This window comes from Ursus maritimus, unplaced genomic scaffold (assembly GCF_017311325.1).
Source record: "Ursus maritimus isolate PB19 unplaced genomic scaffold, ASM1731132v1 scaffold_22, whole genome shotgun sequence".
In the NCBI taxonomy this organism is placed as follows: domain Eukaryota; kingdom Metazoa; phylum Chordata; class Mammalia; order Carnivora; family Ursidae; genus Ursus; species Ursus maritimus.
In genome coordinates this window covers 29,444,847-29,516,548 of record NW_024424675.1, presented here as the reverse complement: position 1 = coordinate 29,516,548, position 71,702 = coordinate 29,444,847, and positions in this window count along the sequence as shown.

Genomic DNA, 71,702 nt, shown 5'->3' with positions numbered 1-71,702 from the left:
TGTTCTGCTTTGTCTTGGGAATGTCCCAACATGCCTGTGGGCCAGGGCTGGGTCCGGTGGTCCGAGCATGTCCCAATGGATCAGGCCTGGGTCAAGTGTTCCCAATGTGCCTAAGTGAGCCATGTTGAGTTAGGAGACCTGTGGTCACCCACAGTGTCATCTTAGGCGCATTTGTTGGTTCCAAACTGCCCTGTGCTGCATGATGGGCAGTTCGCATTCCTTAAATTATAACCAAACTGATGTGGGGGAGGAAGGGTCAGCCTGACTCAGACTCCTTGTAGCGAGAGAATTTACAACCTCATGTGCTCAAACAAACATGCCAGTGCTCTGGGCCGTCTACGGTCCCAAGCAACATTCTGGTGGTTCTGGGCCCCACGTTGCCAGGCACTGTTCTGTTGGTGGCCTTGGCTCTGGGCGCAGACCTGCAAGTCTGCTGCCTCCGTGGCCTGGGGCGAGTGTGTGAGATGGGGGAGGTGGGGGTCTGGCCTGGGGCTGAGCTCAGGACACGCCCTGCTCCTAAAGGCAGTGATTCTCTGGGTGGCAATATTCCAAAGGCCATTCCAAAGGTCGCAGGCTCTGGGGGGCTGCCCCTGGCCGCAGGGGTGCCATCCCCAGCCTGTTTTACACCTCTGGAGCCTGGAGCTGGTGATGGGGGCAGGGAGGGAGGGGGGCAGAGGAGGAGGGAGGGAAGAGTGCACGATCAGCAGCAGCTTTATGGATGGCTGTGTGAATGTGAGGTGAAAGAAACCTCCTTGCTGGTCCACAGCAGCCCCCTGCTCTGCCTGACTGGGAGCAGCCAAGATGGGCTCAACTAATTTATATTAATTCAAGACCATTAATGATGAGCTATTGTCTCTCTCTTCTTTCTCCTCTCCCTCTTCTAGTGGAACGACAATGCTCAGATTCAAGGGCCGAGTTTTGCTGGCCCCCACTTCCTTGTGTAGTAAGCTAAGGATCAGAGAACCATTCGGGCAGCTCCAGTGCCTGACTGCCACCTGGTCCCCCATCTTTACTCCAAGAAACCGGTCCTCAGGTTCTTTCCTTCTCTAAATTCAATCAACTATTCTAATGAAGAAAAGAGCCCCCAAACTGTCGTGAGAAGTCTGGTGCTGACATGGGGGAGGGGGGAGTGCAGGGCCTCTGAGGTACTCAGGTGCATTTGCAGCACCCACACAGTACAACCTCGCCTCTTCTCCCTGCTTGTGCCTAAAGTTGCCGGAGGGGCAAGAAGGCCTGTTGCTCTGTTCTGCAGACCCCCTGCCCACAGCTCGTATTCCTGACCTGAATGAAATTTCACAGCAGGCCTAGCAGGCGGAGACAGGGATGATGGAATGGTCCTCATTTTACAGAGGAAGGAAGTGAGGCCCACAGAGAAAGACCAAGCTGGGCGCAGGACCCAGGACTCCTGAATCCAGGCAGACTGACTCTTGAAGCCATAGTGGAAGATTTCTTGTAATTATCTCGACACAGTTGTTCAGTTTGCATGGGACCTGGGACAGTGCCGGGTCATAGAAATGCCTGGCCTCAAGGCCGGGTATGACAGGCACCTCATTTTTAGGGTGTCTCTGGAGCCTGTGGGTAGAGGTATAAACAGTCACTCAGATGCAGTCTTCAGAGAGCGAGTGGGTGCTGGGGTGAGCAGGGGCTCTCCGGAGCAGGCCAGTGGGCAGGGCCCAGCCAAGGCCTGGAGGAGGGCAGCAGGTGCAGATGAGTCAAGAGGCCTGACCAGCATAGCCCCTTTGGCAGTGCCCCCTTCCCTTTGCAGGTCTCAGTCTTCCCATCTGGACATTGGGAACTGTCTGGGGGACCTCTGTGAGCATCAGCCTGCAGACTCCTGAGGCCTTAAGGAAGGAAAGGAAGGTCCTTTGAACACTGTCTGTGGGATCCGGGTGGGGGGGCCCCGCCTCTGTCTGAGTCTCGGACGCCAGGCCCAGCTGGCTGAGACCGCCAAGGCAAGGCTAGGGTGGTTGTGGCCTCCCTTCAGCCTCCACCTCCCCCTTGCCTCCCCTGAACGGTGGCAGCTTAATTCCACTGCTTTTGCTTTCTTGCTCCTGGTCGAGGATGTTAAACTTGTGTGTGTGTGTGTGGGGGGGGGCTGAAACACTCACACACAAACCCACACAAATGATTTCTCCCAGCATTAACATATTTCCTTTTGAAACCCTGTGAAGCTTTTCTCCAAAGTAATGGATTTTTTTCCCCCCACCCCCTTGTCTGGGCCAAATGTATTCAAATCTGGTCAGAAGATTCCTATCAGCTCAGCAGGGCTTCCCTCCTGTTTACTGGCAAATCAGCATCCTTTTTATTCCCCCCTCAGATCTCTGAGCAAAAGGGAGGCTTTCTATGCGAAAGTTTTGCTGGGATGGACAGACAGACTCCGTGTTGCTGGGGCCTTTGATAGCCAAGAACACAAGATCTAACTTCAGGGAGCTCAGAAACTTCATCAGCCGAGAAGGGGGATCAGGAGAACAGGATCCTGCTGAAACGGCCCTTTGAAATCCCCCAAATGATGTTTGATGTGCCGGCGCCTTTCAGCTTAAGCCATACCTTTGGCATCAAAAGCACCTTTTGAAAAAAAAATTAGCTATTTTTTAAGGCACAGAAGGAGTAAATTTAATATTAAGTCCTAATGGCAGAAGTCTTTGAAAAGACATTTCTGGACTTGGGATCATTTAATACTCTCCCTGATCTAGCAGCACAAGCCTTTTTCCCTCCTTTCTTTTCTTTTTTTCCTCCTCTTTAATTCTTAATCCTCTTCTTTCCAAATCCTGGGCCTCTGTGATGGTAGGTCAGGGCCTGGCCTCCCCTAGGGGTGCAGTGACTTCAGGCAAATGGAGCAAGAGTTTCATTCCTTTGGCTACCCAGATCCCCCAGCTTTTAAAGGACTAGCCAACCCCTGAGATTTTCTGCAGGTTTTTAAAGGGATAGTTTAGGCCTGGAGAGGAGCTGATGAAAGGATTGTTCATGCTGGAAGCTGGAGCCACCTGGCTGCCCATGGTGAGAACGCCAACCTCCCAAGGTGGCCCGGGGTGGGAGATAGAGAACCAGCCCTCGATGGGTGCTGGCCCAAGCCCAGGGCCCAGGGGCTCCCCCAGCTCAGCCCAGCCCAGCTCCGCAGGAAGTGACTTGTCACACCCTGATTCTGGAGGGGAACCCCCCTGACCTTGGGGAGCATCTTTCCCTTCCTCTTCCCTGGACCAAGGCAGCCAGGACCAGGGACAGCTCTGGGTGTGTCCAGGTCTGGTTGCAGGGGACACTGTGCATTCTGGCGGCCCTCTCAAGAGTCGTAAGGGGGTCTTGTTAGACTAAAGCGAGCTTAACTTTTTGGGGATGGGACATCATGTCCTTCCACCCAGGGTCCAGGTGGAAGGGTAACGATGGAATCCTATGGATTGTGAGTAATGGAAAAGGAAAGTGTGGGGAAGGACTCCTAGGTTTCTTGTCTGGTGGCCAGAGTGGGAACACTGTTGATGGGAATAAGGAGGTTGGGGGATGTGTTCAGTGTGGGTAGAGGGCAGTTGCGGGGATTCCGGGAGAATGGGGCTGTGTGGTGAGACCACCCTGGCCACCATCGTATTTCACCTAAGTCATCTCAACTGTCCCATCCCCATCAACCCAACTTTCCTGGGTGCAGTTTTCCTCATAACCATCCCCTGCTTAAGACCTTCCATGGCTCCCCATTTCCCTTTGAAAAAAGGACAATGTCCTTGCCTGGCAAATGAGACCTTTGAAGATGTGGCTGAGCTGTTCCATTTTCCGACTCTGTTTCAGGCATGCTGAGCACCTCGCGTGTGCCCTTCCTTGTTGTCCTCCAAGTCTCCGCCTTTGTAGTCCCCTCAGCCTGGACTTCCTCTCCTCTCCTCCTCATCTGGCAAATACTTGCTCTCTGGTCAAGACCCAGCTCAAGGGTCACCACCTTGGTGAAGCCCCCTCTCATCCTTCAGGCACTGTTTCCAGCACCGGGTTCAGACAGCTCTAATAACATCAGCATCTTGCACTGTGGCTGTTTCACCTGTTTTTGCCCAATGCCTCTGAGTTCCTTCAAGGCAGAGACTGAGTCTTATGACTCTTTGCATCCTTATCACCTAGAGATCCAACCCAGCCTCCTTCCCCCGAGCACCAATAAATGCTATCATCTCCATTTTATGTATGAAGAAGCTGAAACTCAGAGACCTTAAGTAACTTGCTTAACATCACACAGCTAATAATTTGAATACCCCCAAGAAAAAGAGGAGATCTGTAGTAGAAAAGGGGTTTCTTGTAGCTCAAAGACCATTTGTGAAGGGAGAGCTTTTAGTGATGGTCAAGTGGAAGCTTCAAGCAAAGCCTTCTTCCTTTGGATATTTTCTCCACTAGGGCGAGCTGCCCCAGTGCCCTCAGTGGGGTCCTCTGGATCTGGGGCGTCGCAGGTCCCTGGCTGGTGGAGTTGGGCAAACTGAGACCGTGGAAGGGAGCAGCACTTATAGATAACAGAAATGGGGAAGTGCATTCAGCATTTTCTGGGTCTTGAAAAACACTGCCCATGACTAGTTCAGAGAAGGTGTGGCAGCTCCAGGCGGTGGCTCCCACTGATTCATGCCATCGCCCCCACCCCCGCCCCCCAAAGCATTAGCCCTTTATGACTTCATATTAATCTGTAGGCACTTATTGCTCTGCAAGGCTGTTTTGACAAAAGTTCATTATCAAGACTGCTAAATGCTTTTAAAGCATTGATTGGGCGAATTATTACATCACTGGGGTAGACACTATGTTTGAAGATGGATGGTGTTGCTCAGACCATCTGAAATTTTCCTTCTTTTAATTGGATCGATCCCCAGAATAAACGAAGTTTAATTGAATTTTGAGGAAAATTGAGCAGTTGTTTGTGAGTCTCTGTCGATAGGCATTATTTCAATTACATGGTGATAAGTGAGCGGGGGCGGGGACGGGTCTGAGCAGGACTGGATTAAAATTTCCCTGAAGTGAGTCCCACCTCTGGTCCCACTCATTCAGTAAATATTTACTGAACGTCCACTTTGTGTCCCAGCCCAGTGTCGGGCCAATTCCCTCCTGGTTGCTGAGCTCATTCAGCTCACATCATGTGTGGCCAGGGGCCTGGGCCCTGGAAGCCCCTGTTCCTGGATCCAAATTCTGACTCCACCACCAGCTAGTGATATAGCTCAGGGCGAGTTACACACATTTTCTGAGCCTCAGTTTTCCCGCCCGTAATATGGGAATATGATGGCTCCTATCTGTTGGGGTCGATATAAACATGGAATAAGATGATGCAGATGCTACCCCTCAGTTACATCTAGAAGGTTCTGCAAGTTTAGTTTCATATAGAAGGAAAGCCATCGGGAACAAACACAGATATCAGGAGATGAGAAAAACCTAACATCATTTATCACTGCATTAACAAAAAATTACTCTGGGGTTCTTTCTCTCCCTCTTTCTCTGTCTCCTTGTCTCTCTTTCTTTCTTGGGCATGCTCCCTCAGGCTTATTTCTTTTTCTCTTTCTCCACCTTTCCCTCAGTCCTTTTCTCCCCCACAATACTTATTTAATTGTGAATAGCACGGGATTCCATGAAGTGAACATCACCAGATGCTAAAAGTCCAGGCATCAGGAAAACTGTCTGCGAGAAGGCAGCATTTCTGAGACGTGGTGAGTGAGCCAGCTCTGTGCATGTCTGCTTATGGGTATGTACGTGGATGGGGAGTGAGAGGGTTCTAGACAGAGGTAACATCCTGTGCAAAGGCCCTGAGATTAAATGTAGGATGTATGAAAAGCTGCCAGCAGACCAGTGTGGCTCGAGCACAGCAAGGAAAGGAACGTCTAGGTTGGTGAAGAACAGACCACACCTGACAAAGTGAGGAGCCCGGGCTGAAACCCAGGTCTAGAGAGCTTTAAATCCATGCTCATGCTGTTGCTCCATGCCATTTGGTCAGTTCTCCTTCAGTCTTTTTTGAGGTCCCAGACAGATCAAAGCTAAGGGACTCTGTGCCTTCTGCCTCCCCAGTTCCACGTGACGGTAGTGGTGGCTTTGTTGAGATAAGCTGAGGGTTTTTAGATGCTTTAGAATGGAGCATTTCTAAGCCCTCAAACATTTGTCTCACAAACCCTGGACTCCTTCTCCATCTTAAACGAGATTTGGAATGGATCATTGAAGTCTAGGCCAGATGGGTCCAAAATGGGGGTGCTTTGTCCCCATGGGAATATTTGGTAATGTCTGGAGCTATTTTTTGATCATCGTAACTGGAGGGCATGCCCCTGGCATCTGGCGGGTAGAGGTCAAGGATGTTGCTAAACATTCTGCAGTGCCGAACTGTGCGTTATCCAACCCAAGGATTATCCTAGCTCCAAGAGTCAGTAGTGTGGAGGTGGAGAAACTCTACCTTGGGTAATGCGGGGCAGTGACACTGGCCCTTTTACCACTCACGGCTGGTGAGCAGGGAAGTCAGAGGCCTCTCTTCTGCCAGCACGGAAGATTTTGCTCAGCGACTGGCCTGGGCTCCCCCACACCCAGCTTGTCCTGTCCTTGGAGAGAATTTCCTTCAGAGATGGCCTCTGCATCCCCGCAGTCAGCTGCACTTTTTGACTTTAAACAACACCTCTGCTCTTGTTAGGAGCTTGAAGGTGCCATGTCTCTCGGTCTCCTTTGTGGGGGTGCAGGTTCTTCATGGCTGCGTCCCCCAGCCCCCATCCTCCCATCAGAGCTAAGTACTTGGATAACACACACTCTGTGTGATGTGGCACGATCTGGGTATTTCCCTCACTTGTCACTAATTGCAAACAATAAAATAAAACATCAGACTGCCACCAAGACTGCATTGCTGTTCAAATCAAGTCTGTTCAAGCACGTTTTTGAAACACACTCACTGGAGACAAATGTGTTCCCTGCATTTGAATTCAGATGATGAGAAATGGGTTCTTTATTTTCTAAAGTGCATCTTTCTCTTCACTGGTCACTGCAGACTTCTTGCAAGTGCCTTTGTGACCTCTGGAGTCTGCTTGAGGCTTGATTCCATTTCCCCTGGTCACCTTCCTGGGGATGGAGTCCAGAAGAGGGCAGATTGCATTAGGGGCTGCAGCCTCCCTGGCCAGAGGGTCGAGTGAAGGTGACACCGTGGGTGTGTCACTCCTGTGCTTCTAAGGTTCTCTGTTGACCACAGGATAAAGGCTGGGCTTCTCCTAATGGCACATGAGGTGTTTCTCCAAGTGGCTCCTGTCCATCCATTGAACTTTTTGGCTTCTTCTTTACCCCACCAGGACTTTCACATTTTCCTGAATACCTTTAATCTTTATAGATATTATTTCTCCTATCAGAAATGTCCTTGCAGTTCATGCCTGTAAGGTGATCATATCCTTCTGGATCCAACTCAAACATTACCTCCTCTGGGAAGCCTTCTTTCCTCTTCTGGGATACCCTGTTCTTTATATTCTCAAGGTACTGTCTTCACACCTCTATTGGCACATGCTTCCCAGGGTATACTGAATCATATTTACTCATGTAACCCAAATAAAACCAAGGCCCCACGTGGTTCAGTCTCAGCATGGAGTTCCATTCAAAGAGTCCATTCAAAGAGTTCCATAACAAAGGACTTTAAAGCCATTTAAGTGTTTTACTGGTATCTTTCAGAGTGTCAAAGAGAATCCAAATCATAAATCACAGCAGCACTTAAAATTCTCTTTCCTCATTCCTCTGGATTTCAGGGCTCCCTTCCTCCACAGGTGCCTTCATAATTAACTCCCAACTCAAATTCTGTCTAAGCCAAGGCACTCATGGCTCTTGATTTCCTGGTTACTCCTCTTTCTTTTTCAAGTCCTCCTTTTCTTTTTTAAAAAACATTAAAAAAAATTTATTAGAGAGAGAGAATGCACAAGCATGGGGGAGCAGGAGAGGGACAAGCCGACTTCCTGCTGAGCATGGACCCTCATGCAGAACTTGATCCCAGAACCCTGGCAGATGCTTAACTGAATGAGCCACCCAGGCACCCCAACTCCTCCTTTTCTACTAAGTGGTTTTACTTTACAGTTTTCCAAATAGAAGTAAAAAAAAAAATTCCCAAGGAAATGATTGGCAGACTCCGAATCCCCCCAAGAGAGCAGGAGAGAAGGAGGGTCAGAATGGCCAAAGATAGACCTCTCTTTAGCAGTCTGGGAGGTGGGGAGATTGCAGACGCTTATAGTTTAGTATGTCTTTTCACCCTGGTGCTTGTCTGTCTGTCTGTCCTGCTGGACTTCAAGGCTGGATCTGGCCCCCATTCATCTGGGTCTCGAGCCCCATGCAGAGAATTTTTCACCAAATATTCACTCAGCATTTGTCCCCAGCACACCTCTCACACATTGCATCAGAAGCATCAGATTGGGTAGATGGAAAAGGCTGCAGGCTTGGCCCAGACCCTTTGGCTCCCATATCGGGGAATGCGGGGCATGCCATGAGGTGACACATGTTCTAGTCCCCATCCACTGGGGCCTGCATCCTGATGGAATTTGCTTTCTTTTCTTCTTCCCATGGCTCACAGTTATTTGTTTTTGTTTTTCATCTGTGAATGGATAAATTATTTTTACATGTTCTCTGCATTTTGAAACAGATTTTTAATTATACATTTTCGACTGTTTTAATGCGAACATATGAGCAGCTACTGAAAGTGCAGATAAATGCACCATGTTTCCAATTGTTTGTCACAATATTTGCTTTTTGCCAAGACATTCTGGGGATGTGGTCTCCTACATCCACATCTTGTAGGCTGTTCTGGAATTTCTGCCAATGGCATGGCCAGTGTTGTGAAAGCCGAGAAAGAGAGGGTCTGCAGCTTGTCACAGTCTTGTTTGGGGGGGTGAATTCTGGAGTCTGCTACGATCTTCCTGGCCAGTCTGTGCATACAACAGGAATAGAGGTGGGATGGGGCTCAGGTAGGGGGCATCCAATAGGCCAGTGGAGGTGTCCAAGGGATAGGCAGAGGATTCATGCATTCACTCAATAGATGATTCTTGTGTTTCTGCTAGGTGCTGAGAAGCCGAGATCAGGCCTAGGATTTTATATAGTGACTATCTAAGCCTGGAAATGAGTACTGATGAGGAACTTTGGGACATGGCCGACCTGAGTCATCATGGGAGTCAGGTGGTGTGCAGAAAGTTTAGCGTGTACACAGAATGGAGGTCTGAGGCCTACACTTGTTCGTAGAATGAGGGGAGGTCCCTAGATCTTCTTCTCTATCCCAAGAAGGGAGAAATACTCTACTATACCTAGACAGAGTTTTAAGGTATGTAATGAATTACCTGGTGGTCTCACAAATATTTTCTCCTTTCGTCCCTCCCTCCTTCCCATGGCCATGGAAGGAGTATGCTTATCTGCTCTATTGAATTGGACTTCGCCATGTGCCTTGTTTCAGACTCAGGAGGGTGTGGGAACACACTTCTTTATTTCCTGACTTTGGGCTTGATTATATGGCTTGCTTTGGTCAATGGAATGTCAGCAGAAACCAATCTCTGGCCTAGAGCCTAGCCCAGCAATTGCAGCCTAGAGCAATCAGATCCCAGATGATCTGCAGACCCACAACTGAAAAGTAAGTGATTATTATTGTATATCCTGAGATTTTGAAGTTGCTTGTTACACAGCAGTAGCTGGCTGATTCAAGAATCTGGCAGACACACAAGGCTCCTTGAAAGCTATACCAAAAGGCCACACGACAGTTTTAAACCCAGGTCTCTTTGACAAATACTCAAATCTCTTATACCAGTGACCCAAGCTCAGAGATGGACAATCCTTAAGGAACTGTGCCCTCTTTCTCTGTATGATCATTATTATCTTCTGGACATCTTCATGTTTTTATTAAGCTTTACTTTCTATAGTTTGTAGTATGAAAGGAATAGGTGGGATTTTAAGTTTCTTTTTTTTTTTAATTAAAAAAAATTTTTAAAAAAGATTTTATTTATTTGACAGAGAGAGAGACAGCCAGCGAGAGAGGGAACACAAGTAAGGGGAGTGGCAGAGGAAGAAACAGGCTCCCAGTAGGGAGCCCGATGCAGGGCTCGATCCCAGGACCCTGGGATCACGCCCTGAGCCGAAGGCAGATGCTTAACGACTGAGCCACCCAGGCGCCCTGGATTTTAAGTTTCTAAGAGATCAAATCATGGTAGGAGATTGAGGATACTTCTAAAACTAGGCAGATCCCCTGACATGACCTCCTTGAAGGCAAGCTGAGCCCAGGGATGGGCTGGGGTGTCAGTTCTACCCAAGGTGACCTCAGCAGGCCCAGATATTTGTGGTTCAGGGTAGGGTCTCTACTCTTCCAGCCAGAATCAGTGCATTCAGGGTTAGGGCCCAAGCACAAAGTCTAGCCTCATATTTGGAGTCAGATAGGGGTCCAACATCCAAGCGATAGATTCACCCTTAAAGAGATCAAGGCCACACTTGATCATACCTCTTCTTATTTGGGTTACCTGTGGCCAGGTCTCTCTACCTTCCCAGGACCCACTATGGTGGGCATCTGTAGGCCTTCTTCTTCTTTTTTTTAATTTTTAAATATTTACTTATTTAAGAGTGAGAGAGCATGAGTGAAAGGGGCAGAGGGAGAGAGAGAATCTCAAGAATACTCCACTCTGAGTGTGGAGCCTGACGCGGGGCTCAATCTCATGACCCTGAGGTCATGACCTGAACCGAAACCAAGAGTTGGGACGCTTAACCCAGGTGCCCCCATCTGTAGGCCTTCTACCTTGACTGAACTCCTCTTAGATGCCTCAGAGGCCTGAGCATAAACCCAGAGGTATAAGCAGAGTCCCATAGCCTAGAAGAGTCCATGCTCTTATGGTCCCAGAGGACAAAATATGCTCAAATTTTTGAGATCAGATTCTTCTAGGAAGCCTTCCTTGACCTCCTTGGTGGGACACGTCTCTCCATTTTGTACTTCTCAGTACCTCTCAATCCCAGCACTTGTTTGGGAGATTAGTTAATATATAATATAATATAATATAATATAATATAATATAATATAATATAATATAAATGCAATTATAACATTATAATTTATAATCGAGTTTAATTATATGATCTAGTCCGTCTCCCTTGCCATATTATAAACTCCATGAGGGTAGGTGTTGGGTCTCTTTTTGCTAGGTTTATTATTCTCTGTACCTGACATGGTAGTTTGTATTATAAGTGATTAATAAATATTTGATGATTAGACCAAACTTTAGTTTGCACTGAGCACTGAGTTAAGCCCCTTTCAGGTATTTGCTTAATTAATATTCACAAGAGCCCCAGGGAGTAGATTCTATTATGCCTATTTCATAGGTGAAGAACTTGAGGTTGAGAGAAGTTCAGTGACTTACCCGAAGTCACACAGCGGGATGTGGTGAGGCCCAGCTGAGAACACTGGGGTACTCTGTATTAGTTTCGTACTACAGCTGTAACAAATTACTTCATGGCTTAAAATAGCACAGATTTATTATTTTACAGCTCTGAAGGTCAAAATCTGAAATGGGTCTTACTGAGCCAATATCAGATGTCAGCATAGTTGCTTCCTTTCGGAGGTGCTAGGGGAGAATCCATTTCCTGGCCTTTTCCAGCTTTTATTTTATTTATTTATTTTTTATTAAAGATTTTATTTATTCATGGGGGGAGGCATAGGGCGAGAGAAAAGCAGACTCCCCGCTGGGAAGGGAGCCCAACTTGGGGCTCCATCCCAGGACACTGGGATCACAACTCGAGCTGGAGGTAGGTGCTCAACCAGCTGAGCCACCCAGGAGCCTCGTATCCAACTTTTAGAGGCCACTTGTATTCCTGACTTGTGGCCCTTCCTCCATCTTCAAAGCCAGGGGTGTAACATATTCACATCTCTTTCTTTCTCTCTGACCCTCTTGCTTCCTTATTATAAGGACATTGTCATCACTTTGGGCCCACATGTAAAATCCAGGATAATCTCCCCATCTCAAGATCCTTAATTATATCTGCAAAGTCCTTCCTGTCATGTAAAGTTTTAGGGATTAGGATGTGGACATCTTTGGGGGCTCATCAGTCTGCTGACCACAGACTGCTGTGTGGCCTCCCTTTTGGAGTCTTTCAGGGCCTCAGACAAATCCCAAAGGCCATCCCTCTCTCTGTCTGGGTCCATAAGTAAGGCTTAAATCTCAGAACAGAAGTCCTCAAGCCTGCTGATAAGGTGGGCCAGAAGTCACAGGACAGCCCTTACCCCTTCCTAGGGAGCCCAGAGTCAGTGACAGGAACCAAACATCATGAGCCCATCCTGTGTCAGCCTGGTGCGGAGCCCCAGCCCCGGGGCCACAGGTTCCTCACTAGGCCCAGCTGATCTTCAAGGTAATGTCTGATATTTGCTGGCAGGCCCTGCCCGGCTATATGTCTTCCAGTGTAATTTGGGACGATTAAAATGAAGTGTTAGCAAGCACTGTGTTTCCCTGCGATGATGAGTCTCTAGCATGGTGTAGAGCTGAGCAGCTGGGTCCCTTGATTCATCAGAGGCGGCCGATGCCAGCCTCCAGCCTCACGGCCGATCTCCCACACGGAATGAATTAACATGGCAGATATAATTTCCCTGGGTCAACGTGCTTCACCCTGCAGATCTGTCTCTGTGCAAGCTCAGGGGACGGCTGACTGCAGCCACCTGCTCGCCTGGCCTTGGAGGCTTCGTCTGGGCCTGTCTGACCCCACCCCCAGCTTGTGCTTTTAGCTGAGAATCCCCTCTCCAGTCTAATCACCAGGGGGAGGGGAACACAATCAACTTGGGTGTAAAATTCTAAAATCCTTTGAAAAATGCAATTGGAACATAATCCTGCCTGTTAACATTTCCCAGTTAATTATCATCGGCTGTATTTTTGGCATCAGGGCTGAGCTGGTGGAGGGGGGCAGCGGCTGGGGGTGGTGTCTCCATCACAATACCAGTTTTAGGGCTCGTTTATCTTGTCTTTTAGACTAATTATCCCAAACTCACCACTAGGCTGTCACACTTACATGCTCCAATAAATGTAGTTTTAAATCAGCCGCTGACTTTGCGGCAGGGGTAGCGCGTCCCTGGCTCGTGTCTAACTAGGGCCATCCATCTGTAATCATGGCGCTGAGGGGAGGCGGCACCGCTCCGGCCTCCATGAATGATCATGCTTATTTATATGCAAATATGTTTGACAAATCAATAATGTATGATTTAGCTGTACTCTGGCTGGCAATCCCAGGTGGGGGGCCCCCCACTGAGGGTCTTTTTGGCCCCCACCCCATCCCACCAGGCCTTTGCTTGCAGCTGCCCTTTCCCATTGCTACCAACTTCTAAGGTCTCCCAGTTCAAGGTTTCTTTGTTCAGCTTAAGAAACTTGCCCTTGTGAGGGTCTTCGATGCTGTCTCAGGCTCTGCCTCAGTTAGGACTCTGCCCCTTCCTTAAACTCAGTGCATTGTTAATTCGTCAAGTATTTATTGAGCATCTCCTATTATACCTGTGTCTATGTCTACACCTAACTAGGTCTGTATCTCAAACAAACCCTTGTATAACACTTCTTTGTTCCAGTGCTGTTCTTGAGTGCTTTACATATGCTATCATTTAATCCTCCTAATGAGATAGGTACTATTATTGACCCCACTTTACAGAGGGAACAACTGTGATACTCTGTTGTCCAAGATTATACAGCTAGAGTACCTGTCCTGGAATTCAAACCCTGGCAGTCTGGTCCAGATGCCCCACTTCTATGTGCTGCGCTTTGCTCTTGTCAGGTGCTGTGTGAGTGCTGGGGCTGCAGGAGTATACAAGGCAGATAGTCCCTGACCTCATGGAGCTTTCATTCTGGTTGAAGGACTAAGCACAAGAACAAGATAAAAATACTACAAAACAACCATAAAGCCCATACAAGTATATGGTTAAGTAAAAATTCACAAGCTGTGATAATTGCTATGAAGGAAAATGACAGAATGAAGAAATAACGGAGTCAGGAAACTTATCTAGCTGAGCACAGAGCTGTTGGAGTGTGGTCAGCCCAAAGGAGGGTGTTAGTCTGGCTTTGCCCACTTCTGGGGACTTCTAATCTGGTGTGTGGGGGTGCTGGCAGCAAGACTCTCAGAAGCAGAATATTAGGTAGTGTTTAGAAGTTGGGGAGGATGGGGCGCCTCAGTTGGTTAAGCATCTGACTCTTGATCTCAGCTCAAGTCTTGATTCAGGGTCATGAGTTCAAGCTCCATGTTGGGCCCCACGCTGGGTGTGGAAACTCCTAAAAAAAAAAAAAAAAAAGTTGGGGAGGAGGTGGTAGGGAGAGGTGGAGGGTCTAGGTCCCAGAGAGAAGAACTTTGACACAGGTGAAGGCCTCCTTCACTCCACAAGAATTTACTGAGTGGATAATACGTGCCAGATGCCTCATCTCTATCAACATCCACAACAACTTTATGAAGCAGGTGCTACTATTATCCCCACTTTATAGATGAGAAGACTGAGGCCCACAGAGGGTAAGTGACTTGCCTAGGATCACAGAGCCAGCAAGTGAGTGTGGGGTGGTGGCATCTGATACAGAACCTCTGTCCAGTTTTTCAGTTCTAACTATATCTCTCACTTACTTCTAACCTTAAACTGGATCCTCAAGAATATGCTACAGTCACAGTTCTGTCTGCATCTCCCCAGAGCATCTTCTCAAACCAACCCAGACTCACCCACTGTTGCTTGGGTGCAGTGGACTTGGGGCCCACCATATCCACAGGGGAGTCTTGAACCCTCCAAAGTCTCCCCAGACCCCTCACAATGGAGCCAGCCATTCAGTGCTCTCTCTGAGCTCCAGCCAAACTGAACTTTGTGTTTTAGTTCCCTGGGTTCCCCACGCCCCTGGCTCAGGGCCGTTGTGTGTTGGGTGTTCCCTCTGCTGGACTCCTTTTTCCCCCCTTCCTCTTTGCCAGGTAACTTTGTCTTTTAGGTCTCTAACCACATGTAATTTCCTCTAGAAAGCCTTACTGGATTTCCTTATACCAGCTGCCTCTCTTTATGTGTCCACTTACTCCACGTGGTCACCATCCTCCAAGATGACCCCCAACGATCCCTGTCTCCTGGTTCCCATGCCTTTGTGTAGCGCCCTCCCACAATGCATCCGGTTTATCAGGGAGACCAATAGAATATGGTAGAATGACGGTTTGCAACTTCTGAGGGTGGGCCATAAAAGACATTGCCTTTCCAGCTTCCTCTCTTGGATCACTCACTCTGGAAAAAGCCAGCTTCCATGCTGGGAGGGTGCTCAAGCAGCCACCATGCTTGGAGGGCGCTCAAGCAGCTGCCATGTTGGGAGGGCACTCAAGTAGACTTATAGAGAGGTCAATATTGTGAGGAACTAAGGCCTCTTGCTAACAGCCAGCACCGTCCTTCCACACATGTGAGTGAGTTGCCTTGGAATCAGATCCTTTAGCCCTAATCAAATTTTCAAATGACCGCAGCCCTGGTCAACATCTTGACTGCAACCTGTTAAGAAATTCTGAGCCAAAAAGCTGCAGTTAAACCACTTGCAAATTCCTGACCTACAGAAAATATGATGGATAATAAATGCTTATTGTTTTAGGCCATTAAGTTTTGGAGGGAGTTTGTTAAGCAGTAATAGATAGCTAATACATCTGATCAATATAATTTCCCATTTCGTTTTCTGTCTTCTGCACTTGTCTGAGTTCCATGAGGACAGATACTATTTTTTTCACAGTTGTATCTGCAGCACTAGCAAGGAGCCTACCTGGTGGAGGACCACGTGGTAATCACTAAGTGAAGGATTGCTGGGGTGGGAGATCCCAGAGGCGGGTGCTGAGCCGGGCCCCCTGACTCATCTTCCAGCATATCCCCAGAAAGGGTGAGGGCCTCCCTGGAGGAACAGGCCATTTTCCACCCTCTGCTTACTTCCGCTTCATCCACGTGGCTTGAGAAGTCAGAGTGTGATGGCTTGAAAAAGTCGCTTTAGTATAGAAGTTTCCAGGAGCCACAAGGTAGAGGCAGGAAGCAGATATTTTGCTGACTTGAAAAAGCAGTGGCGGGCTGTGTCCAGATGATAGGGGGCTCATCAATTCCAGTTAGCGGCTCCCCTCCTGGCTTGGGAGATTGCTCTTGCCTCATCTCCCAGACTATTAATGCCAGCTCTCCCTAGCACACGCGGCCAGGCCTAGCTCTGGGCTGGGGACATTCGCTTCCTGCAGGGCTCACAGCCATGAAATATTCAGTGCCAGAGACTTCTCCTCTCATATTTCTTCATATTCAGAGTGGCCACTCAATTGATATGTAAATAAAGTGCACCAGCACTGAGCTTGTCCTGCACTGCATTATTTAAGCGGCAAAACAATGCATCATCCGTCATGGGGCCCATTGGCGGGACCCTGCTGGGCGCTGGGCAATAAAGCCCGCAAGAGCCTCATCAGAAGCAGCGGGTGGCCTAGTGGAAGTTCATTTATGCATGAAATATTCAGCCAGCAACAGTGCCAGCCTTAAACATCAGTAATTGGGGGGTTTCTATTGCTCCTAACTAGTGCCTCTAAATTATTGCAAAAGACTGGCCAATTTCCAAATTACATATATTTGTCATGCTCTTGTACCTTTCCCGAACTAGCTGAAATGGCCCCTGTGCTGTGGCTGCTTGCACACTCACCATGGTGAGCCATGCCCAGTAGAGCTGGGATTCTCCGCAGAGTAGAACGAGTAGAGGCTGCATCAGTGCAGCAAGCCCTGTGCTGCCTGCCAGCCTCTCTCCCCTGATTGTTGGCTGTGCACTTCACTCTGGGCCCCTTAGTGGGGCCTTCTTCATGCCTAGGCCGGGTGTCTGAGGCCCGTGGGGGCCAAATATCCCCCAGGGCTCTCCTGGGAGGGGCCGGGTTCAGTGTCTGCCCTTGTGGGGACTTGCCTAGCTCTGTGAGGTCAATCTGTCATTCAGCATTTATTGAGCACCTTCTCTGGCCCTGGACCTTTGTGAGATGTTGGGGATACAACTGTGAGCTAAAAGGTGGTTCCAGCTTTTAAGGAACTCACAAGTGTAGTAGCTCAAATTTCATTCAGATTACTAAGTAATCTTTGCATACTGTCTAGGTTGGCTTCCCCGGAGGTGGACCCTGACACTGGAATGTAAATGCAGATGGTTCATTTAGGAGGTGATCCCAGCGAACAGTGGTGGGAGCAGGAAGGGAACACAGGGAAGGAAAGGAAGGAAGTGCAGGAAGTGTTCGTGAGCTGGGCAGCTGGGGTTCAGTGTCACGGGGGCCTTTGAGAGATAACGAATGTGCTACCTGAGTTATTCTACCCAAGAGTTGAGGGAGCAGGGGTATTTATCTGAAAACTCCTGTCCCTTTGAGGGACATTTCAGAGAGGTGCCCCTGCCTGTGGCATGGGAGGGGTGCAAGCAGGTAAAGGCAGTTTGCCTGGCGTCCTCCCCAGTGTCACCACTGGGAACTGCCAGCATCTTACAACAATCTGGTAAGGGAGTGTCTCATTTCTCCCTCTGAATTCTGGCACAGCTCCTGTGTGTGCAGGGACTGAAGTGGGGGGGGGTAGTCCCCGGGGAGGGCCCAGCCCAACCTGCCCAGGGGGCTGCTGACCTTTTGGACAACATGGCTTTGCTTCTTAGTTGAATGGCTACCTGCATTGGCCAAAGGTAGGAGGAAGGAGGAAGGAAGGGGCACTAATTATCTCATGACCATTTCCAGATCATTTCTGATTATCTCAAGAATGCCTTTTCACTTGGCTGGTATCCCTCACCCTTCAGGTCTTAGTTAAGTGCCACCTCTTCAGAGAAGTCTTCCTTGACCGCCTATCCAAGTAGATTCCCGTCCTCGTGTTCTTTGACATAGTCTGCCATTATTTCATTCACAATCTATGAATTGTGATAGTTACTTATCTGCTGCTTGCTTGCTGCCACTGTCCTCCCACAAGGTGGTAAATTCTGGGAGGGAGTGACCACATTTTCTTAATTTACTCTTCTACTCCCAGTGACTCACCTGGCATTTGGCTCACAGAGGGTCCTCAGGAAATGATGTTGAGTGAGTGAATGAGTAGATGAAAGCTGGGATATGGATATCAGGGGCCTTCTTGTTACAGATGGGGAAAAGGAGGCCAAGAGAATCTGAAGAAATTGTCCAAGCAGTGGAGTCTGGGCTGGAACCAGGGCTTGATCCCCAGTGCCCTCCAGCAATAACTTCCTTTCCAGCCCTTTTACGTGCCAATTTTTAGCACTACATCTCCTCGAACCATACCTGGGGAATCTTGAGGCCAAATTCAGCCTTGAGATTCACATGAGAGAAGATTCCAAGAGCTGAGTTACTCACGCATGGTGCAGGTAGGAAAGAGCGGGATGAAATTTTGTCCTCCCAGTAGCCAAACCTGGCAAGCACAGGGTGAGACTGGCATGTTGTCAGCTCTGCTTTTTGGCTTTGCAGGGCCATGATGTTGGGTATCGATTCCCAAGGATCAGTTACCAAAGGAATTTAAGACCCTGAGGAGAAGAAAATACTCAAATATCCAAGAAACCCTTTAGGGCCAAGACCCTTTTCTGATAATCTCCTCGAAGACATTTCCCATTCCAGTAACAACCCTTTCTTTGTTACCCTTTGCAATGGACTGGGATTTTGTTTTTGTTGTTGTTGCGCTTTTGAAAAAATGAAGCAGACGAGTCTCCATGGTATTAGGTGATTTTTAAAAACTTTTTTTTTTTTTAAGATTTTATTTATTTATTTGACAGAGAGACAGCCAAAGAGAGAGGGAACACAAGCAGGGGGAGTGGGAGAGGAGGAAGCAGGCTCCCAGTGGAGCAGGGAGCCTGATGCAGGGCTCGATCCCAGGACTCTGGGATCACACCCTCAGTCGAAGGCAGATGCTTAATGACTGAGCCACTCAGGCGCCCCTAAAAACTTTTAAGATTTTGAAGTCATCTCAGATTTATAGGAAAATTACAAAAATAATTCAAATAATTGCTATATAACCTTTACCTAAATTCTCACAAACTTAACATTTCACCACATTTATTTTATCATTTTGTGTGTGTGTGTGCACGCATACATAGAACATTTTCTCCTGAACTGTTTGATAGTATTGATAGTAAGTTGTGGATATAATGTCCCTTTGCTTTTAACATATTGGTGTGCAGTTCCTAAAAACCAGGAAATTCTCATGCGACAATAATCACAGTAGAATTTTCAAAATCAGGAAATTAGCATTCATAGAGTACTATTATCTAACCAAAAACCTTCTCCAAATCTCACCAACTGTCCAGTTATGTGGATAAAGTACCCTTGAATGAGCAGTATGGGGCTAGGGTTGGGGTTAAGGAGATCTGGTTCCAATCCTGGCTCTTTCCCTTTTTAGTCTGGGGACCTTGGGTAAATAATATATTCCACCCAAGCTTTGGTTTCTTCCTCTGTAGAATGGTAATGATAATGGGACCTTCTTCATAAGATTATTTTAGAATTGAATGAGATATATATGGAAAGGACTTAGCCCTGCCCCTGGAAGCCAATACACATGCAATAAATTGTAGCTTTTGCAATTAATGGCATAGGAATGCCTTTTTTTTTTTTTAAAGTAATCTCCACACCCAATGTGGGGTTTGAACTCATGACGCTAAGATCAAGAGTTGCATATTCTGACGACTGAGCCAGCCAGGTGTCCCAGGAATGCCTTGTTACAGAGTGCCATGTATTGCGATGAGGACACTTAACACTGCTTCTGCCATCTCCAGGTTTGGTGTAGTGAATAAGGACCTGGCTCTACCTCTGGATCCACTCCAGACTTGTCTGCTCCCTCTGCCCAGGGACACATCCCTTTGTTCCTTGTCTCACTTTAGTTCTGTTTGCAGTGGGCGTTTCCCAGGCACACGTACAAAATTCTATTTTAAATCCTCACTGTGTCTCTCAGCTCCGTTGTTTCAGGCCTTCCTCCAAAACCTGGGAGAGTCTCCTCATTCCCTGCCCAGGTGCAGCACTGGGGGGCAGCCCGAAGTGCTAGGTGAATGCCCAACTTCCTGTTCTCTCGAGGGACAAGTCTGAGAGACATTCCAACAATTCCCCAGAGAGTCCCCAGTGGGAATGAGTTTCCTTTGCCCCCAGTGGTAACCCGCTCAGCCAAACCCACCGTATATCAGCTCTCCATCCTTCTGTGGCTTACTCTCCTCCTCCTTCATTTCAGGGGTTACCGCCTGTGCAAACTACCTGCACCTAAGTTATCTTAGATTCTCCTTGGGTGGGGGGATCTCAAACTAAGGCAATAGTCTATTGGTACTTTGAAAATGTCTGCTATGTCCCTTGTTTTTCAACCACTTCTAGGACCCAGCTTCCAGCCCCGGGCTTGTTGACTTTGCCCCTCAGATTCTCCTTCCTTCTGTTTTACCTCATCCTATGGATGCCTGGTGGTCAGAGAGGAGTGCCACACCCCAGGTGGGGCCAGACCTTTGGATCTCACTTCAGAATACCACTAGACTTCACCCCTCCCCTCTAACTTTGGCCACTGCCCTAGCTCAAGCCTCATCATCTCCCAAGAGGACTGTTGAAAGTGCCCCAACTCCCTCCTGTCTGGAACTTCTTCCCTTCAGTCTATTTTGTACAAGGCTTCTCGTCATGCAGTTCTGTTTTTATGTTTCTAACCTGCTCAAAGCACTTTTTGACCTATAGGATGAAACCTCATACTGCAGCTTGGCACACAAGGTTCTGGCCAACCTCTTCAGTCCTTCCCACTTCTTTGCCAGTTTTGTGTCTTCCCGGACTCCCAAGTTCCTGCAGTTCCCAAATACACCAGCCTGTCTTATGTTCTATGCCTCTCCATGGGCTGTTCTCTCTGCTAGGGAAGTATGTCTACCCCAGTGGGCCCAGAAAATTCTTGTTGATTGACCTTCACATTTCATCTCAAGCATCACTGCCTCTTAGAAGCTTGCTTGTTTCTAGCATAACATTTATTGCCCTGAACTCCCTAGACTGGAGTTCTTAAAGGGCAGGCCTGATCTTTTTCACACTGCATCCCTTCAAACCTAGTACAGTGCTTGGCTCGGATGAGCCCCTGGGAAGTGTTTATGGGATGAAATAAAATGACGGTCTTTTTGATCCAGCTCAAAGATCTGGACTCCTTTTATTCAAACCTATATGCCTGAGTTTCATGCTCATTGGTTTGCTAAGAGGTCTAGGGGCTTCAGGGACCCTGTAGGGAGAACAGGAAACTCAGTCACATTGGTCCGATTTGGACAGAACCATTAGTTGTAATTCTCCTCCTCCCATATTTCCCCAGTGTTCACATTTGCTCCCTTTCAACTGTCCTGGTCCCAGTCATGGATGTCTGCTTCTTCTTGATTCCTGAGCTTCCCAAACAAACTTCCCATTAGTGCTTGCCTGATGCAAATGTCGAATGGTCCTATGTGGATGCTATTAAAATAATGAATGCAGAAGGGGATAGATGAACAAGGCTGGGAATCGATCTTGGACCCCTGATGAGATCATTAAGAACTGGGGGGAAGGAATGGAAGCATCACTCTCACAGGTTGAGATTTTGCCAGTGCCTCTTCCCCCCTCCATCAACTCCTTTCCCCCTTTCCATCTCCCCTTTGATTTATGAGCTGGAAGCCTACCCCTCCCCCATCCATTACCCTCAATGCAGCACTAACTCACCATAGAAAATCTATTTGAGTCAAATGGACTTTTTATCTTTGCCTGGGAATTAATGCATTTTGTAAAAGATATTTTAATCATGCTTTCCTTATTGCAAGAATTTTTGCATAAAAATATCTGCCTCCAAGACTCAGGCAGGTGCCATGTAGAAGATGTATCTTGGCTCCTTGATAGGGAACACACAGCAAGGAGTCTAGACTGGTCGTGCCTGAGGACTAGACATTGTGGGGGGAAGAAGAAGCTGCATGGAGGGGGTTTTGACTGGGTGATGGAGAGGGCCATGGGAACTCCTTAGACTCTTAAGAGCAATTGCCTCTTACATGTCAATATATTCTTCTTGGAATCAAGTTCTCACATTCTTATAAAAATAAAGATTTAATTGTGGTGATTTGATTCAACTCAAAAGAGGTTGAGGAGGGAGCATAGTATGGAGATAAGAGCCATACCTGCACAGGTCCAAATCCCAGCAGTACCACTTTCTAGATGTGTAGGGATGGCTCCCTGAGCTGAAGAAAAATGGGAATTACTTTAGTTGCTACTTGATGACACATGATTGACAAAATATGTACAAAATGTCACAGCTCATGTCTGGCACATAGTAAGTCCCCAGTAAATGCTAGCTTTCCTTTACTCCCTTCCTTCATCATTTGAAGTTAGAGACGTTAGGTCAGGTTTTAATATTGGCACTTTATAGCAGCTAGGCACATGGTAGGTACTCTGTAAACACATGTTGAGTGAAAGAATGACTTATCTTTTGAATCACTGACAAACTCCGTTCTCTCTTTGGCTTATGGAGATAAAAATTTTGCCAAACAGACCTTTACAGGTGGGCTATAGATTTGCTATTTTTTCTGCAGCTTGCCTGGATTTTATTTTTCTATTCAGTCACTCTCTATTATGTCACCTTATTTAAATTCTTTTATTATCTGATATTTTCTTTTTTTAATTTTACTTGTTTCCTTATTGCCTGCCTCTCATACTGGATTATAAGCTTCAAGATGGCCCATATTTTTCTCACAACCCATTATATCCCTAGGACTTGGCACATAGTAGGTACTTAATAAAATATTTGTTGAATGTATTCATGAATAAGTAAGTGGAATAAATAAAATTGCTTTTTTTTCTTTGTTGATCCATGCTTGATTGTATAAGTTGTCAGGAAAGCAATACCATGCCAGTCCATTTCCAGAATAGCTTGTACAAGGGACTTAAAACTGTAGTTATAGGAGTGGCAGTGGCTGTGGGGGACACTAGTGAAAAGAGGTACCTAATAGTCCAGTGTAAGATCTCTGAATGTTGCAAAAAATTAACCCCCTCCTCTCTACTTTGATCTAGGAAGATAAAAGGGTGGTTTGGATTGCAAAGACCAGCCTCTTAGTGGGAGTGGTAGAAGGGGAGGGGATGACCCCTGGTAGTAAGGTAGGAGAGAGTGTTGCAGAGGTCTTCTTGAGACCATACAGATGACACACCAGCTTTGAGAAAATGGGAAAGCAGACATGCTTCTTCCCCATAAGCCCCTGGTTTGATGGTTGAAGGGCAGGAAGCATATATTGCTTGGGCTCCCCTCCCTCTGCCCACTGGTGCTGGTGGAATGGGGTGGCTGCCAAGACTAAGATGAGGTGTGGCAGGGAGCCCACTTGCAGATGGGTAGAACTTCATGAATTACAAAAGCTTGTGCCAGAGTCTCATTGGCTCACAGGGGTTCAGGTTCTCATGGCTGATAGGCTCAATAGTGAAGTATCAGCTGCTCTGACGTAATCCCTCTGCTGTGAATTGCTTTGGAGGATGGCTCTGACCTGGCTATTTGGGGAGTGGGAGAAAAAGGGCTGCAGGAGGAGTGAATGGGGTGCATTCACTTACCCATTCAACCACTCAATTTTATTAATTCACCCAGTGAATTTTTTGAGTACTTCCTATGTGTGAGGTACTATGTCAGGTTAAGGAATTCAGTAATGTAGAAGATACTCACAGTGTCTGCCAACATGAAGCTCATAGTCTGATGGAGGAAAAACACTTAGAAGGTAAATGTACTAATAAACATATAATCACAGTTGTGATCTGCTGGAAAGGGAAATTTATCAGTATCAGTTCTCAGTTGTCACAAAATGCTGTATAACAAGCCATCCCCAACATGATGCCTTAAAACAAGCATTTATGTAACCCATGCGTCTGTCGGTCCGCGCTGTAGGCTGAGCTCAGTCTGGTTGTTCTGGTTCTGGCTCAGGCCTTGTATACTTGGCAGTTGGCTGTGGTTGGCTGATCTGGATAGCTTCAGCTGGGATGACCGGGGGTGGCTCATTTCTGTTCAGGCGTCTCACTGCCAGCCAGCCTGGGCATGTTCTCATGGTGAAGGTGGGTGAGCAGGAGGGTGAGTGACCATACACAGTGCTCCTGAGGCTGAGGCTCAGTACCAGCACACCGCCACTTCTGCTTCATTCTCTTGGCCCAAGCAAGTCCCAAGGCCAGTCTAGATTTTAGTGGTGGGGAAATAGACTTTACATCTTTAGTGAGAGAGGCTGCAAAGCCATAGGCGAAGGCTGTGGATGAAGGGAGAGAGAAGGTGGTGAGGCACGGGGGCACTGATGCAGTCAATCCATTGCAGCATATCCTGCTCGTGTAGAAGAGAGCACTTGATTTAACCCGGGGGTCCTGGGAGGCCCTTCTGAGGATGTGGCGTATCAGCTGGGCTATGTGGGTCAAGTAGGAGTGAGCCAAGTCAAGAGAGCATGTGCTCTCTGAGCTCTGAGGTGGGAGCGAACTGGATAGAGTCGGGAAGCTACAAGCAGGGTCGCAATGGCTGAACGTGGCGAGAGAGCCTTTGGGAGGACATGAGGTCAAAGGTGAAGGCAGAGGCCAGCCCAAGCTTGTTCTGGTGCTGCCCTGCCAGCGGCAGAGGACTTCTTTGAAACTGTAATCATAATAGTAAATCACAAGAGCTCTAATTTATTGAGCATCTACTATGAGCTGAGCCTGGGTGGTTGGGTGGAGGACAAGACACTGTCCTTGTCCTTGAAGGACTCAAAAGTGGGGAGTGACTGGTCACTGAGCAAGTGACCCGGCGTGTTGGGGGGTGTGATGAATGGAGGCGCAAGGCTCACTCACCCACGAAGGGGTCCTGTAGAAGGAGCAGCCTCCTTGGTGGGTGGGGCAGGGGAGGGGAGTTGGGTCAGGAAGATGAATGGGAGCTTCAGGTGCTGAAGAAGGGGAAGGGCCTTCTGAGTGCAGGGGAGAGTCCGGGTGGCCGATACGTGTGTGAGAAGCAGCCCGAGGGTCAGTGTGGCTGGAGTGTAGCAGGGTGTCTGGGCGGAAGTCAAGGCTTAAAAGAGAGCAGGTCAGGTCTGTGGAGAGTGTCGACTGGTGGAGGGGTTTGGGCTTTCGGCTGGGTCTGGGGGCGGGGCAGGATGGAGTTTGGGTTTCTGGAAAGACCTCTCTGGTGGTGCGTGCGTGTGTGGAGGTGGGTGGGGCTGGGGAGCCAGAGTTGCCGCAGGAATCCAGACAAGGGTGGGAAAGGACCCGGCAGCAGCATTGGTGTGAGTGGTGCAAGCCAGGGAAGGGGAGATGGAAGTTCATGAGACCTTGAGGGAGCCACTGAGAAGGTTGTGTCTGGCCACTGGGAGGGGGTCATGGAGGCTGGAGGGGCTCCTGGGGGGGTCTCTGGAGAAATAGGACTGGGCAGAGCCCTCCTCACTCCCGACCTCTCCTCTCTGGCCTCAGCCTCAGAGAGCTGAAGGCCCCAGTAGCTAACAGGCTTCCTGGCTGCTCGGTGACAGTGTGGGAGGAAGGAGGAGGAGGCTGGAGCACCAGAGTAGGGAGGAGGACGGAGGAGCCATGGGAGCAACCCCAAGGAAGATCCTTTCTGCACAGTGTCAGGGACAGAGAGGGGCTGGAGGTCAGTGGACCTGGGTTCAAATCCCACTTTATTCGAATGCTGTGGAGAGAGGTCAATGGGATGCGTGGCGCAGAGTTAGGCTTGTGGATGCCTTCCAGAAATCCCAGCAGAGCTGCTGCCTCCCATGACTGTGGGGACATCTTTTACATGAAAAGCAAGGTGGCTGCTGCCTTCTGAGCTATGTAATAAAGACAGTAGGGATGGGTGACGAGGGCAGTTGGTGGTCTTCAGGGTCAGGTGACTTGGTGGTACTCAGCCTTATCGGTGTGGGCCTGGAAGGAGGCCTGGCATTTGGAGGGATGCTGGTCCATCCCGATGCTGCTCTCCCATTCTCTAAGGAGCTGCCATCTGTCAGGGGCTCAGGCTGTCAGGCAGGCCGCTGAGGGGGCCTGCGGGCGAGGGACGCTTCCCCTGACAGGGGAGTCCTTCACTGTCAGCAGCTTCGCCTCAGTGGGTTAATAAAGCCATCCATCACCTTTTTCCATGCCAGGTATCTAAGTGCCTGCTTAATACCACCCTGGGGGGTGGGAGCCTGCAACAGGGGTGCTCACCTGGCACCGGGGTGCCTGGTGGTTTGAGGTCTTGCTGCTGCCCAGACGTGAGCCTGGTGCAGGTCCTCCCTCCACCGGGCCGGCTGGGGCCTCTACAAGATCAGCCAGCTCATGGGCAGTGAGGCTGTGGGCTGACAAAAGGCACCGAGACACACTTGCAGCAGTCACACTGAAGTTCCTGTTTGCCATCTTACTGCTTGCAGAGGACAGATGCTGGGGTGGGAACAGGTGTCTACTCCCCAGAGCTGCCCACACAGCTCTGCCCCACACATCTGCCCCCAACACAGGGTCAGGGATGTGCGGGCTTCTTGGGAACACCAATGGGTACACAGGTGTGGCTGTTCAGCAGAAGGCACTTGAGGGACACCGGTGGTGCTTTGGTGTCTGCGGGAGTTGAACAAGTTTGGGCTTGTGCAGGGAAGGTAAGGGAACTCAGGTTGATAAGCTTCAATCCAGTGACAGGCTCTTGTTTGCTGAGCACTTACTATGTGTACTTGACTTGCATTGTACCAGGGACCAGGTGCAATTATCCACATTATGGAGATGGCAAACAGAGGTCTAGAGAAGTGAGTTGTGTGTGCTTACACAGCCAGAAAGCCCAGAGCTGGAATTTGAACCCAGGTCCACCTGACTTGGGAGCCTTGCTCTTAACTGCAATGCTTTGCTGGCTTCAGGGTGAGGTACTTTCACAGAGCTGCAATCCCCCCAATGACTCTGTGAACCAGTGTTATTCCCCCCTGTTTGATCCCTGCTGAGAAGAAAGCCCAGAGAGATGATGTGAGCAGCGCAGGGTCACACAGCCGGGAAGCTCAGAGCGGCGATCCCACCTGGGTCTGTGTGACTCCAAACCAGTGTATTTTTTCCCCGTATTTTCAAACCTTTGCAGCCATAGATCCTTCCCTAGCTAAGAAAGAGAAATCAGATGTGGGATCCGGATAGGAAGAGCAGACAAAAGAGGCAACCACTCTGGCTCAGGAGGGTCCTGTCCCAGTTATCCCCCACTGCTGCATAACAAATCATTCCAGAGCTTGGTGGCTTAATACATCATAATCATTTATTATCTCTCAGTTTTTGAGTCAGGAATTCAGACAGGGCATGGCGGGGATGGACTGCCTCTGCTCCATGATATCTGCTGGAAGACTTGGAGGCTGGGGCAAGGATCATTCTCTCTCTTTCACATGTCTGGCAGTTGGTGCTGGCTTTAGGCTCGGTACCTGGGGTCTTCCCTGCGAAGTCTCTCTGTGTGAACTAGTTGGGCTTCCTCACAGCATGGAGGTTGGGTTCAAATGGCAGGCGCCCATAGGGAGCAAGGCAGGCAGAGACTGCGTTGCCTTTTATGGCCCACCTCAGGAAGTCATGCAGCAGCCCTCCTGTCAGGCTCAAGGGGACCAGAAGAGCGCGTGGGACTGGAAATATCACTGGGGCTATTTTTGGAAAATACCATGTGCCACAGGGCCCGAACCAGGAGCTGGGCGACCCCCTTCCTAGCTCCTGAGCAACTTATGGGTCCAAAGAATAATGAAAAGACTGCCACATAACTTGTGGCCTGACACATAGGTGGCATTTTGAAGACCGATCAATGTATTAAGCAACAGTCAAATCGCTGCTTTCCTTTTCTAAATGGGCTGGCCTCTGTCAAAGTGGGATTTAGCCTCATCACTAAGCTCTCCAGGTAGGTTCATTCTTCATTGGTTCATGAGGAAGGTGGGCCCTGAGTCACAGCCATCAGATAACTTACAGATGCCCAGTCAACCCAGCGTGAGCCGGAATGAACATTCCTACGGGCCCCAGGATGCTGAGGCCTTTCTCATGTGGTTGGCTCCTCCCTGACTTCTGGCCCTCCTGATTTTCCTCTGTGACCCCGAGGACTTTTCCAGTGTCCCCTACATTGCTGTGGGGCAGTGGCTTCTGCCTCACCCTTGCCCTCTCCCCCTCTGGTAGTGCCCCCTCCTGGCCAGCTCAAAACTAGCCCCTGTCTCTGATTCCCCCGCGGCGACCTCCTGGCTGGGTCCATCCACCTCCTGCTCACTGGCGTTTTGACCAGCAGCTGTATTAGTTGAGATAATTCTGTCAACGCACATCTTTTGTACCCAGAACGTGCCTGGTAAATTTGTTAAAGAATACCCCAGGCTAACACATCATTACACTCCCAAACTCATCTATCTTTACTTCGGATTAATTCTTTTTTTCCCTCTCTCTTCACCTCCTCCATAAATCCTGGTGCACTTAATTAATTTCAGTTCCACTGTAAGGTCCATAATACAGAATTGTTCAAGCAAACACAAAATTAATTATTCTATTTACAGCCTTCTCATTGAGAGGAGCATTTCATCTTTCATAATTACATTTTGGAACATCCAATTATGAATTCAGGCGCCTGCTGTTTTGCATATGGGGACGGTCCCTGAGTGTCCTCGAGGTAGGGGACTTGGGCTGGTGGCCTCTTGTGCCTTCCACCACTGACCCAGGTACTGCTGGTTCAGTCCCTGAAGGACTTTTCTAGGAGACCTTGAAGCAGGGACAGGATGGCAAGGTCTGGAAGGAAGTGGTGCCCAGAGATGGTGGTGAAGGGAAGGAGGAGGAAGGGTGGGGGATGTGCCAGTTTAATTGGGATCTTATCATATGAGCAAGAGACTTCAAATGGGAGGAAACAGACCTCTTCATCTTGCCAGGTTGGCAGGAAGATTCTCTGCTTTTCTGCAAGTCAGTGAGCCAGACATGCAAGGCAGTCTCATGTCTGGCCTTTGTCCTGCTCTCAGGCATGAACCCTGGAGGCCTGGCTTCCCTCCTTCTCTCTGCCCTTGGCCAGAGGACCACTTAGTGGCATAAATATCACCAAAAGCCACCAGGCTCCTGGGTAGGACATTTCCAGCAGAGTAGGTAGGAGAGCCCTCTCTCTGCTCCCCAGGGGCCGTTCTGTGCGTCTCAAAGTTTATGTATGGACCAGTGGTGCCTCTCACATGGGATTGGAAGGCCACCTGTTCAGGCCCCTGCTCTGGGCACCAAAGGGCTGGCAGCAGAGGGCAGTCACTTGGCCACACCACTGTGCTTGGTTAAACTGGAGTTTTAAGATACTTCCAGAGCCCTGTTTAAAAGCTTTAAAAAAAATATCAGTTTCCATCTGACCCATATTTAGATGAAATTAAGCATATCTGTTTAAAAACAAGTCAAACTATTCCTTGAAAAATGTATTAAAAGTAAGATCCAGTTTTTGGAGTGGTATGTTTTGCTGGTTCTCACTTCAGAGAAAATGGGACTTCACTTCAGCATAAGTAGACATGTTTTCTTTTCTGGAAAAAAAAAAATCTATTGAGTTTCTGCTAAATGCTAGGCATTGTGCTATGCACTGTGCTGGGTGCTTTGTATCTGTTGCTTATTTAACCCCCACTGCCACACTGTGGCTTTCAGGGGTGAATTCCTGACACATGGAACCTCTTCTTGGACATGTGTACTCAGGTGGCCATGAAGAGACTTTAGTCCCAGGCATGCGTGTGCTGTGAAATCTCAAGGAAATGATTTACACCATGAAGGTGGTAAGGTGTGGTGTCAGAACTGGACTGTGGAGTCAGACTGCCTGTCTTTGAAGCCTACCTCCCAGTATGCTCTAACTTTTTAGGCAGCCTATCTTCTCTTTGTCTCTATTTCCTCATGCGCTAAATTGGGATAATACTACCTGCCTTGCTGGGCTGCTGTGAGGTTCCCATGAGACTATGCATGGAAAGCCCTGGCTTCTATCAGGAAGTCACTCATCAAGAGGCCATGTCTCAGTTTCTCCATCTGTGGAATAAGTAACTTTGGGGTAGAAGGTGACAGTGATGCCTTTGGGAAATGAATGCATTACCATAGTTCACGAAGGCCCATGCCTGGGGCACGCTAGGACTTTTGGGGTAAGGACAGGAGTTAACATGGAATGTGAGGGATGTGAAAGGCCCTGAGTTTGTGCCCTCCACTTATAATTCAATGTTGTTGCTCCTTGATTAAACCCCTCTAATAGTTTCCCAGGTCATTTAGAATAAAAATATCCCCTTTATGGTAGCTTGTAAAGATCCTGTCTGCTTATTCTCCAGACTTACCTACTTTCCACTTTCTTCTTCACTCTCTATGTACCAGTCACACCCCTCTTCCCTCTGTTCCTGGAATTGCCAATGTCTTTCCCACCCCAGGGTCTTTGCACTAGCCATTCTAGCCCCTGCCACACACTTTCTGCCTCTGCTCTTAGCATGACTAGCTCTGTTCAAGTATAATCTCTTCGGAGAAACTTCTCTGATCATGCTACCGATAAAGTAGTCCTTAGCCTGATGCTTCTCATCACATCGCTGATTAATTGCCTTCATAGCCCTTATCACTAACTGAAAGATCTTGCTTGTTTTCTTGTTTATTGTCTGTCTCCAAATCTCTAGATTATAAAGATATGTGAGAGCAGGAGTCATGCCTGTCTTGCTATCTCTTGATTCATGGTAGGTGCACAATAAATATTTTTGAAGTGGAACATTTTAACTTCATCCCCAGTGTGACTAGCGAAGCCTGGAAAAACAAAGATTTTGGGACATCTTGTTTTGTGATTAGCTTAGAAAAAATGGACAAGGTTTAATTTTTCCTTTAAATCAGTTTTCTGATCTTGAGGAGGCTTCCTCCACCCTAATAGACCCTCAAGATGGGGGAGAGCCACTGATTTATCTCGTAAGTGATTTTTTTTTCCCCAGATGTGCCCATACCGAATAATTACTTGCTTTTGTGGGCCGAGAATGTCTTTCTGCTGTTCCACCTGATAGGTTTGTTTTGTTTGTTAATTAGCTATTAATTGCAAGAGCTCCTGGGGACTGGGGGTGGAGGGGAGGCCCCAGAGGTGGACCAGGGAATGTGGGGCAAATGAGGACCCCAGACTGGAATGAAGACGACCTCACTGGGCACTGGGCTAATTTATTTCAAATGTTGTCATGTCCAGATAGTCAATGAGTTCCTGGGATGATGAGTGATTTTGTTAATTGAGTCCCATAAACACTACAGCTTAATTTCCAGCAGTGGGGCTGCAGCTGGTGGGTGGGAGCTGCCGGCAGCTGCGACAGAGGCTGTCCTTGAAGGAATAGGCCCTGGGCGGTGGGGAGGCTGGGAGGGCAGGGAGGGCATTCAAGGGCACGAACCTCACCATAGGGGTGTTCTTTCCTCCCTGCTTCCGTTGCCCCTCACTATTTCTCTAGGCTGGGCGTTGCCCATGGGAATGCCTCAGTTTGGCAAAACCATAATATCCATAAGTCACTTGAAGGGGATTTTAGGGCAAGCACCCCAGAAAGGCCCATCCTTGTCTGTCATCTTCCTCTAGTTGGCTTCCTCTAAGACCTCATTTCTGTCATCCCTTCCATCTCTGAGGCGTGTCTCCAGAGCATTCTACATGTTGCCTTCACCTGTGTCTCTCCAGCCCCTCTCGCAGCCCTGCTCAAGCCCACACGGTCTCTGTCCTGGCAGACCCTGACAACCACCCTTTGGGTCACCTTGCTGCCACTTTCGGCCCAATGGTCCTTCCTCCTCGTGGTGGACTGCGTGATCTTCCTGAAATGTACACCTGACTGTGTCATTCCCCTGCTTAAAATTCTCCTGTGGCTTTCCACTTCCTTTAGATAAAGGCAAAAGTCCTTTCCAAGGTCTATGAGACCCGCCTAGCCCCGTGGCCCCACTTCTTACCACTCTCCATTGCACATCTGGGGACCAATTTCTTTCTTCTTTTATTTTTTGGACCCAGTCAGATTTCTTTAATAAAGAAAAAATGTGAGGCCTTTGAACAAGATGCCCTTCTATCTGGAACACTTGCCATGCTCCCCATCACCTCTCTCCACCTCTGCTTGGCCGACTGCTCATCCTGTGGCCTCAGAAACCCCTTCATCATTTTGGGGCAGCCTTTCTGGCCCCTGCAGCCATGGTAGGTCCCCTCAGGGGGCTGACAGCATGGAGACATGACTGCATTTGCAGACTTACACTGTGGATAATGACATATTTATTGTCAGACTCCTCCTTGAGGGCATGGGGGCCATGACTCTGGGACAGTACTCAGTACTCCCAGCACCCAGCATAGTGCTTGCCACCTGGCTGATGCTCAACATATATGTGTTGAATTGCATGAATTCAACATGGAATTGCTATGAAGGACAGAGGGCAGTGGCATGCATAGATGGGGTGTGGTTCTTTCCATGGAGGCTACAAGAAAGGGCTTCAGAGATAATGTGCTCCAGAGAGTCTGTCAATATTAAAAAGTCATATTCTTGGGTCTGAAGTTTGTTTGGGTTCAGTCTTGGTTCTGTGATGACTTTTGTGTCCTTGGATGGCTCATTGAACCTCCTTATGCCTCTGTTTCCTCATCTGCAAAATGGGTATAATAATAGCACCTGTCTTATAGGGTTTCTGTAAGGATTACATGAAGTGATATGGTAAAAATCTTAGCTTGTCATCATTATTGCCAATATCCCCACTTCCAACATCATCATCACTCTTTTCCTCTTCCCCTTCCCTCGCTCCTCCTCTTCTTCACCTTTTTTATTCCTCCCAACTGCATAAGGAAAAAGAAAGGAAACTGGTATTTATGGAGAACCTCTTGTATGGTAGATGCTTTCATATATGTTATCTCATATCTCACTCTGTCTGTCTCCTTCTCCCTCTCTGTATATACACAGGGGTGCCTGAACCCAAGAACACACAAATACACAGGCAGTTAGTGGCCAAACCATGCTATGAATCCCAGTCTGTCTTGCCCCAAAGCCTGGTTGATGGAGGGGGAAACGAGGAACTATTGTCTTGCACTCCTGGGTTGGATTTCCTGTTTTCTGAATCTTATATTCCTCTTTCTTGGCTTACATACCCGTCTGAGTGGAGCACTTTCTCTAGTTGTGTCTTAGATATATGGGGGAGTAAACAACTGAAGACTTCTCGTGTCTGAAAATGTCCTTATTTTATTCTCACACTTGAATATTTGACGGGGAGTACATTTTGTTTGTTGTTTGGTTTAGAATCTTTTCCTTCATAATTCTGAAGCCGGTCTTTGGCAGTCAGGTTCCAAAATAGCCCACGATAATTCTCACCTCTTGGTGTTCGTGCACAGTCCCGCCTACACTTGATAGAAATGATCTGGGTGACCAGTAATGATGACCATAGAGACATGTGGCTTCTGCCTTGCTCTCTCAGGATTACTCTTTCTGGGGGAAGTGAGCTGCCGTGTAATGAGGACACTCAAGCAGATTTTTGGAGAGGTTCATATGATGAGACACTGAGACACCCCTCCCCCCAACAGCCAATACAACTTGCCAGCCATGTGAGTGAGGCATCTTGGAGGTGGATCCACCAGCCTCAGTCAATGACTGCAGTTCCGGCCAACGTTTTGACTATAACCTCATGAATGACCCTGAGCCAGAACCACCCAGCTAATCAACTCCTGAATTCTTGATTTACAGAAACCGTGTGATATAAATGATTATTGTTGCTTTAAGTTGCTAAATTTGTCATGCACAATAGATAACTAATACACACTATTCCATCGTCTTCTAGTTGTTGAGACATCCGAAGCATTTCTGATTTCTGATCCTTTATTTGATCTGTTTTGTTTTTTTTCTCTCTGGAAGCTTAGAGGATCTTCTCTTTGTACGCAGTCTTGACATTTTCCTAACATTTCACTATAATGTGCCTGATAATGAGACTATTTTCATCCTCTCTATAAACCCTTTCAGTGGAAATTCATATTTTTCCGTTCTCGGAAACTCTCGTAAATAATTTCAGTAACTTTCTTCCTTTATTGTGTCTGTTCTCTCTTTCTGGAATTCTCATAATTTGGATTCTTTAATTTTCTCTTCTTTTCTGTCCTATTTTCCACTTTGTGTTTCTGCTCTATTTTCTGGGGGAACACCCCCCTTTATAGTCTAAGTCTTCTGAATGTTTTTATTTAAACTCTGCTGCATTTTAAATTTCTAAGGCCCCCTTTTGATCTGTTCAGAATATTCCATTTTATATTTTTCTACATTTGTTTGATGTAATCTCTTTTCTTTTTTTTTTAATTTTTTTTTTAATTATATTATGTTAGTCACCATACAGTACATCCCCGGTTTCCGATGTAAAGTTCGATGATTCATTAGTTGCGTATAACACCCAGTGCACCATGCAATATGTGCCCTCCTTACTACCCATCACCGGTCTATCCCATTCCCCCGCCCCACTCCCCTCTGAGGCCCTCAGTTTGTTTCTCATAGTCCATAGTCTCTCATGCTTCATTCCCCCTTCTGATTACCCGCCTTTCTTTATCCCTTTCTTCCCCTGCCAATCTTCCTAGTTCTTATGTTCCATAGATGAGGGAAATCATATGATAATTGTCTTTCTCTGCTTGACTTATTTCACTTAGCATTATCTCCTCCAGTGCCGTCCGTGTTGCAGCAAATGTTGAGAACTCGTTCTTTCTGATAGCTGAGTAATATTCCATTGTATATATGGACCACAACTTCTTAATCCAGTCATCTGTTGAAGGGCATCTCGGCTCCTTCCATGATTTAGCTATTGTGGACAATGCTGCTATGAACATTGGGGTGCGTATGGCCCTTCTCTTCACTACGTCTGTATCTTTGGGGTAAATACCCAGTAGTGCAATGGCTGGCTCATAGGGTAGCTCAATTTTTAACTTTTTAGGGGACCTCCACACTGTTTTCCAGAGTGGCTGTACCAACTTGCATTCCCACCAACAATGTAGGAGGGATCCCCTTTCTCCACATCCTCTCCAACAATTGTTGTTTCTTGCCTTGTCTATTTTTGCCATTCTAACTGGCGTAAGGTGGTATCTCAGTGTGGTTTTGATTTGAATTTCCTTGATGGCTAATGATTTTGAACATTTTTTCATGTGTCTGTTAGCCATTTGTATGTCTTCATTGGAAAAGTGTCTGTTCATATCTTCTGCCCATTTTTTGATTTGTTTATTTGTTTCTCGTGTATTGAGTTTGAGAAGTTCTTTGTAGATCTTGGATACCAGTCCTTTATCTGTAGTGTCATTTGCAAATATCTTCTCCCATTCCGTGGGCTGCCTCTTAGTTTTTCTGACTGTTTCCTTGGATGTGCAGAAACTTTTAATCTTGATGAAGTCCCACAAGTTCATTTTATCTTTTGTTTCTCTTGCCTTTGGAGATGTGTCATGAAAAAGGTTGCTTTGGCCGATGTCGTATAGGTTGCTGCCCATGTTCTCCTCTAGGATTTTGATGGATTCCTATCTCACATCGAGGTCTTTCATCCACTTGGAGTTTATTTTTGTGTATCGTGTGAGAGAGTGGTCAAGTTTCATTCTTTTGCATGTAGCTGTCCAGTTTTCCCAGCACCATTTATTGAAGAGACTGTCTTTTTTCCACCGGATGTTTTTTCCTGCTTTATCAAAGATTAGTTGCCCAAAGAGCCGAGGGTCCATTTCTGGGTTCTCTATTCTGTTCCATTGGTCTATGTGTCTGTTTTTGTGCCAGTACCATGCTGTCTTTGTGATCACAGCTTTGTAGTACAGCTCGAAATCCGGCATTGTGATGCCCCCAGCTTTGTTTTTCCTTTTCAACAGTTCCTTGGAGATTCGGGGCCTTTTCTGGTTCCATACAAATTTAAGGACTGTTTGTTCCAGTTCTTTGAAAAATGTCCTTGGTATTTTGATCGGGATAGCATTGAAAGTGTAGATTGCTCTGGGTAGCATGGACATTTTAACTATGTTAATTCTTCCGATCCATGAGCATGGAATATCTTTCCATCTTTTTATGTCTTCCTCAATGTCTTTCAAGAGTGATTTATAGTTTCTAGAATATAGGTCCTTTACGTCTCTGGTTAAGTTAATTCCAAGGTAACGTATGGTTTTTGGTGCTATTGTAAATGGGATGGATTCCCTAATTTCTCTTTCTTCGGTCTCGTTATTCGTGTATAGAAATGCAACTGATTTCTGAGCATTGATTTTGTATCCCGCCACGTTACTGAATTGCTCTATAACTTCTAATAGTTTGGGAGTGGCTTCTTTTGGGTTTTCCATATAGAGTATCATGTCATCTGCAAAGAGAGACATTTTGACTTCTTCTTTGCCAATTTGAATACCTTTGATCCCTTTTTGTCGTCTGATTGCTGTTGCAAGGACTTCTAGTACTATGTTGAATAATAGTGGCGAGAGTGGGCATCCTTGTCGAGTTCCTGATCTTAAGGGAAAGGCTTCCAGCTTTTCCCCATTGAGAATAATATTTGCAGTAGGCTTTTCATAGATGGCTTTTATGAGATTGAGAAATGTACCTTCTATTCCTACACTCTGAAGGGTTTTAATCAGGAAAGGATGCTGTATTTTGTCAAATGCTTTTTCGGCATCGATTGAGAGGATCATATGGTTCCTGAGTCTTTTCTTGTTGATATGATGTATCACGCTGATTGATTTGCGAATATTGAACCACGCTTGCATCCCAGGTATGAATCCCACTTGATCGTGATGGATAATCCTTTTAATGTACTGTTGGATTCTATTAGCAAGTATCTTGTTGAGGATTTTGGCGTCCATATTCATTAGGGAAATCGGTCTGTAATTCTCCTTTTTGATGGGGTCTTTGCCTGGTTTGGGGATCAAGGTAATATTGGCCTCATAGAATGAGTTTGGTAGCTTTCCTTCTGTTTCTATTTTTTGAAATAGCTTTAGGAGAATAGGTATTATTTCTTCTTTGAATGTTTGGTAGAATTCCCCAGGAAAACCGTCCGGGCCTGGAGTTTTGTTATTTGGAAGGTTGTTTATCACTGACTCAATTTCTTCATAATTAATTGGCCTGTTTAAGGAATCAATTTCTTCCGGTTTCAATCTTGGTAGTTTATAGGTTTCCAGGAAGGATTCCATCTCTTCCAGATTGCTTAGTTTATTGGCATATAGCTGTTGATAAAAATTTCTAATAATCCTTCCAATTTCAATGGTGTTCGTCGTGACCTCTCCTTTTTCATTCATAATTTTAATAATCTGGGTCCTTTCTCTTTTCTTTTGGATAAGTCTTGCCAGTGGTCTGTCAATTTTATTGATTCTCTCAAAGAACCAGCTTCTAGTCCTGTTGATCTGCTCTACTGTACTTCTGGTTTCTGCTTGATTGATTTCAGCTCTAATTTTGGTCAACTGCTTCCTCGTGCGTGGATTAGGCCTGTCCCTCTGTTGCTGTTCCAGCTTCTTGAGGTGAGAATATAAAAACTGCATTTTAGATTTTTCTATTCTTTTGAGTGAGGCTTGGATGGCTATGTATTTCCCCCTTAGGACTGCCTTTGCAGTATCCCATAGGTTTTGGACTGTTGTATTTTCATTCTCATTGGTCTCCATAAATTGTTTAATTTGATTTTTGATTTCCTGGTTTATCGAGTCATTCCTGAGCAGGATGGTTCTTAGTCTCCAAGTGTTTGAGTTTCTTCCAAATTTTTCCTTGTGGTTGAGTTCCAATTTCAGAGCGTTGTGGTCTGAGAATATGCAGGGGATAATTTCAATCTTTTGGTATCGGTTGAGACCTGTTTTGTGTCCCAGAACATGGTCTATTCTTGAGAATGTTCCATGGGCATTAGAATAGAATGAGTATTCTTTGGTTCTGGGGTGTAGTGTTCTATATATATCTATGAGGTCCAACTCGTCGAGTATGGCATTCAAAGCCTTTGATTCTTTGCTTAGTTTTTGCCAGGGTGTTCTGTCTATTTCTGATAGTGGGGTGTTGAGGTCCCCTACTATTAATGTATTTTTATCTATATGTCTCTTTATTCTGGTTAAGAGTTGGCTTGTGTATCTTGCTGCTCCCCTGTTGGGGGCATATATATTTATAATTGTCATATCCACTTGTTGGATACATCCTTTAAGAATAATATAGTGCCCTTCTGTGTCTCTAACTATAGTTTTTAGTTTAAAATCCAATCTGTCTGATATGAGAATTGCTACCCCAGCTTTCTTTTGAGATCCATTGGCGTGAAAGATGGTATTCCATCCCTTTACTTTCAGTCCGAATGTATCTTTAGGTTCTAAATGAGTCTCTCATAGACAGCAAATGGATGGGTCATGTCTTTTTATCCAATCTGCAACCCTGTGGCATTTATGGGAGCATTTAGGCCATTTATGTTGAGATGATTATTGAGAGATATGATTTTAATGATGCCATGTTGCCAGTAAAGTCTTTGTTTCTATAGATTGTGACTTTCTATTCTGTATCACTCTTGGGACCTTTTTACTTTTATAGAACCCCCCCTTAATATCTCCTGTAGGGCTGGTTTTGTGGTTACGATATTGGCCAATGACTGGTGATTCTGGAAGGTCTTTATTTCTCCATCAATTCTGAATGACAGCCTTGCTGGATAGAGGATCCTTGGCTGCATGTTTTTCTCTGAAAGAGCTTTAAAAATGCCCCCCAACCCTTTCTCTCATTCCAGGTCTGTGTAGACAGGTCTGACGTAATTCTGATACCTTTACCTTGGTACGTGAGAAATTTCTTTGCCCTGGCCGCTTTCAATACTGTATCCTTGGATCTAATATTTGCGAATTGCACTATGACGTGACGTGGCATAGGTTTGTCGTGGTTGAGCTTGGGAGGGGTCCTCTCTGCCTCTTGGACACGAATGCTTGTTTCCCTCGCTAGATTAGGGAAGTTTTCAGCTACAATTTGTTCAAGTATCTCTTCTAGACCTCTGTTTTTTTCCACCCCCTCGGGGATGCCAATGATTCTGACATTGGACCGTTTCATTGAGTCAGTGATCTCCTGTAACCTACGTTCATGGGTGTGGATTTTTTTAAGTCCAGATTCTGTTTTTGCTTTTTCTTCTACTAGTCCATCCTCCAGTTCGCTAATACGTTCTTCTGCCTCAGTGACCCTGGCTATCAGAGCCTCTAGTTTTGACTGCATTTGGCTCGTAGAATTTTTAATTTCTGCCAGATTCGCTCTCATTTCCACCCTTAGAGATTCTATATTCTCATTAACATTTTCGTTAATACTTTTTTCAAGTCTACACATCATCTTGACCATTGTTACTCTGAATTCCATTTCTGATAATTTGGCTATATCCATATCCATTAGTTCTGTGGCAGAGGCCACAGACTCATTGTCTTTTCTTTGCTGGGGAGGACTTCTCCTTCTTGTCATTCTGATGAGGAGAGGTTGCGGGGTTGTCCAGAGCCCAAATTATTGACCGGGACCCAGGCCATGCACCCTTGTTTTATAGGGATCTTAGGGATGTGGGCTTCTTCTTTGAAGATTTTATTTATTTATGTGGCAGAGAGACAGACAGCGAGAGAGGGAACACAAGCAGGGGAGTGGGAGAGGAAGAAGCAGGCTCCCAGCGGAGGAGCCCAATGAGGGACTCCTTTCTGGAATGCCAGGATCACACCCTGAGCTGAAGACAGGCGCTTAATGACTGCGCCACCCAGGCGCCCTGGGATGTGGGCTTCTTGATTTTTCAGCCTGCCTTCTGGGGGAGGGGCCTGCCGCACGGATACTCTGTTTGGGTAGAGTCTCTGTGTCCCTTGTGAGGGGGGATGGGGATGGGCACGCTGTGAGCAGGTATTTCCAGGCTTTTGTTCTCTGGCGGCTTTCCCTGGCGGTTTGCTGTGCCTCTTCTGAGAGTCAGAGCAGCAGTGGCCGAATTTCAGCCTCTGTCTCAGAACAGAGGGATCGCGGACTGTTCTCCACTGATGTTCTGGCCACTTTAACTCTGTTACTGTTGGTGCTGCTCAACCCTGCAGCTGCCCCGCGGAGTGCGCCACACCCGGCGTCCCAGCCTCTCACTTCCAGGGGCCGCTGCGTCTCTGTCCTTCTTGAAGCAAACCGCCAGCCGCCTCTCGGCTAAGGCTCCTCCCGGAGCTCCCGGTCTCAGTCTGGTTCCAGTGAGCACACCGGAGTTCTGGAGTTCCATGAGAAGTCTGGTGGCGCGCGCTCCCGGCTCATGGTCTCAGTCTGCTGTCTCACGGGTCCGCGAGTCTGCCCGCTCCCCCGTGCAGGTGGCTACCACTTCCCGGCGTCCGAACACGGCAGCTCCCTACCCCTTCCGTTTATCTTCCGATATCTGTGCACGGTTTCACGGCTCCCTGCTTCGTACTTCAATACTCAGCGCTGGAGATGTTCATTTGTAGAGATCCAGATGTATCATCCTGCGTCTCAGGCTGATTCTGTGGATGTTCAGGCTGGTCTGGTACCTATCCAACTCGACTCAGGGGACCAGCTGAAAAAGGGGTCCCCTACTCCTCCGTCTTCGGCTCCTCTCGAAGTAATCTCTTTTCTAATTTCTCTGAAGATACTATGTATATAATATATAGTATGTATTATTAGATGATATATAATACTATATGTATATATACATTTTGTAACAGCCTTATTGAGATATAATTCACATACCAACAATTCACCCATTTAAAATGTATGATTCAATGGTTTTTAGTATATTCACAGAGTTGTGCAATCATCATCACAATCAATCAATTTGAGAACATTTTCATCACCCCTGAAAGGAACTCTGTATCCTTTACTTACCACTCCTCAAACCTCTCATCCATACCCAGACCTAGGCAATCCCTAATCTACTTTTTGTCTCTGTATTTGTCTATTCTGGACACTTTAAATAACATATATATTTTTTGGACAGCATAATTCTTGCTTTCTTCTACTTGCTTCTTGACCTGCATTTATTTGCTTTGGTCTCTATCTTCCATGTCGGGGACTTTCTCAGATGTTTGTTGACCATTGGTTGTCTATTGTCATTGAAGAAGGGGGCACTAACAAGCTGATTGGACATTTCAGGTGTGTGAGTGGGGCTTGATGACTCAAGCTTTCCCATTGGATGGCCTGTGGCTTACTTGGTAGAACAATCTCAGAAGTCATCATTTTAAGCAATCTTTGTTTGGGATGGCTAGATTCCTAGAGAAGATTCTTTCAGTCTCCTTCCTACCTGGAGGCAAAGCTTTGGTGGTCAATGTTCTGAGAGCCAAGTGGGAGAACAGCATGGGGAAATCTCAACATTCAAACTGTGTAAGTTCTCTTGATTCCCCCATTTTAGGTCAGGAACCCTGCTCTTAATGGTGCCTGACATCCTCATTCTTGAGTTCTTTTGTTTTATAATCTCTGGAGAAAAATTCTCTATCATCTTCTGAGATAGGGCAGAAACAATGGCTTCTCTGTGAAAGAGTAGGGAGAAGATCTAGGGCTCTGACTGCTTCTTAAAAATACTTTTAATCAATTTTGTTTATATTTATTCAACAAACATTTATATGACGACTGCTGTGTTCCAGGTACTTTTAAATTTTAAAAAATTTTATTGTGGTAAGAAAACTCAACATGAGATCTACTCTCAGCAGATTTTTAATTGTACAATACAGTATGTTATCCCAACATTTGCCTATGGTCAGATCAGGTCCATCACATACCTCCCCTATTCCTCGAACTTCTGGCTTTCAGCTCTGGGTACTTCAGTGTTATTGGATTGAAGAGTGCAAGGAGTAGGGGAGAGATACAGTGGACTGGACCCGACCTGACTATAGGCACAGTGTTGTACATTGGATCTCTAAAACTTATTCATCCTGCATAAATGAAATTTTATATCCACTGATTAGCAACTCCCATTTCCCTCCCACCTCCAGTCCCTGGTAACCACAGTTCTATTCTTTGCTTCATTGAATTTGACTGTTTTAGATACCTCATATACATGGAATCATACAGAATTTGTCCTTCAGCGAGTGACTTTTTTCACATGGCATAATGTTCTTAAGGTTCACCCTTGTTGTAACTTATTGCTGGATTTCCTTCTCTTTTTGAGGCTGAATAATATTTCATTATATATTTATACCACATCTTCTTTATCCATTCATCTGTTGATGGGCATTTAGGTTGTTTCCATATCTTGTCTACTGTGAACACTGTTGCAATGAACATGGGATACTGCTATCTCTTTGAGACCCTGATTTCAGTTCTTTTGGATGAATACCCAGAAGTGGGATCGCTGGATCATATCATAGCTCTATGTTTAAGTCTTTGAGGCACCTCCATACCATTTTCCATTGTGGCTGCACCATTTTGCATTCCTGGCCAGGTATTTTCTAAGCTTTTTACAGATTCTTTTTCTTTTAGATCTTTTTTTCACTCCCCACATACAGTGGTACCTGATGCCTTCAGTCCCCAAGTCTTTCAGAAATTCCAAGGAGAATCAGGTTGGTCTCAGCTTTTCTCACTGTTGGCTTAGGATCCAGTTTTCTTGGGTGTGTCAGTTTGGGCCCTTCAAGAAGTGGACACCAAGATGAGATTAAAGATGCAAGAGATTTATCGGGGAAGACACCCATGAGGGAAGAATGGGGAGGAAACTGGAGGAGGCTGGGAGAGCTGTCAAGTCATGATGCATGTTTAGCCACTTGGGAGGAGTTGGGGGGGGGGAAGAAAGGTTGGGCAGAAAAGCAGTAGAATGATGTGCAGTTCCAAGGAAGTTTCAACAAAGCCAATGGGGGAGTTCTTGAGACTAAATCAACTGTCAGAGGAGTCTCATGTCTTCCAGGAATACCCCTGACTTAGTGTCTCTGCTGTGCTCTGCCAGTGGCTCGGAGTGAGTGTGGCGATAGAGTCCAAGCATAGCAGCTGGGGCAGTTGATCAGTTACCGTGACGTTGGGCATTCCCATGGCTGCCATACTGTCACAGCAGGTGTGCTCATTTTGGCTGCAACCCCCAGGGAAACAATACAAAGGGATTTTCTTGAAAGGCAGAACCCACAAGAATGGAGAGAATAGGAAAGGCAATAGCAGTAAAGTTTTGGAAACTGGATGTGCATTTTTAATCTGTCGTATTTACCCAGCAGTCCTTCAAGATGATTTATTTCCAGTCCTTGTTCTCTCACAGGCGCAATCAAGACTACAGATGTCCCCCTGAGTACTGCCTTGGCTCCTTACCCCAGTGGTTAATATGTAATTTTTTTAGTTTATGACAAATATAGCTTGTTATTGACAGTGGTATGTAAGCCTATATAACCTAATGCTTTTATACCTGATGATGGTGTTGTATGAATGTAATCTTCTTGGCAAGGGATGTAGTACTTTTGTACAGAATGGTGACCAGAACCATTGTCTCACTTCAGTTCAACTCAACAAATACCCGTGTGTCCTACCAAGTGCCTGTCTCGTGTGCCGAACTGGGAATACAGAACGAATCAGCGTATGTGTCTTGATCGTAATCACCCAGTACAGTAAGTACTATGAGCACGTGGCACAGGGTACTGTTGCAGAGTAAGTGATGGGCACTTAACTCGGCCTCTGGGGTTCATGGAGGACTTGGAGGAGATGGTTGAGTCTTCAAGGACAGGTGGGAATAGTCCAAGAGATTCAGGGAAGGGTATTTCAAATAAAGGGAACGAGTGAAAAGGGATGGTGTGAAGTGGCAGAGTGCGTTCTGGAAGCTGGAAACTCCAGGTAGTTTGGTATTATTGGAACCCAGAGGGCAAGGGGTAAGGGAGAGATGTGGTGGGCCTGACCGTAAGGATTGTGGAGGCATTATGGAGTTGGGGGCTTGTCCTGAAGGTGACGCTTATCCAGCCATTTCTGGTAGTTTGAGCAGTTCCCAGAGGCTGTCATTATCCCTCTCCCCAGGATCCCAGGTCCTTCCGGGATCTTGTAGGTGCACTGGGTGCAGAGCTTGGCTGACTGTGAGCACCTCCCCATGATGATGCTGTCCTAACATTTCATCCCATTTGAGGAAGCCTCCTTCCTCCCTTCCTAACCTAATAGCCCAGAAATACTCTCCCCTTGCAGGTATCACCTCTCAGAGGCTCCACATTTGAGCCTGCAAAATTGCTCTCCATACTCACCTTGCAGGAAGCAGGAGGCTGGGACCCCCTGCAGACCCCAGACTCTGCAGTTTGGCTTTGAGGAGAGAGTGTCTGCCCGATTTTCCCAAGTACCCCAGGAGTTACCCGCTTATAGGAGGGGTGTTGAGAAGGGAGGTGTGACGGGAGTCAGACAGATCTGGTGCTAATCCTGGCTGAGGCGCTCACCTGCTGGATGACCTTGGGCAAATTCTTTGTTTAGTGAGCTAGCATTGGCTGATGCCCCTCTCCACGCACAGCTATATGCTGGGTCCTGGGAGAACAAGACAATGAAGGGGAGACAGACAGACAGACAAACAAGGGGAGGACTGAGGTACCGTGTGAGCCCAGGAAGACTCAAACCCTTACTTTACTTGAGAATGTAAGTGTTATCGCGACTGTACATTGGAGGAATTGGGGCTTGAAAAGATCACATGACTCTGTTCTCCTGGACATTATCCTTGGTCCTCAAAGTTTGCCCAATAATGTTGCAGCAGCAGCAGCCCACAGACCTATTCCTCCTTCCTCCTGCCTGTGGAGGGACTGCAAGTAGCAGTGAGCCCACAGGGTTGGGGAATGTGTTAGGCCTTCAGAGGGACCCACCTGGAATGGGCAGGGAGGCTCTGTCAGTGGGCTGAGATATTCCAACGCTTCTTTCTTCACCAGCAGTACCATAGCTCCCATGTCCCTGGGCCCTGGGCAGAGTGGTACCCACAGGTAAGGTCTTTGGGGGGGGGGTACCATTAGGGCTTCTCTCCTTGGCATATCTGACCCACAGGGCTGGGCATGTGCGCTGGGCTGTCAGGAAGAGTTATCTCCAGACGGCCCCTTGGCCTGCCTGTTTTCTCCTCCGCGGTCCCCTCCTAATTCATTTTCCGCCTTTAATGTACTGTTGTGGAGCTTCCTCTCCCATTAGGGCCTGTAATGTGCACCGATTCCCTTCAGCTTGACTGCCCTTAATAGGCAGCGTAAATAGAATTTAGTGTGGCATGCACTAACATCTCTATCCATTGTCCAGAGATTAAATACTTGCCACCAATGGCTCATGCATCATCAGCCTCGGGCCCCGTCTCATAGCTCCCAACCAAAGGAGGATATTAAATTAATTTGCAGGTTGCTTTAGCAAAACCTAACAAAAAAAAAATCCTCCGCAGGAGGAGATGTGGGGGCACGATGTGTCTGCCCACCATCAATCACGGGGTGGGAAGGTGGGAGTCGATTAGTGACCAGGGATAGTGCTTTAGTCCGTCTGGAGCTGGGTCCCTCTGGGGGCCACACTGCTTGGCTGTCCACTTCCATCTTAGTCCCCAAGCCTTGGTCCATGGCCAAGCCTTCCTTTGGCTCTGGAATCCAGTCTAATGAGTGGAGTGAGGGGCGGAGAGAGAGATGCCGGAATGTGGGGCCAGAGTCCAGAATGCAGGGATGACTTTCTCCTCCTTAGGGGGTAGCCAAAGGACAGCATGTGACATGGCCATGTGGTCCTTATTTGGAAGGCCCTGAAATCTCCCCTTGGAACTTTTAGGTTCCTCTGGCATCCTTTTCTTCCTGGGGGCCCTGCTCAGCTGGCTGTGCAAGTCTGGGATGTGGAAGGCAGACCATGAGATGGTAGGGGTGAGACTCAGCGTGGGCCCTGCCTTTGGGGTCCAGCTGGGCATTTATGGGCCTTTTTGCATTGGATGGTGGTTTGTGTCATTGGCCACAGTCATGTAGGGGAGAGAGACTGCAAACAGACTGTGACAATCCAGGTTTATTATATTGCCTTAGAAGATTCCAGGGGGCGCTGGGGAGCAGGTAACCTCTGGGTTGGACCTCTGCATAAGCAAGAGTTATCTCGTAGGGTGGAGGCAAAAGGAGAGTTCCAAGCACACAGTTTGGAGGTGTCAGCATGCATGATAATGTCAGAGAATGGCAGGAAGTTCAGCATGGCTGGACAGCCTGATGAGCAGGGGTGAGGCTGGGAAGTGTGCTTTATGTGGGGTCAGTGGGAGCCATGGAGGCATCATCAGCAGGAGGGAAACATGGTCAGAACTGTGCTTGGTGGAGATCATTCTGAGACAGCGAGAGGGTAGCCCTCAGTGGGGTTAGGCTGGAGGCAGGGAGATCTAGGGAAGCCTTGCACGAGTCCAGGGCACATGGGGTTGGGACTGTGACACCAGTGGGGATCAGAAGGGTGAGTCCCATTCTGGACTGAAAGTCTCTGGGACAGAGGAGAAAAATGATCCATCCTCCTGCTCCTGCCTCTTAGTTTCGGCATGGCTGGAAACCGCAAACCGAGTCCTTGTGCTCAGCTGCGCACTGGGCAGAAATGTCGAGTCCAGGTCCCTGTCCCCGTGGGCTCTGTCCACCCAGAAGCAAGGCCAGGGTGAGAGGAGCCAGGGTGGAGGGGTCTGGCTCCCTTGAGCAGGGTTGGGATGGAAGGCGCCTCTAGCTGGCAGATGGATCAAAGGGGTGGCCGCTCTCCCAACAGGATTGGTGGACGCATGGAAAGCCTGCTACCACCCGCCTTGCCATTTTCTGGGCAGATACCAGCTAATCAACTAAGCCACCTTTCCCAGTGAGAGACAAAAGGATCCTTCTCTGCACAGAACACCAAGGCAGCTGCCACTACTGGGCTTCAGCTGGCACCGGAGAGTTGGAACTGGCTGTTGAGTTGGAAACAATCATGTCTAACCTGGGGCGTCCCTGGCCTGACCACGAAGGATGACCTGAGCTTGGCCCATGTGGCCATTTTTCCTGTTAAGACCTGATAGAACCAGACATTTACTTGTGTAACTCCCAGCCAGGCTCTCGTTTCTTCCCAGGTCAGAGCAGGTGTGGTGGGTGTGAGGAGCCTTGCCCTTCCTCAGATCTTAGATGCTCCCAGTCCACCGTCCTGCCCTTCCCTGCATGGCGGGAATGTGGTGGGGTCCTGTGACTTTGGGAGTGAGGCGAGGAGGGGTCTTCAGCAGCTGCACAAGACTCCACTGTTGGCTGCCAAGTGCTCCCTGCTGAACCCCTCCACCAGTGGCCTCCACTCGCAGTGCTTTATTAATAGCTTTTAACACGATCATTTGGGCTAATTGAAAATGGGAACAATGCTAATATGCTTCTTACATTTCATTCCTTTTTTTTATTTAAAAAAGATGCTAAAAGCATTTATCGAGTCGTTTCTGGGGAAAAGAAATAAAAAGGTCTCCCCTCTGGCCATTGCAATGGTGTGGTCTCCTGCCAGCACCCCACGCGGGGTTCTTGTGATTCATTAGTGTGATTTAAGGTGTCCAGGTGACCCCGTTATAAAGCCATCAGTGGGAGCGGCTTGGAGACATCCTTTGCTCACTGGTGAGCTCTGCCTTACTCATCCTGAGGGTGGAGATGGGTGGGACAGGACAAGGGCTCTTTGGCTGATGTCCCCTCACTGTGACTCCTCTGTGTGGTCTGGTGCGACTGTGGCACGGGCACGGTTATGGGAATGAGTGATTGGGATTTAGAGTCCCGGGAGAGCAAGGGCTGATTAAGCTGAGTTTAGGGTTAGTGCTCATCTCTTGGTCAAAGAGGTCAGGTGTGCCAGTGATTCTCCATTGCCCTCCTCCTCTCCCCAGTTCATTTCGCTGCCCTTTTCTGGGTCCCAAAGGCTGGCCCCTGGACTTGCCTGGAGGCTTCCCATTGGGTTTTGCCAATGGCAGCCACTGGCAGGAGATCGAAGGGGGGAAGATGACTTCTCCTTGGGTGTGTGGTTTTGGGGCTGGCCTCTGGCTCACTCTGCCTCTGGCCATCCAGGTAATGATGGCCCAGCCCAATCCTCCTTCCATTCCTGCTTCTCCTGTCCCCAGCATGGGACTGCGTACCTGTGGTCCCAGCTGGGCATGGCCCCGGCTTCCCATCAGTTGCCTCCAACACCACTTCATACAACCTTCACCTCCGTATACAGCTTCGTCTGAGAGCTCCTCTGGGGTGGCCTGATCCAGTATGTTCTCCCATTGAGCACACCTGAATAAGTACTCGTGGCCAGGAGCTGTTTCTAAAATCACGATTACCCTCAAAGGATCAAAGTTTGCCCTTGATGCGGCTTCCTGCACAGTTCTGAAGACCACCGGGAACACTGCCAGAATAAGGGCAGGGCTCTACAGGGGGATCCCTTTGAGGCTAACACAGGGATATGGATGAACTGGTGGCTACTAGCCACGTAGTCACAGCTCAGCCGTAGATCGTGTGCATATGTGCCTGAAAGTGTGTGTGTGCATGCACAAGGATGTATCTTTGACAAGAGCCTTTGTGGGGAGGGGAGAACTCCAAAGGAAAGCCCTCTGGACTCATCTTCCAGGGGAAGGAAGTCCCTAGAACCCACTGTCCCAGATCTCATCTCATTCTGGCAGGAAAAGCAGCTGAGGAGAAGCTGAGAACCTCTTGGAGCAGTGAGAGGTTGGGTCAAGTCAGCAAGCATCCGCCTTGTGCTGTGCAAGGTGCTGCGCTAGACTTTAGAAGTAAAACATTGACCTGGACTTGGATACTGGCTATATCTAACTGGGCAGTGACTTGAGGTCTTTTTGGGTCCTCAGTATCTTTATCTGCGGTCGGACCAGTGTCCTCTGAGAGTCTTGAGATTCTGTGGTCCTCTGGGGAAACCTAAGTTTGTCATCCTCGCACTGTTGCCATTTTGGACTGGATAATTCTTTCTTGTAGGCCGTCCTGTGCATTGCGGGATGTTTAGCAACATCACTGGCCTCTACCTGCTGGATAGAGGCCCCCAGTTATTCGATTATCAAAACAATATGTTTCTAGACCTTGCCAAGTGTCTCCTAGGGGGCAAATTGCCCTGGCTGAGAAGCATTGGCTTAGAATGATGATGGAAGCTTGCCCCGTGCCTGGCCACAGGTTTTCCCACAAATGTCTTAGTGAATAGATTTGGACTTGGTTATAGGTCTTATAATCCTGATTCTGAGGTGTGGGACCTGGGCCTGCATTATCCTTGCTTCGTGAGGCTTTGGGAGTGGAATCCTCCTCCATGCCTTCCTGTTCCAGGGACTGAGGACTCATTTATTAAATGATCAGATAAATCTGAACCTGGCATCTGAAAGCCCAGCCCCGCGGGGTGAGAGAGGGACCCAAGGAGGGAGGCAGGAACAAGGCCTGCATCTGGAGGGTCCTAAGAGGTGTGTGGGGAAGGAACTGGGCCTGCGGTGACCAGGAGTAGTCACCTCTTTGTGTGCCCTTGGGCAAGTTACTAACCTCTTCATGCCTCAGTTTTCTCATCTTCAAAACGGGGGTGAAAATGGTAACCTGCTTCATGGGATTCTTAGATCAGTCAAGATCCTGGAAGGACAGAAAGGGCACACTCCAAAGGCTTCCTCAGAAGGATGTCTGGAAGGGACAGTCTACACAGTGTGGGCAGGATTAAGGAAGCATAAGGGATGGTAAGGCCATAGCGCTAGCAAGAGCAGAAAACAGGGAGCCCTCCTCCCTGTCCAGGCTGGAGGGGCAAGGGAGAGAAAGGTGTCTCCAGAGGCCCACGAGAGCCAGAGTCTTGGAACTCCTCCTCCTTGTCCCACCTGATCTATAGCCGTGGCTAGCATCCCAGCAGGGCTGCTCACCTCTTCCAGGTGCCTCCCATTGCCAGAAAGCACCCCAGGACTGGAGGGCGAGGGTGGCACAGCAGGAAGCGTTCAGCTTCCTGGGGCGCCGCGCCTGTCGAGAAGGTCGGAGATTGGATGAGGGCAGTGCGTGGGGGTGGCCAGCAAACAGCAGGTGTTAGGAAAGTGGATGTGTGGATATTTGCTAAGCATTTTGAACAGTGCCTAGCAGGCAGGGAGTGAACACTACAGGAAACCCTGTGCTAGACTCTGGAGCTACCACCCAAACTAAATAAACCTCTGCAGCCCCTCCTGGCCCCAGGGCAGGGCTCACCTCTGGGAAGGTCCCAGGCTCTCTGTTTTGGAGTTGTGAGGACTAGCCAGGCTGACTGTCGGGTGGTGCCCCTGGGGAGACCTTAGTCCAGGCTGGTCCCCACTCCCATCTCACAGACACACTAGGGGAGTTTCACCCTGGGCCTTTCCACTCTCGTCTGACCCGGAATTCTCTGTGTATCAACCCACCTCCCTGGTTCCCTGGTTCTGACCCCACAAGTGGACCAGAAGGGGGGAGGTCTCAAAGGCCCTGTGTGGAGAGAAGGTGGCCCAGCCTTTGTTTTGCCCCAGTCGCCCTAGCAGTGGACTTTTCATGATGTCCTGAAGGGATTTTCCTTTGCTTTTGTGAGCCCTTTTGTGCCGCCCTGCAGATATGGGATGGTGAGCCCCTAAGGGGCTCCTGTGGGGTCTAAGCTCCGAGCTGCCTAAAGGGGTGCCCCATCAAGGGACCCAGGGCCTAAGAGGGTGCCCTGGAAGGAGGGAGAGGCAGAGGAAGACAGGGAGGCAACATTTCATCAGCTTTCATGCTTTACCTGTCATATGGCTCTGACCTCAGGTTGTCCTGCTGGTGGAAAGTGGGCTCCCCCCACTTCCAGGTCCCATCCATGTGGAGGGATCTGGGGCCAGAATCCATTTCCACTCAGCTCTGACAGAAGCATGTGGGGTGTGGTGTGCCTGGGCTTGGCTCCTGGGGTGGCACAGGGAGGGGAAGCTTCCTAGCCTCTCCTCACCCTCCCCACCCTCTCTGTGGCTGGTTACCTGTGTCTAGTGGGATCAGGGGAGCCCTGGACCCTTTCCCAGCTCCAGCTTGTTCTGACTCTCCACCTAGGCTTGACAGATAAGATTAAGGATGCTCAGTCAAATTTGGATTTCAGATAAACAATGAATCATTGCTTGGCATAAGTATATCCCAAATGTTGCAAGGAACATACTATGCTTAATGACTTGTTATTCATCTGAAATCCAAATCTAACTGGGTGTCCTGGTTATTTATTTATTTATGTATTTATGTATTTATATTATTTATTTAGGAGGTTTGCTTGGCTTTTATGTTAAACCTAATAACCCTGTCCTCCCACAATCTCTGGCTTCACCCCCTTCCCTCCACTGGCCCCCTAAGTGGGCGTTTCAGTGCGTCCTCCCCTTCCTCCATGGTTCCTTCAGAAGTAAAGTCTTGGACCCAAGCTTAAAGAGCTCTGAAATGGGGTCGTTTCTGATCCACAAAGTCCCCAGGGGCTGGTGGGTTGAGCCTTGGCTCCTATTGGCCTTTGTCAGGGGTAAGGTCATGGAGGCAGGAGCAATGGGGTAGACATGCCACATGCTGGGGAGCTATGACAGCTCAGTTGTCTCCCTGCCCGCAGCCAGCACGGGAGGTCCAAGTGTGTGCAGAGCCTGTGTTCAGCACTTGACTTGCCTTATTTCATCTCATCCTCCCACAGGTCTGTGAAACTGGTGCGGATGGTTTCTTTGCGTAAATTCCTAAACCAAGGCACAGAGAAGTTCAGGGCTCGCGCAAGGTCACACAGCTCACATATAATAGAGCGAGGGTCTGAATTCTGATTTGACTCCGGGGCTGAGGGTCTTAGTTGCTGGACTATACGGCCTCCTCTTTCGGGTCCTGGCCGTCTCGCTTCTGAGGGTGTCACCCTGCCTGGGGTCGCTCTGTGGAGGGGGCTGCAGCTCAGGAGTGAGGCTGGCTTGGGCACGTTTTCCACACGCCCCCCGCCCTGTGCAGCTGTGTAATGAGCCCACATCTGTTACCACCACATGTTGCTCAGCGCTACGCAGATGTAAAGTCTCAATTTTTCTAATTAGCAGCAACACAAAGTCTATCTTAATTTTCTCCTCCCCTCCCTCTAATAAACGTGATATTAACAAGGTTACACGTCTGGGTTTTTGCTGGGTGTAATTGAATCAGGTCACAGATTTGATTAGTGGGGTGTGGGGCGCCAGGGTCTGGTCAGGCTGAGGGGCTGGGTGAAGGAAGGGGCTGGGTCCCAGGCATGGACGGACCTGGGGGTGGAGAGAAAGAAGAAGGTGAGGGGAGAGGTGGGGGTGGGGAGAAAGACAAGTCTGGGAAAGAAGCGAGTCAGGAGTGGGAGAGTGACAAAGACTGGAGAAACTGAGAGGCACAGATGGGTGGTGGGTAGAGACAGAGGGAGGGACAGAATAATAGGGAGAGAGGAAGAGGGGAAAAGAGAGAGGAAACAAGAGAAGGGGGTGGGGGGGGGAGGGAATGAGATGGCTGGGGTGTGGAGCCAGACAGACAGAGGGAGAGGGAGAAAGACACACACACGTAGACCACATGAGTGATCTGTAGACAAAGAAGGTGGAGGACAGAGTGGAGAGGCCACCTGTGCCTGCCTCTGGCTCCCCGCCTTCTGTGAAGCCCCACCCCCAGGGCTCAGGGGGTCCTGGGTGGAGGTAGGACAGGCAGCCACAGACCCCTGCCCCTCACAGCCTACACTGCCTCTCCTGAGTCTGCTGCATGCCTGAGGCCTGGTCCTGGCTCTCGCTGACCGAGGGTCAGTCAGCTCCTCTCTCTGGGCCTTCCTTTCTCCATCTGCAAAAAGTGACTATAAATCCCACTCCCCGACTCCCCTGCAGGGAAAGTCTAAGATTCTCTGGAGCCCCTCCCCCACGTTGCTCCCTGCTTCCACTGGGGAACCTTGGAGGGGTAAGTGGCAAAGTTTCAGCCACTTAAGAAAGCCTCATGGCTCCTGACTCCAGCTGAGATGACCCCTAGACACACCCCATGCCAGCGGGCTCCCTTGGACAGAACAGGGGGGGTGTCAGTGAACCAGTATCTGGTATGGGGCCGTCACCCCCAGTGGCCTCAAATCTCTCCAAATTGTGTCCCTCTGGGCACCCCACACTTTTCAGTGGCTCCCCACAGGGCAAACCCAGGCTCTGGGTCATCCAGTCTCTGCTTACCAGTCCATCCTCTCCTCTGTCTACCCCCTGCTTCACCCACTGTCCCCAGCCCTGCATGCTATTCACATCTCTGCACTTTTGCACCGGTCTGGGATGCCCTTCCCTACCTTCCCTGCCCTGTCCTCCGTCAAATCTGAACTCAAATGTCATTTCCTTCTTGGGCCCTGCCCTGAAGGACCGAGGAGCTGGCTTCTTCCTCTGCAACTACATACTTCTCTCTCTCTTCATGGTGTCGGAAGGGTGTCTAAGCATTTACGTGGCGGTCTCCACACTGTTTGTACTGCTGTACCTGGCTGGCACCTTGTGGGTGCTGAGCGTGTGTGTGTGTGTGTGACAGTGTGATCGGGTGCGTGTGTGCCCAGGTGGCGGTGCGTGCAGGAGGAGGCCTACGGCGGCTGCAGCGTGTGGCAGTGCCGCATTCCTGCTGTGACAATTTCTCCCGCTGATGACTCGGTCCCTAGGGCCTTGGGAGGCGCTGAGAAGCTTCTGTCAAGGGGCAGTGGCTTTTCCCCCCTCGCTTAAATGAGATATAAATAATTGATTCGGCTCCTGAATAATTAATCAGATATTCAATAAGGAAAGTAATTGTTTGGCACATCCCCCATGGATGGCCCGGCGCAGCCACCGCCCCGCTTGGGCTGGAAAGCTGGCGGGGGTTATGGGCCCATAAGGAGCCCAGTGCCAGCTGGGGGAGGTCACCTTGTCCTGCCCTGATGGCACTCCCATCCAGCTCACTGCCCCCTGGGAGGCCCCTGCCTGCCTCCAGATGCCAGCCGGGACCTGGGTCTGACAGAACCTCGTACCCAGCTCCTCCTCTCCCCATGGCTCCTTCCCTGCTCCTCCCCGCTCGGCAGAGGGCCCCCAGCCCCCTCCAAAGGAGGCTCTGGCCCAGGTGCCAGCACAGGGGCCTATGGGCAGGCCTCCCCTCCCTGCTGCCACCCCTCCTTTGCCTTCTGGCCAGTTTGAACCTGGGCAGCGCTGCCTGCTTGCTGCCTCAGGGTCGGGCTTCCTAAGGAGCTACCACCGGGGGTGGGGGGTGGGGGTGGGCCGAAGGTGATTAACAAGGGCGGTGGATACCGAGCCCAGGAAAGGCCGGAGAAGCACCACTGGGTCGGGGTCCCCTGCGGGCCTGCTCGGGCTTGTCACTCTTCAGAGACTGTTTTCTTCCAGGCCCCCTGTGTGACCCCCCCACCTTTTGTCTATACCCACCCCTTCCTTCAGACTGGGGTTTTCTGTGTTCCAGGGAACACTTGGCCTGGCAGCTTCTGCCTGCAGTGACGGCCTTGGGTGGGCCGGCTCCCACCAAACAGTGTGGGCTGCGCTGCAGCCCCGGTTCAGTCCTCAGCGGGGTGGGCATCGCAGGTACTGCTGTGTGTTGGACCAAACACACGTACGCGTGCCACACACACCAGACATACCCAAACACGCACAGACTCAGACACATTTGCCATACACACCGCACACACATTACACAAATGCACACATCAGGCGTATATACCACACACAACACATAGACATATACCGTATGACACACCACACACACCACAGAACATATACACACGCCACACTCACACACGAGACCTATATACCACACATTCAAACACACAGACACACAGATACATATATCATCTACACCATACAAACCTACACGCAAACCACACAAATGCACGTCAGACATAAAAACCGTACACGCATCACACAAACACACATGCATCAGACACACCACACACAAACATAGCACACATATGAATACATGTATCATGCATATTATGCCACATCACGCCATAATACACCACACATCACACACACCACACACACCACACAAGCACATATAAACACATGTCACGTACCCCACATACACAGCCCATAAACACCTCCCCCAACCACATAAACACCCATCACTCCCACCCCCTCTTCCAGATGGTCTACAGTAATCATCAGGGTTGGAGCCCTGACATCTAAAGGAGGGTGAGGTTCTCGTTCCCGCCTCCAAGGGACTCTCACTCAGTCTCTGGACATGCAGAGGTGTTACTCCTTGCCCCTCACCTGCTCCCCATGGAAACTTCTGGTCTGCTAGGAGTGAGGACAGGCTCATTTCCGGGGTCTCCACCTTCTGACAGCCACCTCCTTGGACAGACAGGTGGGTGTTGGGACTGCTGCTTCGGGAAGGGCCCCAGAGCACATGCTCTCGGAGACGAGGACGGGAAGGTTCTGGGCTTCCGGTCAGGGGTAAGCCCAGTGTGCTGGGTGAGGCTCAGCTCAGCTAATGAGGGAATGAAATGTAGATGGGTAGAGACAGAAGAGTCTGACGGGTTTCTGTGTGGGTGTAGGGGTGTGTGTGTATGTGTGTGTGAGAGAGAGAGAGCATGTGTACAGGTGTGTGTATGCATGTGCACGCTGAACCTCCTCAGGTGTGGAAACAGCTCAGAGTCTTGCTATTTGTGTTTCCTCCAGGGTAAGGTTGCAAAGGCCGTGGATGTCCTTCTGCAAGTACCTGACGCTCTTTGACCCAGCCTCACGGGGCAAACACACAGCTGGCCTTGTCAGGAGGCGAATGGTGGGCGGCCAGGGCATGGGATCCAGGCTGGAGATGGAGGGGCATCTAGGCTGGGCAGCTTGGAGTCTGCACGGAGGCACCAGGCTGCCATCTGGGTCGCGCACGGAGTGGCCAGTGGCTTCTGCATTTATTTATCTGACCAGTATTTCTTGAGCACCTTCTGTGTGCAGGGACCATTTGGCACCCTAGAGAATAGCAGTGAACAAAGAGAGGAACTCCCAAGCCTTGTTTTCGTGGGGGAGACAGACCGTGAATGAGAGGGAAATGTATGGTATGTTGGACAGTGATCATTCTAAAGAGAAAAAATAAAGCGGGGAGAAGGGTAGGAAATGTACACGGGGGTCCCTGCATCAGCCAGGGGCCAGACAGAAGAATAAAAATCACAATACCAATTTCCAACACTGATTCAAAACCCCTTTAGAGGGGCGCCTGGGTGGCACAGCAGTTACGCGTCTGCCTTCGGCTCAGGGCGTGATCCTGGCGTTCTGGGATCGAGCCCCACATCAGGCTCCTCTGCTATGAGCCTGCTTCTTCCTCTCCCACTCCCCCTGCTTGTGTTCCCTCTCTCGCTGGCTGTCTCTATCTCTGTCAAATAAATAAATAAAATCTTTAAAAAAAAAAAAACCCTTTAGAGAATTTAAGTAGGGAATTGGCTTCATGGAGGGAAGGGCTGAGACACTCAACAGGGAATGTGAGGCCACTGGGAGATCAGCAACAGAGTGAAGCCACCACCCCCAGGCCTGGAGGGATAGGTTTTGGGTGATAGCCATCCCTGGGGGTGGCTATCATCAGTCCAGCCCTGCAGGTGACTTCATCCTGGGGGAAGATTTGGGATGCCACTAGCTTCCGACTAAAGGCTTCTGGGATGCGTCCTGGCAAAAATCATCTCCATGTCTTAGGAAAACGTGGATTCCATTGCTGAGCTCTTGAGATAGCTGTGAAACGGGAATGGTGCCATGAGGGTAAAGCTCTGCATATGCAATTAGGTGTTTGTCCTCTCTGCCAGCCCCCAAGAATGTCCTGGAGCAAAATAAATACCAACCTTCAGGGTAACCCCAATAAGTATGGGAGATGTCCTAGCCTCAAAGAAATATCCCGAAACCTGCCACTATGGGACAGTCCTGGACAAAAGATCTTCCTTGGCATAAGCTTGGTAGCAAGTCCTCAAGGAACACTCAGTGATAATTCTGGGTTCTCCTGGCTCTTTCCACGGGAGATGGCAGCCAGTCCTTCTAAACAGAGCAGTGGCATTCTGAGGCATTGGTTTTTCTATGAGAGGAATGGGCGCAGGGAGTTGGGCTGTCCTGGTGTCCGAGGTTGGATACTATAGGAAATGCTATTGAGGTCCTGTCCCACAGCTCTGGGTCCACTGGAGCCCACCTGCAGCTGCAGCCAATTTCCTTGGTCTCTTAAGCCCCGTGTCTCTCTTTCTCCATGCCCGAGAGCTCTCTCTGGTAGAAACCTGCTCAGCCTTCTTCTTGGTTTACCTCCCTGACAAATAACCTCTTTCTAAGTCCTTGTCTTGGGGACTCTGTTTAGGGGAACCCAAACTGAGACAGGCCTTATCTGCTCCAGGTCTGAGCGGGGCGGGGTGGGGGTGGGGGTGGGGGTGGTGTGGTGTGGAGGGGACCAGGGGTGTTGAGCTTACCCCCTTGACTCCATCTCTCTGTGTTACTTTTGAGAATCCAAGTGAGATGCCCAGTGTTCTGCTTCTGACCTCAGGAATAATCTCAGTGCTGAGAGGGGAGAGCCTTTCTGCGTCTAAGCTTTCTCTCCATCCATAGAGCAAAAACCCTTTGGTAGACCCTGAGTTTCCATGCTCGGTTTGAAAGAATACGGTCAGCATAGCTAACACGAAGGCTGCATTCCCTGAGGTGGCTGTTCTCACAGTCTTTTTCTCATTCAAGTGTCAGCAAAAACGCTCCTCTTCTCAATGGCCCAAGTTCTTAAGGTCTTGTAAAACCCTTCCAATTGTTGAGACAACCCATGCCTGGCAGCCTAGTTGTCCCTTCTGATTCTATTTGGCATCTACTGGAAAGGCTGTCAGTATTCAGTTCTGTGGGTGACTGCTACCCTCCGCTGTCCGTTCTGGCATTGCCTCTTTGTAGGATGCTTCATGTGCCTGTGAAGTTTGCAGGCAGTACAGTTCCAGAGATCGCCATATACTCAGATTACCACATGAATGACATCCCCTAGACTTGTGAAGTGTACAGCCTAAACGACTGCAGATAGCAGCCCGTTCTTAAAAACAGCAGGCTGCCTTACTGTGCCCTCTGGCTACTGTTTCCCTTTGCTTCTGGATTCCTGTTCTGCCATGGCTCCTAGCAACAGAGTAGGCCTGGAACCTACATTCGGATGAATAGACCAGTCAAACGTTCTCCCACCAGCCTTAGGGTCTAAAGCATTTGCTCTTAGTAAGTTTAGGAGTCAGGAGGATCAGAGGCAGCAGAGACTGGTTAGTGATTAGAAGGACACAAGAGGGCATCCCCACCCCTTAGACCCTGAGCTCAGGGAATGCCTCCTTTAAAACTGAACTTTCAGAGGTCTCCACCTGCCTGAGTGCAGCCTCAGACCTCGGCCCCCTTTCTGGGGTCTAGGCTCGTTCCTGCTCTTTGAATTTCCTTGGATCTCAGAGGCTCCTGGTGCAGACTTGCTGCCCAGCCTTTTCAGATTTTTCAAGGGCCAGATCAAGAGGCCCTTGGAAAGATTTAGGGGACATCTGGCTGCTGGAACATTCCAGAAGTGAAGGATTCAGGGAAAGGAGGGTGTGGCAGCATTGAAATCGGAGAGAGGAACTGCCACCCAGGACCTAAGCTCTGGGTTATTTATGCACGGTCAGAAATGGCTTCGTGCATCCAGGCGCAATCCAATGATTTGTCAGTGAAGGCCTCCTCGCACCCCCTGCCCCCGCCCCTGCCTCTGATAACATTTACAGTAAATCTATTGCACTGACCATTAAATCCGAGGCCGCCTCGAGCGATCGCTTCAATGGGGTGCTGACAGGCCGAGAGTTAATAATGACGCAGACGCTAACCTGTTTATTGATTTGCTTTTTGTTCCCTTCATCCTCGCTCACTCCTTCTCTCTCTCGGAGGAGAAATCTTGGAATTAGTAATCAGGTGACAGGCTCGCCCCCTCCTGTTCCCAGCCATGTCATCCTGCTTAAACTCTCCGAGATAAATTACCCCTACCTCCCTGGCCCCTGCCAGCCGTTCACTCTCCAGTTACTCAGCACACGATGCCGCATCTGTCACTGGAGCCGGCAGACAGAAAAAACATTAACACAGACATGAAAAGCTTTTAACTTTGACAAGAGGAGCACAGCAAAGTTTTATATTTAGCCCCTCCAGCAAAGGCCACGGTCAATGCTTTAGGGTGGCTTGTCAGACTTGGGTGAGGAGGGAGAGGGCTGGGACCGTGGGGCCAGGAGGGTGGGGGCATCCCTGGCGCTGGCCTATGGAGCAGGGACGAGGGCCCAGGATGGCCACTGTCCTGTCGTCTTCCGACAGCTGGACAGTTAAGTCATTAGGGGCTGAGAAAAGGATCTGAACGGGAGGCCTCCATCTCTGGGTTAAAATAGAGATTTTAACCTTCACTTTAAGATTTTTAAGATGTGGCCTTGTGTAAAGCCAACCCGTTTGGAGGCTGTGGCGTTGCCAATATCCACAAATAACAGGAATCTTTTTAGGGAAGCCTGAAAAAAATAACAAAGGTTTGCTTCACAGGACACAAAACTGAAAACTGAAAAAAAAAGGTAAGAATTATTTGTTTTCTCCCCAGTGGCTACTCATTTCAGGCTGAGAGTGTACCCTACTTTCTCCTTCTCTTCCTCTTGTCCTTTCTGTTCCTCCTCCTCTTCTCTCTTCTCTTTTGGCCCCCCTTCCTCCCCTCCCCTCCCTCCACCCTCTCCCTCTCTCCCCCTCCCAAACTTCTCCCTAACTGAGCCCTTGCTGGCTCCTTCCTCTTCTGTTCATGTCCTGAATCTATCCTTTTCTCTAACTCAAGAAAAGATTTCAGAGGTAAAGAAATCACCTGTTTCTCAGTATTTTTTGGTCCCCCACCCTGTGCTTTTCTTCATGTTACACAACGAGGGTTCAAGGGTTTGGTTGGCTTGTAACAGGCAGAGTCGCCCTTGGCAGGCAGGGAAGGAGGAGAGGCAAGGCGTACGAATATGTACAGACACCTGGGTTACAGCTCCAGGACAGCTGTGGCTGGAATGGCTTCCTGGAAGAGACAGAACTCAAATTTGTCTCAGAGGAAATCAAAGAATTCTTTAGAGCAGCATTTGGGAGTGGCATGGGGAAGGCTGGGGATGGAGGTTCCAGGTTGGATCCACAGCATGGGCCACGGTGAGGGGCAGGGCCCTCGGCGTGCTGGAGGAGGAGGACGATGTAGCCAGCTTGTGCAGAGGGCTTCTGGGAGATCAAGCAGGAAGTTGCAGGTGGAGACCAGGATGTGGGGAAGGCTTTGCATGCTGCCTGAGGCTGGAGTCCTCCCAAAGCCACCCCTGAGATAAGGATTTGGCTGTGAGTGGTTGCCTTGGGAGGCGATCCCAGGAAGCCCTGGCGGGGTGTGGTGCGTGAGCTAGGGAAGGGAAGCCAGTACAGCCTGTATTAATGAGCAGGTTGTTGCTGGGCTCCTGGGGCAGGACCCTGCTGGGGCCTCTGGGAGAGCACGTGGAACACAGCTTCAAGGTGCCCCACCACCTCGGAGAGGGAGGAAACCAGGGCCTTTAGCTGAGGGCTGGTCTGGGTGGGAAAGGCATTTGTTCCGGTGCTCCTGGCCTGCCTTCCCTGGGGGTGGGGGGGCCTCCACAGCCTCTGCAGCCATGATGAACTTGCAGTAGAGTGAGACATTGTGTGTGGATGTTTCTTTTTTCTCTTTTAGGGACTGGGTCACACTCTTCTCTTTATGTTGTAGTATATATTTCATGTATACTGGCTCATAGTAGGTGCTCAAAAATGTTGAACACTACCTTCTTAACTGTCATTATTTTAATATTTAACTCCTTTCTCTAGGAGTTTAAGCATTTGTGGAGGGCAGAGAGGGGGTGATGGTCAGTTTTTACCTCCAGAGCTGGGCATAGCACTGTGTACAAATTAGATGTGCAGGGAGGGTTTGTCTAAGGAATGAACGAAGGAAAAATATCCAGGACTTTCCAGGGGACTTGGTAAGTGGGTTAAACAGATGGACCCTGTGGATCCTTGCCTAGGGGTATAAAAAGGAGGATGTCTCTGCCCTGGTGAGCTATGGGGCAGGACACTGGGGTGAGGCGAGAGGGCAGAATATGGGAGTGTGGAGGGGCCCAGGGCATACATGAGCCGGCCACAACAGGTGCACTATTCAGGGAGCCCAACAGTAGGAAGCAGAAGCCCAGCCTGGGCTGAAATGGAGTCCAGGGGGCAGGAGACCAGTTGTGGATTGATGGTGTCCAGCGGCATCCCCTTCTGCCTGTCTCCCTCTTTCCCACCCCCTTCCATCTAGTCCCAACCAAGCCTGGCAGCGTCCAGGAGGTTCTGGGTCACTCTGACTGAGTCTTGCCTTTCTAACACTGGCACAAAATTCCTAGTTTGGAGAAGGGGCCTCGCTCCCAAAGGCAGCTGGCTCCCTCCTTCTCAGCAGCTGCTCAAACTTCCCAGAGGCTCCCAGGATTAGAGGAGGGAACCCAGAGAAACCAGAGTTTTAAAGGCTCTCCCACCCCTTCTCAAAGCCCAGGCAAGTGTGGAGGTGGGGGGCGGGGGGGGGGCTTCAGTCTCTAGAACCCCTTGGCCCCTGTTACAGCCTTCCCTGTGGGGTCCAAACCTTGCTCACTTTCTGGAAGGGACTCAGTTCTCAGAGAGCTTGGAATGGCAAGGACAGGGTCCGTCCCGGTTGTCCTGGGCAGGGCGGTGAGGGTCCCAGCAATGTGAGTGTGGCGGAAGGAGGCGTCTGGCGATCCTGGAGGCCAGGGTAGCATTTCACCGATGCCAGACGAGGTGAGTCCTTGGCCGCCGGACAGGGCGTAATAGCTCTTGCTCTTCATGGGGCGATAAAGGCTGAGAGAAATCAACCCGGGGCGGATCTGTGTCTCCGGAGCAGCCACAGTTGCTGAATGTGCTGTTTCTGAGAAAGTGAAATTTCAGTCCGTCCTCTCCCCCTTCCCTGGCTGCCAGGCTCCCGCAGAGGCGTCGGCCAACCTCCTGAGCCTGTTCGGAGAGAACGGACACTCTCGTGAGGGAAAGCCCGTAATCTCTGCTGCCTGGGCCAATCTGGTGACGCGATCTAGGCACTTCTGGGAGGCTGCAGACAACTCTCCCGTGTGCCCAGCCCCTGGCTTGGTGGCCTTGGGGGCGGCATGCGGAGGGGCCAGAGGGGACTTAATCCATACTTGGCCCTCCAAGAAAATGATGGCACTGCCCCCTCCTTGCCCTCCCACCTTAATTCTCAGATAAGACCAGTTTTGCACAGGGAGAGGTCAAGTCCAGAGCAAATGGGCCAGAGACCTGAAGAGAAAGGGGGGGGGGGAGGAAGATAAGCGTCTACTCAGGCGACACGTTGAGGCAGCTTTTGGTGAACTTCAGAGAGCTCGGTGTTGACGGGGTGTTGACGGGAGACCCCCAGGTCCTGCCAGCGCCTGCCCTGTGTCTCCCCACCCCCACTTCCTTTCGGTCCTGGGCTCTCCACTTTCCTCACAGCAGGCCCTGAAGCCTCTCCCCGTCACTGTTCATCTGCGGGAGGGGTGGGGAATACTCCGAGGATCTAGGGGAGGCCAGAGGGAGGGGTGGGGAACACTCTGAGGATCTAGGGGAGGCCAGAGACGCAGGAAGAAGACTCCAGGCTCTGTGTCACCGTCTGGAGAGCGGTTAAACCACACACTCTGCTGCTGGCTCATTTGTAGCCGTTCCACCAGATCTCCCCGCCTCGCTGCGCGCCTTCTCTGTGCCAGCAACAGTCCTGCCCTCAGATGCATGTGTGTAGAGAAAGGGGTGCAGAGAGAGAGAGACACGAGGCAGGGATTGGGTCTTAGGACATGGGAAGGAGCCTTAGAGGGCGTGGTAAGGAGTTTGGCTTTTATCCTGAACTACAGTGTGAGGTTAACTGAGAATTTGGGCAGAAAAGTGAGATGCTCATATCTCAAAAGGCACTCTGGCTACTCTGTGGCAGAAACGTCAGGGTGAGGAGGGGCAGAGGTGGGGGGCTAGGTGGAAGCCTCTTGTTGCTTCTGTGCTTGTTTGTGCAGCGTTTCACACCTCTGTTCCAAGTACGGTGCCAATCTCGGAGTTCCTTTGTCTTGTGGGAGGCCACAGGTTGCCTTGATGTGAGATAGAAGCTGCTGGAAAACAGAGAAACCTTGCAGTAAATTTTCCTCAAACGCAGTTACCAAACTCTCTAGCCTATGGCTTTCAGAATCTGTCCTTATCCTGGGGACAGCGATATTCGTGCTCCAGACTTCTGGAGCCCATGGTGCTCTTCTGCACTCCTCAGAGATTTGGGATACGGCTTCTTCAAGGAGGGTGGAGTAAATATAGAACAAATATTGAAGGCAGATAGACTCAGATTTAAATCCCGCTCTATTAGCTTCCAAGCTTTGTGACTTGGCTTCACTGAGGTGCTTTTGAAAAATGGAGTTGCCGTAAGGATGGCATGAGGGAGGGCAGGGGAAAGCCACTGGCTCGCAGGGAGTGCTAACCCAGAGTCGCTTGCTTGCTCCTTCCTTCAGCCTTCAGGGTGCCTGGGTTTGGAGGTGGGAGATTTGGAGCCTATTGCTTGGTCACCCCACCTGGATTGGGCCTGTAGGATTCACCGGCAGGCTTTGGCCTGTACCTGTGGGCCGGGGACCTCCGGTCAGCAGGGGGGATTCAGTCAGCCATCAGCTAATAATCCAACTTCAGGACTCTCGGGCGCCTCCCTGATGGCATCTCTGTTCTGCTCTGTTGAAGCATGCCTCTGCCCGATGACACAGCCACACAGAGGGCAAGTCAAGGCGTCTGAGGTGCTACTACTTGGGGTGGTGTGTGCTAGGAAGACCCAGGTGGGTCCATGAAGCCAGTGAAAAGAGCCTGCAATCTGCCACCTTCCAGCCTAGCTTGACAGGCCGAGATGGCTCCTTTATTGCCTCAGTGGGAGTGGCGAGGGCGGAGAGGGTGCAAACAGACAGAGAGATGCAGGGTTGAGAGAGGGCACTGACCGGAAGGATGTGCCATTGCTGAGCTCAGGGGGCAGAAGTGCTCTGCAGAAGGTATCTCTGTTGTGGGCTGACTGAGTCCCTCTCCAGATTCACATGTTGAAGTCCTGACCCCCAGTACCTGAGATTGTGACCATATTTGGAGGTAGGGTCTTTAAGAAGGTAATTAAATTAAAATGAGGTAACATCCTTCAGTCCAGGGGAAGAACGTGATTTCAAAAGAAAGAACTCTTCACCTTAGGACAAAGCAGTTGACAGTCGTGCAAGCCTGTCAGATATTTGGCTCCTTTCATTGAGGAAGGATGAAAAGGTCATTGCACATCATCAGCAGTTTGTAGCTTGCATGTGGGAGCCATGATGTTAAGGCCAAGGCTTTGGGACTTGACAGATTTGAGTTCAAAATGTACTCGAAGAACTTACATGTTTTGTGTCCCAGGGAAGCCTAGCGACCTCTTTGAGACTTGAAGTTCTCAGCCACAAAATGGGGACAAGACTGTTGCAAGGACTGAATGAGTTCACTCATGTGAGGTGACCAAGCATACGATCCCCAGCATACGATCATTGCTGAGTCTGTGTTAATTCCCCTTGATTTATTTTTTTCAGACTAAGAGATTACTGGAAACGTGTGTGAGGATGCAAGGAAATGAACATACCACAGATGTGGCCTCTAGGATTCTGGGTTTCTTCGAATTTCTTAATAAGACATTGGGGCTTTTGTGAAGGCACTTCATTCTCTATGGGTCCTGTGAAAGAGTGGGAAAGATATGGTGTGGGAGGGAGCAGGTTCCTGGGGTCTTGCTGGTTATGTCACAGAAGGTGGGACACTGGAACACACCACGCAAATGTCCCCAAGATCCCAGGGATCTTGTCCAAGTTCCATGCTTTTAGCGCCACATCCTATTTCCTGACCTTTTACCCTCTTTCCCATGCCTGGGGGACATCTCCCTTCAGATGTCTCATGGATAGCCAAGCTCAAACCAGCTTCACTGTTCCCTCCAAGCCTGCTTCTCCTCCTCCGTTCATCTCATGGCAAATAGTACCGCCACCCAATTACTCTCTTAAACTAGGAACTCTCCAAGTTCATCAACACACAGCCTGACCTGCTGACTTCCTAAATCTCTCTTGTATCTTTTACCTCTGATTTATCCCACTGGCCCTGCTTAAGTTCATTTCTCCATCATTTCTTCCTTCGATAATTGTTTCAGCCTTCAGATCAACCCACCCCAGCTCCATCTTTATCATGGTATGTTTCTAAAATACGAATCCAATTTATATGTCTCTCCTGCCTAAAACATTCAATGGCTTTCTGTCCCTTCAGGGTCGGATGGAAGCTCCTTAGCATTGAGGCATTTAGAATCTGACTTCCATTCCCCCCCACCCTGCCCCATTACACCTCTCCGCTATATGTCTCCACGGTGAAACTCGTTATGCTAGGATATTACTTGTACTCTGAATATTGGGAGTTCTCCTTTGAATTTGGTCAATGCCTCTCTCCCCCTTCTTGTCCACCTGGTAAACTGTCCACCCTTAAAGATACAACTCAAAAGTCACCTCCTCTCTGAAGCCTTTCTGATTTCTCTCCTGCCAGGTAGAGAGAACAGTCTCTTTCCTTTGCGTTTCCACAACAGAATGAGTTTTGTCGTGAGCTGAGGTTCAAATTTAGCTCCATCACTTGCTAGGACCCAAGGGTGAGCAAATTATTGAGCTGGCCCGAATCTTAGTTCCTCAGCTAGAACATGAAGAGTTGCTATGCAGAGGGCTGTTGTGAGGATTTACACAGCGTCTGGTCCAAAGAGTATGCGCTCAGTAAACAGTAGCTGTTATAAATGAGAGTATAATTGTTTATGTGCCATCCATCTTCCTCTTCACCTCCGTGCTCCCAGGTCTGAGCTCCTTTTTGGGCTGGGCCCTGTTGTGTTTGTCTTTGTGCCCCGTATTCAAGGAGCCAGCACAGGGACCTTCACGAAATATACCATATATACCACGTGTGCGGTATTCCTGGCCTCAGCGTTCCCTGCTTGCTGTCCTCTCCTTACCCGGCTTCTTTCCATAGCGCACTGTGCTTTCCAGTCAGATGGCGTGGGTGTTGGCCTCCGGGAAGCGTGGGTTTCTATCCTCCCTGATGGACTTTATCACAAAGTTACGATCCTGTCCTTTCCAGTTTCCTTTGTCCTGTCAGTGAGCACCTTGGATCTCCATTTTCTCGTTGGCGTTTGCAGCTCGTTCATGCCTCTCTTCCCTTATGATTTTGGCTCATCAGCTTCAGCAGCCTTGCTGCGGCAGCACGCTCGGGAACGCCGGGGTGTCGGTGGGGCGGCGCGCTTGGGGACGCCGGGGTGTCCGTGTGGCGGCCGTGTTTCCTTCTCGCCCTGTTCTAGGCAGGGCTGTTTCTCCCTATAAAACATGTACGTGGTCTTTAGTCCGTGCCTGGTTCATTTTAACCCAACAAATGTTTAGTAACCATTTGTTGTGTGCTGTTTGTATTTATCTCCACTTTGTCCGTGTTGTCTTGTTTTCTGTAGCTTTAAAACATCCTTCTGGAGATTTTTGCTTCTGGTCGTGATCTGACTGGATTTACCCTCTTGCCTTAAGTAATGAAACATCCAAATAAATGAAAAGCGTCCAGACTTGGGATGTCAGAGGATGCAGGGTGGTAACTGTCAGAGAAGGGAAGCAAACCAGGGGAGCGTAGGGTGGCTCCTGCTACCTTGCTGGAGAGATTCCCAGGCTAGTGGCGAGAGACACAACCCAAACAGAGCCCAGCGGTCTCACTGAGTGGACAAGATGGAGTTTGCAGTTCAGGGAGGCCAAGCTTGCTAGAATTTTCAGAGGAAGAAGTACCGGAGAAGAGAAAGCAAGCATGCAAGCAAAGTGATAGAGAAAGACAGACGCAGACAGAGACTGACAGAGACAGAGAGAGACAGAGAGACAGAGAGAGGGAGAGATCTTGGTTGCAGAGGGGTCCCCTTGAACCTCTGAGTGATGAACGATCTGTAAATATGTGTGCAGAAACTACCTGTGTTGGGGAAAGAACCAGTGGAAGGGGGTAGGCATTCTAATCCTTACAGCTTATACAGGGTTGGGAAAGGTTCATGAGGCCTCCAGCCAAGTGGAAAGAATTTCCAGCATATGGGACATTGAGGAGAACCCTCAAAAAGGCCTTACCTCATTTGGATGTTTCATGTTGATCTGGCGTCTGAAGGAAGTTTCTTGAAATAAGGACTAAAACTAGTGTAATTTATTAAAAACTCACTGTGGATCAGTGTCAAGGGGTTAACACATACTTACTGAATGTCATCTCTTGCTTTTCACATGACGATTTCAGTTTGGAGGTTTTTTGTTTTTTTTTTTTTTTCACTTTGATTTTGAGCATTTGGTAAACCACTTCTCTTGAGAGGAGCTGCCCTTTCACTGCTATGCGTTCATGGGCAGGTGGGATTAGAAGATTCTCCCTTAATCGCTGCCAACGTTTGCTTCTTATCGTTGAAACACTAAGTAAAAAATTACAGCCTAGGTGGGCCTGGCTGGCTCACTCGGTGGAGTGGGTGACTCTTGATCTCGGGGTCATGAGTTCGAGCCCCACATTGGGTGTAGAACTTACTTTAAAAAAATTACAGCCTACGCATAGGTAGCTGGTGTTGAACACTTATGATGTGGCAGGCACTGTGCTAAGTACTTTACCTCTAATACCTGGCTGAATTGTCCTTCCTGATGATGAACCTCAGGCTGAGAGACGTGAAATGTGTGCCGCGATCATCTGCTGGAAAATGGCAAAGCGGGGATTCTAACTCAGGTATGTTGCACTCCTGGCTGCCTGGTTACCCCAAAAGTCTTGGCCTAGGAATGTCCTCCATGGCCTTTGACTTTATCTTCACCTTCCCCTGCGCCCACCGTGTCATGCACAACTTAAGTCTTCCGGGGTCTGTCAGCACTTACCGCCAGTCGTGCGCTGGGAAAAAAGCCAAACTCGATTTATAGCATTTGCCAATTTCCCCGGTGTAACTACTCCCACCATAGTTGATTCCAAGCTACCGGTATGATGCCTGTAGAGAAGCTGGAGAGCGTACACATAGCTGGCACCAGCTCGCCACTGTTTTGTCCCCTCGAAATTCTGTAGAATCAGTTCCTTTGTCATCTGTTCTGGGAAGCCTTCCCTAACCCCTTCTAGCTGGCTTGGAGCTGGCTTTAATCAGCACTTGCCGCCATGTCCTCCGGTGATGGTTTCCTGCTCTGTTTCCCTGCCCCGGCCTGGAAGCTCTTCAGGGGCAGCTCCAAGCACCCCACACAGAGCATGCATCAGCCAATATTTCCTGAATGAATAAACGAACCAGGAATGTGAATCTAAACCTTTGTTCTGATCTGTCTACTAGGGCTCAGCTCATTAACTCAAAGCCGCTAACAATCTTGCTACAGCTTTTACCTTATTTGCTTATTGGATATTGAGCAGATGGAAGTAGTTCCACCTTTTTCCCTTAAAAGAGCTATCTTCCCTCCTTTTAAAAATGTCACATTTGATATGCACAGAGAAATAATATAGTATATCCAAGTGATACATGGTGAAATAACAAACGCCTGTGAACTCACACCCAACTTAAAAGCTAGATGTAAAGATCTTCATCTTATTTTCTAAGACCCAAAGGAGGAGCAGGTCTACCCAAAAGGGGTCAATTTCTTTTGCTCTATACATTTTTTTCCTGTGTCCTCTGTAGGTATTAAAAGCCCACAATCCCCAGTACCACCATTTTTGGCATTTGAGTTCAACTATTAACAAGGCGTGGTTAGAAAGAGGGACATCTTCTATTTTGTATGTGACAGTTGCTATTTGGGCTTACTCTGGAATGGTGCCCCCTCTACTCGGGGATTCAGGTGGCTCTAGTTGGGGAGGGGTTCCAGCCACCCAAGTGACTTCCATCCCTGTGTTCTTAGGTGTCAGACTGAGTGTGTTAGAGGCTTTCAGTCCACTTCTCTTTTCCAAATGGAGCAAATTGTCTCAACTGAAGTCAGAAGACCAAAGGAGCAAGGGGTGGGAGGAGGGTTAGTGTCACATGATGAAGGACTGTGTTTGGGACTTTTTTGCTAAGCCAGTTTGAAAAGGGAGTCAGATGGGTTTCAGAGCTTACATCACATACTACTGCCTTTCTCTCTAAAACACGAGCCAAATCCATCAACTTCTTTCCATCATCTGTGGCTAAGCCAACATCACCTCTTGCCCTGGTTACTGCTGTGGTCTCTCAATGAACCATTTACAACATAAAAGTCAGAGTGATCTCTGTAAAAAGTACATCAGCTCTTAACACTCTCCTGCTCAAATCTCCCCCATGGCTCCCGATTGCCCTCAGCACAAAATCCAACCTCTTTACTTTGATCAGGCCTCTGCCTCTCTCTCCAGCCTTAGCCCAGCCTCCTCTCCCCTTCCTTCACTCACTCCAACCTCCCTGGTTATGTTTCAGTTCCAGACACACCGAGTTCTGTACTGCCTTGAAAACATCACAGATCTCTTCTGCGTGCTTAGGATCCCTTCCCCCAGCTTCCACAACTGGTTCCTTTGCATCCTACAGGTTTGACCCTATTACTTTCTCCAGAACTCCAACTAAGTGGTTCACCCCTTCCTACCATCACAGCTCCGTGCTCATCCTCACTACAGCTTCCTCCTTTGTAATTACTTATGCATTTATCTATCTCTCTTTTTTAAAAAAAGATTTGTTTATTTATTTTAGAGAGAGAGAGTGGGAGGGAGAGGTAGAGGGAGAGAGAAACTTAAGTAGTCTCTGAATTTAGATCCCGATGCGGGGTGATGCGGGGCTCGATCCCACGACTCTTAGATCACAACCTGAACTGAAACCAAGAATTGGGCACTTAAATGGCTGTACCACCCAGACACCCCATCTCTCTTATATTAGTTGTCTTTCCCACCAGACCATAAGCTCCGTGAGGGCAGAGACTATGTTTGCGTCCGTTACTCCTTCCTCCTAGCAGTGACCTCAGTAAGATGTTTGTCAGCAGAATCATGTGTATATTTGATAGGGCAGTCTTGTTTCAAAGGTTGATGAACAGTCATATGCTTTGGGGAAGGGAAGTTATTCATTCACTCAACTATTCATTCACACACTCAAATATTTTCACGTGTTACTGTGCTGGGATCTAAGCCGCATGCTCAGGGCACAGAGAAAAATTAGATATTGTGTTCCTGCCCTCAGGAGACTCACAGCGATGCAACAGGGGGTAATGGAGCAATGTGAAAGGTGCAGTGAGAGCACTGGAGGGGGAGCACTTGTCTACTGAGGGAGTCAGGGGAGGCTTCCCAGGGTGTACTCTTGAGTGAGGTTTTGAGGACCGAATAGGAGTTTGCTGTTTGTGCAGGTGGAGAGAAGCTGTTTTAGGTAGCTTGGTCTGAAAAACATGGTGGTGTGAGAAAACAGTGGGTCTCAGGGAAGTCAAAGTAGTCCAGTGCTCCCTGGGTATAACATATGAAGGAAGTGGTAGGAGGTGAAACTCGAGAAAGAAGCAGGATTGGCTCATGAAGGGCTTTGCATTTTGTCCTGCTGGTGCAGGATATTGAATGGTGAGATTAATGTGATCGTATCCGTGTTAGGAAGATCGCTTTGGCAGCTGTATTGAGGGAGTAAATTGCTGGCAGCAAGGGGAATGGGGAGATTGAAGGTTAGGAGACCATTGAAGAGGCTTCTCTGACAAGTTGCTTTCTGGCCTAAAGCGGACCTTACTAATAGAATACTATACTGTTTTCCACTGAGCCTAGATCCTACCTCAGAAACACAGATCTTTAGGCAGGAACAACCAGTCAGTAGGACTCGGTTCACCAGATGTACCCTGCGGTAGGGGTGTGCTCTTTCTAGCTCTGATGTTGTGATTTTTTTTTTTAATGTGAGCCCAACCAGGAGTATTTTCATTCTGACACAGGATAGTGCCTTAATTCAAGAATGGGTAGCTCTAATAGTAAAATTTCTGGTACCCGGAGCTGTGAGAGGAGGTACTTTTAAGGAGCCTGCCAACTTCTTGTCAAAATGCATACTTTTAATACGGTGTTGACTTTCTTTGTGCAGAAAGAATATTGCTCCTTTGTACCATGTATACACAGGAGGTTCAGTGATCCCACTTCCTTAAGGAAACTTCCTTCACGTTTCAGGAAGACTGATAAGGAGGCAATTTCTTCAGGGGAGAAAGTTTGGGTGTTAGTGTCAGCCACACTTGGCTTCAGATCCCTGACCTCTGGAAGAAGGCAGACATCTGAGCGCCAACTGTGTGCCAGTCCTGGGCTTAGTACTTTTGGGTAAATTTTCAGATGGGGAAACTGAGGCTCAGAGAAATTAATCCAGCACTTCTAAGCCGCAAGACTTTGAGTAAATTACCCATGCTCTCTAATTTTCCATTTGCTCCTTTGCAAAATGTGGCTGATGAAGCCTTTCTCCCCGGGGGGTGGGGTGGGGGTTCCAGGAATGGAAGGAGACCATCATGGGGAGAGTACCTCCTGGCTGGCAGGTGCACTCCCAAACCAGCTCCTCCCTCCCTTCCCTTTGGCAGAAAGGCGGGCTGCATTTTCGGTAAGGAGAGTCTCAGTTTCATGTCCTTAGGGAGAAACTCGTCTTTGCTCTGGGCTTTGAAATCCCTGGTGCCCACAACTTAATAGACTCACAATTGGTTAATTTTCTCCTGACATTGATCAGCGAAGGGTTATGAGGGCGTATGCAGGCTGAGCCCTGGGGGCGGGGAGGGGCGCCGCCAGCCACCGGGTCTGGCCTCCCTAACCAGAAATTCAATAACTTTTTCATATAAATTGTCCGTAAGAGAAAACTTCTTGTTTTCGGCAGTTGTCGCTGCTTCAGCATTTTTCTGTACAAGATGAAAAACTTTTGCATTGAGCAAAATACAGATTTATGGTCAATAAAGTGAAGTTTAACAGTTTATAGGGGCCATACTTTCTTTCTTAAAAACCGATATTAAAAGCCATTTTTCCCAGTCTTTGTAAAAATGGCTCTTCTATCAATCAGGACCCCAGTTTGTTTAAGTGACAGGAGAATTAGGAAAAACTCTCTCATCAGAGGGCCTCCTGACAGGTGCCCATCATCCCCTGCTGTCCTAGAGCTCTGGAGGCAACAGGCAGCTGCTTCTGGAAAGGGAGGGTGGTCAAGCTGGCAATCAAGAAGTTCCTTGGAGCCAAAAGAGAGCCGGGCTTCAGATGGGCCTGAAGAGAGGACCAGTGTAGGGTGTTCCTCTTGTATCCCAGATCAGCGTGGGACTACTCATTCATCCAGCAAGTGTTCACTGAGCAGCCGCTGTGTGTCTGTGAGAGCCTGAGCTGGACACTGGATGAGAAAGATCCTCAGCCTCAGCTTCCTGCCCTGAGGGCGCTCA